The sequence below is a fragment of the Ciconia boyciana genome, chromosome 3, assembly GCF_034638445.1.
Source record: "Ciconia boyciana chromosome 3, ASM3463844v1, whole genome shotgun sequence".
Taxonomy (NCBI): domain Eukaryota; kingdom Metazoa; phylum Chordata; class Aves; order Ciconiiformes; family Ciconiidae; genus Ciconia; species Ciconia boyciana.
Window position 1 is genome coordinate 104,049,618 of NC_132936.1, and position 72,089 is coordinate 104,121,706.

The following is a 72,089-nucleotide window of genomic DNA, read 5'->3' on the forward strand; positions in this document are numbered from 1 at the left end:
ACTTCTTTCAGAGAAACAAGAGTTTCTGTGTATACTTTGTAAATAAGCTGGATTCCGTCAAAGAAACATCTTCCTCATATGCTCAGTTTTTTCTCCCAATTTCTGTAGGTGAATTAGCAAGGTCACAGGTACCGGTTAAGGCCAAGGTTCAAGAGGCAGTAAGAGGAGGCATAGATGTGCAAAACAAGGGCTTTGGGTATTACAATATGCCCCTTTCTTTCCATTACATAACTGCAAAGGCCTCTTACCAGAATGATGGAATTTGACAAGGATTAGCTGATCATATCTTTTAATCAGTTTTGGCATTTTCAGAAAAAAAAAAAAAAAATCAGACAAGATACCTAAGATTTAAAAAACAGTCACTGCTCATGTGCAGTAAATATCTTCTACCAAAATGTCACAGGGATTTTTTGCAGAGGGATAGAACGTTCATATGCAGCAGGCAGGCTGACACAGAAGAACTTTGCAATGATTACAAACAGACCCATGAGGTTTGATGTGAGCTGCATTGCCTCTGTAGGTTTTATCAATCTGATGTCATCAGTTGTTGTAGGGAAAACACTAAACTCTGCAGTGTGATTTAGTGGCAGGTGAAAGAAGATGGGTCACATTTTCATAGATTTTTGTTTTAAAAACATAAATGCCTTCATGCTGTCCAGGAACAGCAGTCACTCTCCTCCTGGTGTCTGATTGATTTCAGCAGAGCTGTACCCATAAAGCAGAGGACTTTATCACACCCTTTAAGAGAAGTAGATCCAAGAAACCAGAACGCCTGTATGCAACTTTCAGCCAGCATGATTTCCCTGTTGAGCAGTCTGGGGTTGAGTTAGTGGAACAAGGACAGTTTGGATCCAAGCGATAGCTATTAGGAGAGCTCCAAACCAAAAAACCCTGTAAACCAGAAAACAGTAGTGGCTCCTCCTGGTTTTAATTACATTGTGGGAGGATTGACCTCACAATGACTGGGTATTAGTATTGTTATTACTACTGTTGTTTCTTGCACCAGTGTGGCTACTAGCACTAGCCATGAGGCAGGTCCCACTCTGCTAGGCTCTATACAAACACAGGACAAGAGCTTACAACCAAAGGGTAAGGACGTGGACTACAGGCGGAGCTAGACAAAGAGTTGGGGAAGGTGTCAAAAGGGAATGGATCTGTATCAGTCAGAGAGGGATAGGAGAGTGCACAGCTCTGTTTCTGTACCCCACCCTGTGCTGTGCTGCATGCTAGAAGGGAAAAGAGGCGCTCTCATCCATTGCCGCACCTTCTCTAGGAGCTGTAGCGCTTGGCTCTGCAGCATTCCTCATAAATGCAACTCCTCAATAACCAGGGATGTTTCATGGTATTTTGGGGTTCTTGTTTCTTCATTACTTCATGAAATAATGTGCACTTTGTCTGTAACTGGATTGCAATCATCCTCTACTTGCCCCAGCTTCAGAAGCCAAAAGCTAAAAAGATCTTTTTTCAGCTGATGTCTGTTTCGAACATGGGGACTGGAAAAGACAGAACAATACTCTGTGTGTGTGTGTGTGCGTGCACACGTGTATGTATGTGCACTGCCAGTTAGCTGTGGCACTAAGAAACTGGAGAGCGGAATTAGAAAGACAGGTTGATGTGCTCGGGAAGATCAATGAATATGAGAGGTTCACTGATGACAGATGGCTGGTTTCATACTCCGAAGGAGTGACAGAGGAGGAGGAGAACCAGCTGTGAGCGAGTTGCAGGATGAGTGCATTGGAAGCACAGCCTTGTGCAGGAGAAGCAGCCCTGTTCCAGCAGAAGCAGGAGGATATAAAGGGCAGCGGCTGGGTAACTGAGAAGAGGTAGTAAAGGAGGGAAGAAGTGTAATAAAGAGAGGGGGGCTTGTGCCAGCGCCCAGTACATTTCCCAGAGTTTTAACGATTCAGAAGACAGGATCTCACAAAATGATGAAATGAGCACGGGGAAATCTGCAGCAAAATTAGATCAGAGATGTGTTGATGGCAGAGTTGATGTTGCAGATAGTTGCTGCTGTTTAAAACACCAAATCCTCGCACAAATGCACACGAGTCAAATGCTTCCAGGAGAAGGGGCAGAAGATTTTTAGTCACTGGGCTATGGCAGATAAAATAGCTTTAAAAAGAGTCTAGCATAATGGATGGTGATTTTAATAAATGATGTAGAGGGAAGGCATGCAGGTATTGTAAAAAGAAAGCCTTACACCCCTTAGCTAGCCAGTGGAAGAAGAAAGCAGCATAATGGTGTTTTCCAGTATGTAAGTGGTTCATTTTACCACAGATAAATGAATAGGTCTGGCGGGGTAAAGATGCGAGAGGTTTGGGGAATTATAAACAACAAAACAGAGAAAGCAAAATGGCAAAGGAGAGATGGCCTGTATTATTCCCAACCCTATGGGAGCAAACAGATTGTCCACTAATAAGGAAATGATCTAGCCATTTTTTTAGATTAGTGGTGTGGGAGGAGAAGAATTTAAAGGAGGGAATGCATGGATCTCTCAGTAATGTATCCGCTATTTGTTGATGTAGGAGATAATGAGAATGTAAAGCAAAGGTGGGAGGAGAAAATATCTTCTATACAAATGCTGTGAGCATATTAATAAGGTCACCAATTGGAAACATGCATTTCCAAGGCTAAGCGTGATATTCCTGGAACGTGTGAGCTAGAAGGGACTGAGAACGGAGTAGGGAGATGCAAAGTTTATTAAAGGGGACAGGCTGTGTTCTTCAGTCACAGCAGGGACAGCAGTGTATATCGATGTCCAGAGCAGGAAACACTACAAATGTTTTGCCTGTCGGAGCAGAGGCTGTTTGGGCAGAAGCTGAGGAAGGACAACAAATGCAGTCATGTTATTCCTGGATGTTGCTACAGACCCACAGGGCAGGCAAAGAAAGTAGGTTGGGAAATCTTTTTACAGATAAGAGAAGTCTGTAAAACGACCAGAACATTGATCACGAGGGATTTTAATTACTCAGCTATTGATTGGGACAGCCATGGTGCAGAAGTGAAGCAGAGGAATGGGTTTCCAGAAGTAATGCAAGATTGCGATCTCACAGGGCTAGCTGAACAGCCAAGCCTGCGTAGTCTGAGGCTATTCAGGTCCTAATTCTAGGAAATGTGCCAAGTCTGATCAATTGAGTTGAAGTTGGGGAGTAGTTAGGATTCAGTGACACCATCTATCATTAGGAAGAAAATGCTCAAGAGGAAGCAACACAAACAATCCTGACACAAGAAGAAAGGAGTTAAGCAAATGAAAGTTGTCCTAATGAAATTTGACCGGAATATTGTAATGTGTTGGAAATGTGGTAGGGGATATTTCCTGAAAGAAGCCATAAAGAGGGAAGGGAAGGGAATGGAGCAGTAATTGAAATTCATCCTAGTTCAGCATAGAGAGGGAATACAACGGCAGAGGCTAATAGCTGCAATGATCCTTGGCTAATGGAGAGTTCAGTGGGGGTCATGAACACCTGCATATTTTAGAGCAGCTCTGACACTGCTCTAAATTACGTGGCTGTCTCTGGCTGTCCCTGGCAGCTATAATAATGCCTTTACACCTTGTCCCTCTCAGGTATATCAATTGATGTTCCAGAGCTTCTAAGACATAGCCTTCTATTTCTTATGGCATGAGTAGTCTGAAGAAATAAGTGTCTCTGTGGCAAAAGTAGAAACACAAAAGAAAGCTAATTCTTGTTCCAAGAGGCGAGAATGAAAGAGGATTTAATTGGGTTAGGAAATGACAGCATTAAGAAAGAGATGAGTTGTTCCTTCTTTTTTAGCACCAGTAGATGAGGAAAAAATGCCTTACTTGATAAATAATAAAACCCACTAAATCTCACACGTGATATGACAAGCCCCTAACATGGAAAATATTAAACTTTTTGTCAGTTAAAGGAAATTACTTGGCAGTACCTGACTGTTCCCAACAGAGACTAGCCCCTGAAACCTTCTAGGGAAGCATGGAAATTAGTATATATAACCACATGAAAAATTAAGTGGTAACTACAATATAAGCACGTGACCTGGCGTGGACTTTCTAGAGGATGAGCTGACTGGTATGAAGTATATCACTGACTTCAGATTACAGCAAGAAAAACAAGAAGGAAAGCAGACCAGGACATGGCATTGTCCAGAAAATTCTCAATGTGAAAGTGGCCTGCATGCGACAGAGAAGGGCAGATGATGTTGGAGGACTGCAGCAGCAAGCACCTGGAAAAGGCAGCCAGTGGCCCAGGCAGGTGACCATACCTATAGGTGGTGGAATGAGTTGATCTACCTTTCCTCCTCAAACTGTTTCATTTTGTACAGTTGATTGAGTGGGTAGTGGGGTGGTTCTTCCTCAGCTGCAGGGTGTGCAGGGTAGACCTCTCCATCTGATTCACTCCTTCTGGCTCCACTTATAGCTGATGGAGAGCAACAGTCATACTTAGGATTAAATAACATGTGCTAAAAATTCCTACTTCTCTCCAGCAGCCATAAGGCAGTATGGATGATGAGCTCAGATGTAGAAGCCTGTATTGAAGGCATCTATAAGGGACCAGATGAAGCTTACACTCGGCCTGCAATATCAGGGCAACTGTTTAGGTTGTAGGATGCCAAGTCTCTGATTATATTAGGCAAAGCAGGGACTCAAACTGGTGTCTCCTACCTCCTTCATTACTGCCATATCCACTGGCTGCCTGGGATAGGGCTGTTCCCTTGCATTCTGTTTTAGTACCTATCAGTAAAGATTGTCAGTGTTGATGAAAGGCATTGCTCCAACTAGATCTTTCAATTGAATGGTTCCCAGTGAATTCTGGTAAGAAACCATTTGCTTGCAAATTTGTCCCCTTTTGTTGCTCATTGATCAATATGAAGGAAGATCTAGCAAAAGAGAGCATGTCCTAAGACATACATATATATGAACATACAATACAAAATTATCCATTGCTTTCTGATCAAGTATTGCCAAGAATCTCCAATAGTTCTTGAAAATTTATCAGTAGCTGATGGTGTATCTTGGTCTACAGAAAGAAAACCCTACTTACATTAGTGGTTCCTAATGTAGCTGTACTTGCAGCCAAGTCAAAGACTATTTCCCAAATTCACAAGAAATATCAGAATAAGGGAATTACAAAATACAGTATGGAGAGGTTGTTCACACACAAGCAGTATCAGCTTGAGCAGCTTCCCTTTTCTGTGGGTATTGAAAGACACATCAGTGTATAATGTTGTCAGAGGAGTTATATTTAGGATACTCCCTCATGCCTTGGAATACGCGTTTAGTTCTCATTAGCCTTCAGCAGCATGGGTGGTTACAAAGACTAGCATCTGCAAATTTGGCGTGAATACTGTGAAAATAGCCTTTCTTCTGATGTATTAGGCACTCTAGTTCTAGTACACCAACAGAATCCTACATCTGAATATCAGGGGGTAGCTCAACCTGTGTATTTCCATGTGTCTCTGTCTCTACTTGTGTGCCAAATTCTACCTACGCTTTCCACTTATATGAAGAGATGGGGAGGTAGGGAAGGAACAACAATGAGGAGATATAAGGCAGAGACCAAACCCCAAAGTAAAAAAAAAAAAAAAAAAGTTAGACTGTAAAGCCTAGAAATAGAGTTAATTGTATTAGACCTAGAAAATTGTCCTGAGGCAGTACCCACAGAATATAGGAGCCTGGCAGACAGTTTTCAGCATGGAAACCCATATTTGTGTATCTTCATTCTTTATTTTAATTTCTTTTGTTCCTGACAAGCTAATTTTCTGTGGGTTGAGGACTATAAGCCCATGGTCAGCTTGAGCTCGGATGAAAATTATATTTCAGTGTGAACATTGATAGAGTATTTTAGAAGGAAACAAAGATTGAGAGATCGGTGATTTAGCTCCAAAAGGGAAACAAGTGAAGAAGATCATTTTTCCTCCAAGACCAATGATTAATGAACAAATATATAACAAATATGTGCGAAGTGCTGCATATGAGATATTAAAAAGAGGTTCTGAGCATGACTGCAAAATGAGACAGTAAAACAATGACAAGGCAAGAACAGGTAAAAAATGCAATAAGATTGCAGAGGAGGTTAACATAAATAATAAGAAAATATTCGAGTATGTAAGGAACAGGGGTTGAGTGAAGGAGATGTGGTGAACATGATTTATTGACAGCATAGGTAGACGTAGCCAGAAACATTAATGGATTCACTGCCTCAGTGTGCTTGCATAAGAGGATGGGGAACAGGTACAGAGGCAGAAAATAATTTCGTAGGATTGTGATGCTGGGCAGAGGGGGGAAGAAAAAGAACTAGTAAAGAAAATGGGAAAGCTCCCACCAGCTTGCCCCATGTCAGAACACATTTTTCAAAAAGTATCTGATTTATAATGAGGAGTGAAGCAAGACATACCGTTCCTGTAAAGGTAAATAATGCAGATTTGGCAATTTACTACACAAACTGTTCTGGTGGAAGCGAGAAATGGGAAATGTGGTCAAATAGGGGTGAAGTAGTGACGGAGAGGAAACATACATTTTTAGGCTAAACTAAATGAGCGTGATGCTTAAGAGTTGTACACAACCCCAGTAATAAACTCGCCAGGAAGTGAAAACAAAACAAAAAGATAAAAGAAGAAAGCTTCCGTGGACCAACAGAGCAAGGCAGAAAGTAAAGGCCTCCGGTAAAGTAGGGTGCATGGAGAGAGCAGAGTGGCTGTGTCAGCTACAGAAGCTCTGTTTCATTTTTGTTTTGTTTGAAGCTCTGTAGTGCTCTCCAGCAACCTGTGCCCATGGGCTGATCTTCCCAGCAAGGGCCAGCCAGGGGGACCAGGAGATTGCCCACCCTGTCCTACCTCCTGGGGTCTCCACCTTGGCTCTTACCACTCCGAGGTGGGGAAACGCTACAGGGAAACACCGGGGAGAGGCTTGCATGCAAGCACTGAAGTGGGACATGCTGCCATCCTCCCACCTGCCTGGGGAAGATGTTCCACCTGGGCGTGAGGAGATAATGGAGGCAACAAGCTTTCGGATGTGATGATGATCTCGTCGAGGAAAAAGAGCTATCACGTACTAACCACTTGGATCAGGGTGTTGGCTTTTCCATTGGAGAAGCCAGTGCCAGGTCTCCCCAGGCACGTGTTTCTCTGAGGAGGGCGAAGGAAGGCTTGAGGAAACAGGTTCAAGCCAGAACAAATGGGAGACAAGACAAAGTGCTTCAGAGCAGACAAAGTGTAATGATCATGGTGCTTTCACCCTCTGATTTGGAAGCAAGGGTCACATCAAAATTACGATCTTATTTATGAGGATGAGGCTTTGGCATTTTTGCTAAATCTATTCTCTTTGTTATTGGCTCATTCTACTTGTTTTTCTCTTTCACACACGAGTTGTTTTCTGACTAACTTGTTGACTGTCTGTTTTCTGGGTGCAAAGGCTGTCTCCTTTGTCACTTAGCCCTACAGTGTCATACAGGCCCTGATCCACAAATTTTTAGATGCCACCATCACCTAAGTATTAATCACAAAAGAAGCAGCTAAGCCTGAGCTTCTGCCCTGGTCTGCACAACTGCAGTATAGGCAGAAGGCTTCAAAAATATAGTCCCTGTCAGACAGTAGGTGTGTTGTATGCGTGCGAGGTGAGTGCGCGAGGTGAGTGATGATGGTGGGGAAGGTGGCAGGGCACGCCAGGAAACAGCACTAGACCAGCCTCACAGGCACCGGTCCAGTGTCTGCTGAAAGATTTGGGGCGAGAGGTGTTTTAAGAAATAATCTGAAGTCCAAGGGTTCTTCTTATGCAAACCCTCAGCAGCTGGCAGCGCGGAGGAAATGACTAACGTTGTGTTTGTTGTTTCCCGTGCGGCACTTGTGTGTGCGGAGCCTGCGGCAGGAGGAGAGGGGGATTTTCTCCAACCGTGTCTGCAAACAGACCCTGCTGATTGCTTTCCTTTCACTGCTAGCAGCTTGGAGGGGAAAACGAAGGGCTCATCCTGGTCAGCTTCACTTCACGTGGGAGAGACATGCATTTCTCCGGGGAAACGACCAAGGCAGTAAGTGGGGGGAGGGATCTCATGTGAGATGTGTGATGACTAATGCTCCAGGTGCTCACCACCTTTCCTGTGGGGTTAATAAAGAGGTACAAACTCCTTCGGGTTTGGAGCCATGCCTCACCTGCTGTGGTCACCACCAGCCACACGTGGGGAATACACACCTTGTTCAAGCTGGGAGTCCTGAAGTTACACCAAGTCAAAACTCTCCCTTGCTTCTTAACTTCCAGTTCCTCCGTAGAGCTGAAGTAGCCACGCTTGCCATTTTGCCTCCCGCGTGTCTCTGTAGGAGGTTACTGCCGCTGGTCATACAGGGAGAGGAGATGAAGAAATGAGGGAGATGGAGGGAGACTCCTCTCTTGCTTCCTGGGCAGCAGCATTGCCCTCAGGACGGGGGCAGGGTCCAGGGGCAGAGTGAGAGAGAGATTCATGATGAAAGTGTGGCATGAACAAAATAGTAAAACCATAGCTGAAGCAATGATGTACGACTGGGACTGGGAAGGGGGTAGCAGGATCTGGAAGAAGAGGTCAACAGAGGCACGCAGAGACTTGCCTTTGCCTCCCAAGGGCCTGCGACAGGGCTCAAACCCCAAGTTTTAATTACATGTTTCTAAGGAGAGCAGCGAGAGATACTGCAAGGTTGCCTGAGAACTGTACCAAATGCAATGATAAGAAGAAATGAACACTGTTTTTTTTTTTTTTGTAACAAAACAACCTTATGCCATTCAAGGAACAGCTGAACACCAAGGAAAGGGAAATTCTGATAAATACATCAGGGTCCCTACGGCAACATACCAGTTTTACTAAGTCAGCCCTTGCTGTGAGCGAGTGTCCACTCAAGCGGAGTCCTTGTGAACAAACAGAGAGAGCAGCTGGAATGCACTCAGACAAGCAGAGGTCAGATGTTTCTGTTGATGGGAATATTTTCTTTTTAGCATTTGGGGCACTTGGGGCAGTTGTTTGCTGCTGTTGTTGCTGCAAATCTGACAAAAGTTCAAAAAATCGGAAGTTGATGGTTTCTGTCGCAGAGGCCACCTGGTCTGGAATGAGGCCACTTTTCTTGAATGAGGCACCAAACCAAAGCAAAACAAACTTTTGGATTGTTTATGCTATTGTTGTTCTCTCTTTTATTGTTACTGTATAATTATTTCCAAATGAATGCCGAAAGGCTTTTTTTTGTTGTTGTTTTTAACCCTGAACATTTTCAGGATTATTTTGTTCAGAAAAGCCATAAGCCCCATTAATTGAGCTGTTCTGTAAAACCTTTAGTTCAAACAGCTTTCAGGAAAATAAAAGGATATCCATGTAACTTAAGAATATGCCAAAGAAGAGTGCTATCCTACCTGCTTTCAGAGAGGGCATGGAAGGAAAATGTATTTAGCAAGAACTGGTGGATTATTAAGTGGTTTTATCTCCACTCGACATCTCTCTGTAAATAAGTCAAGGTTTGTTGCAACCTTGTGCAAGTGCTGGCAAAATTCAAAGCCTTAAACGGTGAACTGCTTTGAAGAAAGCTTATCTTCCTAATGGAAACAAATTGTGCCCATTATTTATATATGTGCTAAAGCTTTATTAAAACACAGGGGTGGTGGCTTTGGTTTCCCTCCTTAAATCGGTTGATTATTTAACCTCAAACTTAAACCTTGGATTATGGCATATTTGTAGAATATGAACCATAGAGTGTAATAAAAGCAAATAAACTCATCCTTTATGTACCACCAGCAACGTTTTAAAACACAAGCGTGAGCTCAAAATTATCCATTAAAGAAAGTAATGCAGCACCAGGAGGGTATTAGCTTGGAGGAATGCCTACCGAAGTCAACGGGATAATATTAGTTGTCCTCCTTGGGTGTGGGATCATACCATTGACAGTCAGATGTATCTGATACATGTACCACTGCTCTGGAATGAAGTATACTGTCATGACAGAGAAATAAATATTGCATAGGCTTCTTACTACCACCATAAGATTTCATGGGTTTTTCACATGTAGGATAGCAACTGGAAAACGAAACAATTTTGCTTGCTTTCAATTATTTGAGGTCTTGAACAGTTTTTCTTAACTTGATGATTTATTTTTTTTTAATTCTGCATTTCTCAGTCAGGAAAGGTTAGTCTTGATAATTACAGCTTTCAGTTACAGATCTGGTTTCCATTTTTGACTCTTACGGAAATGTGCAGATTTGTGGTGTTAGGATTCCCAGTGCTTCAAGTGAGTAGAAGTAGCCCTCTGATTTTTTTTATTTTTAAAAAACCCCAGAAATACCACAATTGGATTAGGTTGATAATTAGGTTGGATATTTTCTCAATATTTTTCTAGGTTGACTTTTCCTCAATATTTATATATATAGACATACCTCTACTTTTAGTTTTAAGGTATTCAGAGCTGACACCAATGCTTCAGTTTAAGATTTGCCCCTACTGTTTTAGGCTAGCTATTGTGGTGCAGAGGACCTGTATGAAAGTAAATATATCTACTATAAGTAGTACTTGCGCATAAGACTAGCTTTCTCCGTGGGTTTGAAACTGGGAATAAGTTTCAAAGCCCTTAATGGTGGAAGGAGAGACACTGGATTATCTGGTGTGATTCCTAGTGCATCCCTAAGTTACATCCCTAGCCTGTGGTTTGGGTAAGGACTGAGGGGGCTCAAGCATGCCTTGTAGAGCCTCTCTTTCCAACGCAAGGGTATTGCTCTCTGGTGACCTTGTTGCAATGTTTTTAGCATGCACAGCTCATCTTGCCCAAGCCATACCAGTGGCTAGGCACAAGATCCAGGCTCTCCTCCACAGGAGGGCTGGGGAGCCAGGAGGCTCAGGGTGCATGGTGGGTGCTGCAGAACTTCTGGCATTGGGAGCCCCAGCACAGCTGGTGGGGATGGGCAGCCTTTCCGATTTTGTTTGCAGCTGTTGGCATCCCAGGAAGCGTATTGCATTTGGAAACACAAGTTATCGGGTGTCAAGAAATACATTTGGTTTGCATTAAATTTTGAAGAAAAAAAAAAAGATTCAAAATTAAGACAAGTAAAGAAGTTGATACAGTCAAAATATCACACAAGTATCCCTACCTCCCACCCACAGTACTGTAAGCCAACAGCTTTGAAATGACACATTCCCTGGAGAGGGCAACTTTATCTTCTGCCTGCCTTATAGATAAGGTACCTTAGCCTTTGGCCTGTTGTCCATTTCTGGGAAAGATGGTTGAAGGTGAGGCATGTTTTGTGCTGTACAGTGACATCTTTGCCATATAGAGACCCACACATCCAAAATTAAGTGTTTTATTACTTGCACTACCCCTGGGCTGGAGTACCTGAGGACCTTATAACCTTGCTATATTTGTTTCCTTGGCACCCACCACACCTGGAAAGCAAGAAAGTCCTAATTGTATCTTCTGACTGGGTGGAGAATGAAGGCAGGGAGAGACGGAGGGACAGACACTTTGAGCACGTAGCTCAAAAACTTTTCTGAAGTGATGTTAAACACTTAAATGAGAGCCTGGGCAGCTGTGGCTGGCCCCTGGTCATGAAGGAAAGTAGAGCAGGGAGCTGGAACCCGTCTCTGAAATTGCATAACCCCAGACATGGGGTTATTTTGCCTTCCTTTTAACTTTGCTTGCAAACTGATACAGGAGTACAGAGAGAATATTGTTATTAGATGCAACGCGAAGTAACAAACAAAAGCGTATCTCTCAAAATGTAGAAAAATAAGTTTGGTCAGAAGTACTTTGTTGACCCTACTGAAATAACTCCTCTGACCCAGATACAGCATGTGTAATCCACTTTGTAATGTCACTACAATGCTCATCAAGATTTCTACCTTGATATGACATCTGTAGATCAGGCGTTCATTGTTCTGATCAGCAGCGTGCTCGTGGTTGTGTTGCTACCTGGGTGGCTGCTGACACCAAAGAGACTTTGGCTGTATAAGATCATTTGAAATTTGCAGCAGCGGAGCATTTAGGATTTGCAGACAAAACCATTAAAGTATGGGCAGGATAGTTTTCTTTCCCTCTAAATATGAAGGAAGAGGACACAGGGATGACACTTTATTTAATTTGGATTAAAAGAATGCTGTGAGGTTTCATTTTTTTGGAAAGGTGAGTTTTGATGTTACCTTAAACTGGTAAAAAAAATATATGAAAGTTCTGGTTGAAACTGTTTCCTCTGGAGTTTATTTCTAAAATCAAAACGCCTCTCTGATTTGAAGTTCTGAAACCCACTGCTGTGAATAAAAATGTGCAGCCATTTCATTTATTCATTTTGGATAAATGAAAGAGGCAATGAGTAAAACTGCAGTGGGGTGAGGAAAACCTGCTGATCAGAATGAAGGTTACTTATATTACAATAAACATGTGTTGGTCTTGGCTAATATTGGTTTAAGTCACAGTCTCATTTGAACTCAAAGTGCCTTTTGCTTTGGCTGCTCAAAGGACACAATTGTCATCAAGGAAGTAAAATCTCTTCTGTTCCCCCAGCTGGAAGAAAAGAGATTGGAGGTGGCAGTGGAAGGGACAGGGCACAAGAAAGAAAAGGAAAGGAAGGCAGATGCTCGCACACAACTTCTTACAATGGCTCCAGCATGCCCTTCCATTGGCAGGAATCCTTTTGATCAAATCCTTGCCCTGGGCTGAAAGCGTTTTAATGAGCATACAGACACCGTCTTTTTTTTCTGGGTCTATTTGTGTTCTTAAGGATAGATAAGTAAAGTGTGCACTTAAATGATCGTGTCTGTGCTCCTTAAATGTGCTCTAGAGGAAACGCGTTGTGCTTGAATGTGGAGGCTGAGCAGTGCAAGCCTGAAGGACAGAAGGAAAATAGCAGAGGAGGAAACTTGAAGTCAACTTGTTTCCTTTAACGTTTTGTTTTCTTTGGGAGGAGGAATATACAACCTGCAGAGAGGTGGGGATTTTGGGGGTGGGGGGTGTTTTATGGAAACTCCCATATCTTACTAAGTTTTCCCAGCACTAGTTTCTTTGAGATTCCCATCAAGGCAACTGTGGTTCACCCAGCTCCTTCTGCCTGCTTCCCAGGGGGGGATGAGTGGTGCCGTGCTGGGTGGCAGCACCCAGCCTCTGCAGGAGGATGCCCCGCACAGCTCCTTGTGGGAGTTTGCTCTTCAGACTCGGTCCTAGACCTACGCTGTTAATTCCCCTGTCGGGAAGGACATACATGATTTGGTCTGCAGTGGTGGTCCCTACTCTCCCCACCGCACTGGGGGCAGTGATGGGACCGCATGGAGGAGCTCCTTTTGGCAGCAGTCTGAATGTAGCGGGTTTGTGGAGCTGAGGAAAACTTCACTCGCCTGGGCTGCCAACATGGCTCTTCCCATGAGCCCTAAAACACATTAAACATTAAAAAAAAAGATTATGCTTGACAAAAGGCAAATGCAGTTTAGTTTGACACATCCCATTATTCTGAGGCATTTGTGGGAAAAGGCAAACTTTGTCAGTATGTCACAAGGTACTAACAGTTACTGGAAATCAATAAAGGGACCTGCTCGCCTTGGAAAAAACACTTATCACTAACTTTCAATTTACCTGTTAGGTTTCAAAGATGGCGGTGCAGGAGGACAGAAGCCAAGACCTTTGTGTAGAAGACGAAGCAGAGCCTTCCCCAAACTGGGATGGCGAGAGTTGAAAGAAAGTTTTGACTTGACAGCAGCTGCCAAAATCAAACCCTTTTTTTCAAAGTTTTTTTGATGTGAATCGCAGGAGGCGCTACTACTGGGATTTGCATCCAAACAGGAACCCTGCAGATTTCTTCAAATCCTGGCGACAAAGGTATGACATTTATGATTTGCGACTGTTATTCCACATGTGTGAATTGCCAAAACAAAGCTTTCGAAAAGGCAACTTTTATTTGTGACTGATGCATTTTGTAAACAAGAAAGTGCCAACATTGAAGCGCTGTCTGGTTTAGCTGAGGGTACCAACTGCTTCCCAGGTAGAGCTGCTGCCTGGAGCCGATTGCTTCAACGGTATTAACAATGCTCTTTCAGAAGGGGAGCATTATTACTGCATAGCTTTGGCTGGGCTAACAGGTATGTGTAAGTAACTTCTAGCAATGTGGTCCTGGGTAAACAGTGGAAATTTATCTCATAGGAAATAATTGTGATGAGTCCATAGTTTATCTAGTTAGATATTTTGCCTGCAATGATGGTACAAACAGCTCTGGAAAAAAGGTAAACCACCAAATATGGATACCAAGGAAAAAATTTCCTAATTTACAATATTTAGGTATTCGTATAGGTTCTTGTAACTGCTGGTGATAATTCAGCTCATGTCATTATTACTCCCATTACTGCTTTTTTAGCTATCTCCTTGGTTATTTTTCTCAATAACATCCTCCAGCAATGACTGTTCCATAAGTTAAATATATGATATGTAAAACGTGCACTTCTGGTTTTAATTTTACTGCATTAGTTTATTTAGGAGCCTCAGACTGATCCTACATAGATTATTCACTAATCCACACGCTTCTGCTCAGTTTCATGTGAACTAATCTCCAGTACAGAAGGAAGAAGGCCTGCGCATCAAATCACTTTTGTTTCCATTCTTGGTAATGGTTCTTTCTGCTGCATCTTTTTCAGTGAGGCAACCAGATCTGTGACACTAGCTAAGAGGATGCCTCTTTTTTTTTTTCTTTAACAGTACAATACTTTTAGTGTCATTCTCTTTTGCTTAACACACCTTTACAATTCAAAAAATGTTCCACCTGGTAAGATTTAATTTTTAAAAATTAATCAGTTTAAAGATTTGTTAATTTTTATGGTAGTTCTACCCTTCTAAATTCAGGGTGATTTTCTTTATCCAAATAATAATACTAGCAACTGACATATTCTACGCACGCACACACATACATATATACATTTATAGACAGACATATCTATCTATATCTATCTACGTATATGTTTGTGTATATACACACACACACATCTGAACTGGCTCTGCTTATTTCAGTCAGCTTTTCAAACAACCCTACCTTCATGCTTCCTGCCTATGAGCTGTATTGGCACAGGGCAATTTAGAAAATAATTAATTCATTAACTAATCTCAAGGATACCTGAACAAAATACCAAAACCAACAGAAACAAAAACTTTGGGGGCTTCATCTGTTGGAAGGCACATGTAGAGAATTCAGATGGTATGCAAGTAACTCAGAAAATGTTTATGTGGAAAATTGTCCATGCATTTTATTACTTGTTCACAAAATATCTCAGTGCACAACTTAGCTAAATTACCGGCAAAGTTAAATTAGGCATGCACACTTAGAATTAAAAACACCCCCTCTGCCTGCCACACAGAGGCCGCTAGTTCATAGGGAGTGGGAACACAGAAATACCTGCTCTTCTGTCTGTCAGAAGATGATCTGGCTGGGTACCCACAAAACAAATTCTTAGGAGAAAAACTGGACTTAAACAAGGACATTTAAAAATTACAACAGGATGCACTTCTCTTATGGTATTTTTATATGAATCAAACCAAAGCACCAATTCCCTTATCAGAATAATGCAATAGCCGCCACTGATAATGTTGCAGTCTCCCATTTGTAAGTTGCAGTGTTTTGGAAACATATCCTACAACTGAATATTTGGAATATTTCAGTATTAAAAGTAATGGCCCATGTGAAAATTTTTTGCTTTCCTGATATTTGCTGTTCTCTCAGACAGTACTTTATATTTACATGAGCCAGTCTCTTTTCTTTCATGTAGAAATTATCAAAATTGTATATTTTCAAACTTAATTGAACTAGTCAGATTACTGGGGTACATCCGTAGCCCGAATTAGGCTCAGCTGTGCCACGATGTTTATAGAGGGAAACCTCTGTGCCTTCAAAGGGCAAAAGGTCCAGAACATCAGGGGTTTGGATGCTGCAGAGAGTATAAGACCAGGCTTGCGCCACAGTGCTAGGCATGCTTCTCGGAAGAAATTTGTGACACTCCTTGGAAGTGACTGCCACTATTTGTGAGATTGAGGTGGGCTCATATGATGGCTTTATTCAAGGCAGGACTATGTGGCAAACGTTCATGTGAATTTATATGCTCTCATGTGAATAAACGATATTTAAAGTGACCAGGGGCAGAGTGTGGGAAAAATGGGTTCATATTTCTCTGTTTTCCTTTCGTTAAGCAGCTCACTGCCAGCCAGACTTGCATAGGTATTTGGGTACTGGAAGATGCAGGAAGTGTGTAGTAGAGCTTCCAGACCTTTTTGCAGCAATAATGACGTATGGTCGTAACAGAGGCTACAGAAGCTAACCAAGGATTTTAAAAGATCTAGCAAAAGAGCTCTCTGAACCATTAATGATGATTTTCAACAAATCTTGGTGCCCTGGGGAGGTTCCAGAAGGCTAGAAGAAAGCTTATATAGAGCCAACATTTAAAAAGGTTAAACGGGATGACTTGAGTAATTATAGGCCTGTCAACCTGACATTGATCCTAGGCAAAATACTGGAACAGCTGATATGAGACTTGATTAATAAGGAATTAAAGGAAGGTAATATAATTAATGCCTTTCAACATGGGTTTATGGAAAATAGATCTTGTCAAACTGACTTGATATCATTTTTATGAGATCACAAGCTTGGTTGAGAAAGGTAATAGCACTGATGTAATGTACTTAGATTTCTGTAAGGCATTTGACTTGGTACCACCAGATAGTTTTATTAAGAAAGGAGAATGCTACAAAATCATTGCAGCAAACATCAAATGGGTTAAAGAAATAGCTAACTGGTACATCTCAATATGTAATTGTAAATGGGGAGAATTCATTGAGCAGGTGTGTCTCCATTGGAGTCCTGCAGGGAATGGTTCTGGATCCAAAGCTGTTTAACATTTCTAACCATGTCCTGAAAGAAAAAAAAAAATCAGTCACTATAGATTATACTTACAGACCACACAAACACTAGGAGAGTAGACAATAATAAAGTGAATGTGTTGCTGATAAGAAACAAGCTAGATGTTTTGGCCAAACTCTAATGTTTTCTGCCTAGAAACAGCAAAAGTTGGCCTTACAGGACTTTTCCTGTAGTAGGTGTGACTTTTAAAAAGACTTAGAACTCATTACAGGTGGATAATCAGCAAAACAGAACTTCCAGCGCAGTGCGGTGCCTAAAAGGGGTTATCGTTGAATGTGCAGCAGGGAATGTCAGGTCTGAGCAGGGCGGGTTTATATTACTACTAATATTGGCATCAGTACCACCCCTTTGGGGGTATGGGGACCCATTCTGAATCCCAGCTCAAGAGGGATGTTGATAAGCTGAGAAGCACTGGGAGAAGACCCCCAAGAGCATGTGAGGAACTGGAAGAGGTGATTTATCATGAAGAGCTCAATGAATTCAGTGTTTCCTCCAGAAAACAGAGGACTAATGAGGTGAGCTGATCACAGTACAAAATGATGGGATTTGTTTTGCCCAACTTTCGCCGTCTAAAAGATAGGAATATGGTCTAGACTCACTGCTTTGTCACCCTTATTCAGTCAGTGCAGAAGTTAGATATCTCCAGTGGGCAACTAATCCTGTACGGAGATAGCTGCAATGAATTGCCTTCTGGTAGTGCCTGTTTCTCTCAGTTGATTACGGAAGGATCCCCAAACACTGGGTGAGACAAGATGCTTCATTTTTGCGTGGTTAAAGTTAAATGAGATAATCCCACACTAATTGCCTCCATGGGGAATGTAATTTTTAAAATGAAGGCTCTTCAGTCTGTTAAATAACAGGCTCTGAAGGTTGGAAGTTTTATAGGGACAAATTCAGATTAAAAATCAGGTGCACATTTTTCTCAGGGAGCGTAATTAACCTTTGGAGCAAATTACCAAGGGTTGTGGCACTTTCTACACCAGTGGAAATTTTAAAATCAAGATGGAATGTTTTTCTAAAAGATTTGCTCTACTTAAAATGCACTGATTTGGGGAAGTTAAGTGGCCTGTGTTGTACAAGAGGTCAGAGAAGATTGTTGCTTTTGTCCTTTCTGGACTAACGATACGTGCCTCTACGTCTTGCAATGCTAGAACACCTTTAAAAAATTTTTAAGTCTTAAGTCTTTTGCCGTTCCTAAATTTCCTTCCTGCTAACAATAATTGGAATTCCCTACCTTGCAGGACAAACACGTTAAGGGATTTGAGGTGCGTAAATACCCTGGAAACAAAGGCCGTATACAAATTCAGGCTATGCAGAAGAAACATAGACGATTAGAGTAGATAGAGCTCGAGTAACATTCAGTGCCCAAGTGCTAATGGTGCGTTAGTCTTGTTGTAGGTGGGTGCTGACTGGTTACCAAATCTATCGCCAGCTTCCGTATAATTAGGGCACAAGTGTCTTGAAAAAGACACCCAGTGTTTTCAAAAATATCCCACAAAATGTCCCACAGTTTTCTTAGTGCAATAGGGGCTGGAGCAAGGCCAGATCCACCCTGCTCTTGGCCTCCACACCCTGGTGGTTCATGGTTCAGGCTAGCAAGGTCACACTGTTGATGTGGGGTTAAGTGAACAGGAAAGCCATTAAAATGTATGTGATTTTGGCAATGTGCTGTATTTTCCCTGTCTCAATTCTATGACTGTTTGGATCAAAAAAAAAAAAAAAAAGAAGGGAAAAAAAAAAAGACAAGAAAGAAAACACCAAGAAGAGAAACGGGGAAGGATTAGAGCCATTCAGAGAAAGAGTTTTCTTCAGTCTGACTTTGACTTGATCATCTAGATTAAAGTCTAAATCCCCAGCACCAAAGAACAATGTGATGATGGAGATAGTACACTTCAGAAGCAGTCAAAGAGAGAGGCCAAAGAGACATTTCCAATGTCTAGAGCTGGACACAAAGTTTCCATTTACATTGTTTTGGGTGACTAGTTGTCTTTTATGCTTCATGAAATTATCTACTGTGGAATTTTTCAAGTCTTCTCTTTAAATATGTGCAAACACACAAGTGAAATGTGTTTAGTTTTAAATGGAAAATTATCAGGAGCATGTATTTTAAAAGCCACCATGTTGGCTGGTAGAAATTGTAATTCAGGTACCTTAATTTATTATTCTTTTATGTGGGTCAGGTTTCTGCCTATCTTTCCCAAGATACACTGTAAGCTGAGGTCAGAACATCATCTCTATATAATAAAAATATAATATATTCTTACAAATAATAGTTGTTCTGCAGTTTCTCAGCAGGAGTGGAGAATCATGGGCCAAAGAGCTAGCAGAATGTCAGACTAGAAAACACATGAGCTACAAGCCCATGAAGTACCATGATATTTTAGAATCAAAACTCACAGCCTTTGGATGAACATTTGGAAAAATTTTAAAAAGATGAACACTGAAGGGAAAAATGAGTATTCTGGGAAGCAACAGGCATATTCAGGCACATAATTAAGAAAGAGCACATGAAAAATAAATAGGCAAGATAAACTGAAAGCAAACTGAACAAGTGTTGGGTGATTCCTAAAGGAAGTGATTTGAGAGAACAAAACAATTTTAGCTAGTGTGTGCCTTAAATCCATGGGTCCTCAGTGATGTCCCTTGATGTAAGTGAGGACAGGATTTGGTTGCTAAAGATTTTGATGTACGTCCTTCAACAGATTTTTGAGATGTAGGTCTCAGGACCATGGATCAGGTATTTCGCTGTTCACATGACTGCCAGCAGGTTCCCATCCCCACCTGCAGCACAGGAACCGACGGGCCACACAACCATTGGCATGAAGCTCCTGATGCTCAGGTGTAAGTTGAAACCAGCAGAAATCTGACAAAGCTGTGGGCCTTACCGCTCCGCAAAGCAGAGATCCCGGCATTGGGGTAGGTGGCCCAATAGCTTCTGCCTCCCTTTTTCACATGCTTTAGCAATGCTTTTAAAAAACTCTTACAACATGCTGGGAAGGAGGGGAGAGCCTGAAGGTCCTTGGGCTTTATGGTCAAATCTCCTCCAGATGCCTTTGGAATAATATCTTTAGTCTATGTGCTGGGCTCTGCTTTTCTTTACGTTTGAGCTGGGGACACTTAGACCCTTCGCTGAAAACGCTGAATACTGAGAGGGGGAGGAAATTTGCAGTCAACCCAGAGAGACGCACCGTTGTGGCTGAGCATCTTCTGAAAGCCAGATCAGCCGTACTTCACCAGGGAGGTTTCTCCACCTGAAATGCAAGGAAATCCCACTTCTGTGACACTAACTTATCCTGCCCGTACTAGAGGCTTGTGCCTGCCCCTGACACTCAGCAGGCAGTTGGTCAAATGCTACCTGGTAAATTCAAAACAAACCCAACCCAAGAGTCATAGCCAGGCCTTGCTTCCCAACTTTCTCTTTCCATGATGATTTTCTGCCTGAATACATATAAAAGGAAGCAAATGGGAATTCAAATTCTGTGACAACTCATTATAGTTTTTTCTGCTTCAGTAACCTTATTGATTACAGAAAAGACTGATTGAACGTATGCTTCATATTTTTTTTCCAAACACTTTCAATAAATCCCCTTTATGTGCCACAAAAAATAAATAAATAAGTAAAGTGTGTCTTCCTGACAGCTGGCTGTAGAGTAAACTTAGAGCACCTGCTTTCTTCTCTTTTGTTCATTTTTTACTGCTAAATGAATAACACTTAACACTAAATAAAGAAGGAGGGTGACCATGGCTACTGAAAAAGATTCAAAGGCAGTCTGTGCGTTGCTTGTAAAGAACCGATTGCAAACATGTAGTGTACAGCAGATAACAATATTCCTGCACAATAATCTAGCAGTAATTCACATTGTGGTTTAAGTGCCAGATTCTCATGAAAGCTACTGAATAATCTAAGGCAACTCTACTCTGTCAGGTGCCACGCATTTCTTTGGCAAATTTAACTGATAACATATTTAAAGGTGCTGGTAGGACAGGCAGTGTCCTTGAAAGCTGGCAGAAGGGGACACAAGCAACTTTACCTTATTTTGGCCTCATCTGTAGGAGGGTTTGGGGAAAAAAACCCCAACCTTCTTGAGGTCTTGATTATTTTGTTTGTAAATAACCATCTGCTTCTTTCTGATCAAGAGCCAGCATAGTAAGGTATGACCCCAGGGAAAGCTGTGATTGATACTCCGCCACCTCTGTTAGCGGGGGTGCCGCACAAAAGATAGCGTTAGGCTCACCAGTGGCCCATGATGAAAAAGAATACACTTTCTTTAAAAATGTAAATGATCTGATGTTATAAAGGGATGCAGGTGGCATAGGGGAAAAGCCCAGCCATCAAACACCTAATTTCTGTCATACCTATCTACCCTCCCCTCTCCCGCTCGTTTGTAGGTCCAGCTGCTGATCTTCGCTCCGGAGAGGGAGGCTATGCCGCTGGGGCCGGGCAAGGCAGGCACGGCATCGCCCTGCAGCGCCCGGAGTCACATCTTTGTCACTGGCTCACCGCTGACTCGGAGTGTGACCTTGGGCAAGTCCCCTAAGCTCTTCGTGCGTCAGTTTATCTACTGATGAACTAGATATAATACCTTTACTGAGGATTATGGCAATTAAATGCTGTTTGTAAAGCACGCCGAGATCCTCCATGCTACGGAAATGAATATTCTGGCTATGAGTTTGCCGTGCTGATCGATCGCAGCATACCAGTGAGAGCAGCTACTAAGTTCCCGTGCTGTCTTCCTCGTTTCCAAGGACTTTGGGGACCTGTCCTGGGAAGCAGGCGTGCTTAAGAGATCAAGAGCTTTTTTACCGAACAAAATGGTTTGGGTTGCTGTTGTTCTGTCACTTGTGGCCGTCCTTGTGAATGCCATGTTTAAAAAAAAAATAAATCAGCTGCTAAGAAGTGTTTCTGTCTATTCAACATTTGAAAAATCAGCTGCTGAGAATTGTTTCTGGCTATTCAGTGTTTGCATCCTTCTCTGCAACCCAGTATTTGCACCGGTAAAGCACTAGTTGTTACTAGGCAGAAACTAGTGGGGAAACTGTTCAATGAATTTAAGAAAAAAAGGGGGGGGGATAATAGGTTATAAAACCCTCTGGTGTCTCGTGGATTTTTTCACTTAGGTATTTCAGCCTAATGTGCTTTTAGTGGAAAGGTTCCAAAATGTACAACCAGGAAAAAAAAAAAAGAGGGGGGGGAAAAATTCCCAGGCAAAATAACTAGAGGTAAATTCAGTGTTTTTCCACTCCAGTGGCCACAACCTTTGCTTTTATTCTGGTGCAAACAGCTGCAGGTGCCTCAAGTCAGCCAGTTCTATCTATCTGCAATGTCATCCATGTTTACTTGCAGCACTGGACTTTCGATTCTGTCAGGGTGCCAATCCAACGGGCCGCCAGGCACTGCAGCTGACAGTCAAATCTGTAATGCTGAATCCTTCTTCTGGAAAAAAGGGCTAAAGAGGTTAATACACTCAAGTAAGGATAAACACACCAGCTGTTATAGTTTCTAATATTTAATGTCATTATCGAATAAAATAACTCCTAAGAAATAAAAAATATGCAGCCTCCAAATCACTCATCTTTGTTAGTATTAATAAATTATCCGAAAAGCCTACACTATAAAATAATAATAGAGAGACTACAATTAAAGCCATATTTGCTCTTCTGCTCTGCTGATGTTGCTCTGCGCTGATACCATTACCTTTTGGTGTTTCATCAATACTGGTATCATGCACTGCACAGTATCTGTAGGATAATCAGGGATGGATTATTGGAATGTAGAGGAATATAATTCAACAACTTTTTTTTTTTTTCTTTCAAGGTGCTTGTTGAAATATTTTAGCTATCTAATTTATTGAATGTAATTATTCAAAGATTTCATGACTCTTGGTCTTTCTCTTTGACAAAAATCTGCTTAGGATCATAAGAATAATGAGTCCTGCAATGACGAGAGCGCTTTTGTGTGTGTTTGTGTGTGAAATCTCAAAGGACGCCCTCCAGAACTCATTACTGGGGCTAAATACTTTTTAGAGCCAGGAAGTGAATATACGTTTTCCTCCCGTCATTATAGCTACAGCTTCTGCTGCTGTTCGTCAGCGCGGATTAAACAGAGGATAACTTGAACACATTCAGAAAGGTTGAGAAATACACACAAATGCACAATGGAAGAGGCTTCACAGCCTGCGAAACAGCCTGCAATGAGCTCAGCTTCTAGTTTATGATCTATGTTATAGCCAGACACACTCACTGCCTTGTACTTAAAGGTCTATGACCAATTCCATAAAAACCCTTGAATTTTAGGATTTATTAGTCAGCCATTTCGAATTGCATCAGACTGAAGCTTGTCAATCCGGTTACGCTTACTTTTTGGTTTTACAAGATTTGATCGAAATTTGTTTCTCCGGTTATTGCTTAACTGTGGGCAAAGGCACGGAGTTGCTGGGGACTTTGGGGTATGACTTTGTCCGTGAAGGCAGTGCTGCTGCTCGACGTGGGATCACCGCTCTCACCAGCCACTCTGAGGCACAAAAGGAGATATTTACCCTCGTTGTGTACCTCTCCAAATCCACCTTAAGTGTGACTAATGTTGTTCTTTTGCTGGCCTCCTCCACACAGGTGCATTTATTTCCTGCACTGTACTTTTTAACAATGTATGGATTATGGAAAAAAAGAATAGATTTTTTTTTTCCTCTCGGTATAATACCAGGTGTAAGGTAGAGCTGGCTGAATCACAGAAATTCCTTCCCATGAAAAAATGGTCATTTTGAAATTATCCCTCTCCCTTCTCCCCTCAAATTGTGAGATTTTTAATGTTGTTTTTAAACTTAGATTTTTTTTCCTGGGAAATGCTCTCCAGAAAAACCCCCAAAAATCTCTTTCAGGGGAAGCAAACTGGAATTTCTTGGGGCTTGCCAGCTGCCTGCCGAAAAGGGAGAGCGGCAGGAGCCTTGTCGGCAGGCTGCTGCAGGCTGGCCACCCCGCGCCTGCCTCTCCTCCTCCTCCTCCTCCTCCTCCTCCTCCTCCTCGCCTTCCCCCTAGCCTGGCTGCTGGGGAGGCAGCTGGGCTGCAGGGCCGGCAGAGCGCCAGGGCACTCAACCTCCCCTCCTCCCTCTTCCAGACCTGCTGCATCTCCCCAGCTGCCTGCCTGGAAGACTATTGTCAATTTTGCTCTCTCCTTGCAGACGACAACAAAATCGACAGGGGCCTTCCAGCCAAGCAGCCATGGAGCCATCAGTTTGATTTTTCCTAATAGAAAATCAGAATTTTCTGGCAAAATTGAAATTTTCCCATAAAAGAAATCCCGATTTTATAACAGGCATGTTTTTCCCCCAGAAAGTCATTCCAACAGAACATTCCCAGCTGCTGTAGTTTGAGAGACCTTTGAATTAAAGTCTATAGAAAAAACCGCTCGTGTGCTTGGCTGTAAAATAAGGGCGGGTGAATGGAGTTAAATGCAAATAGAAACTGCCTGAGAACCGATGTGCAGGGTCCCACCATCTAAGGATCAGGCCCAGGGTATTACGTGACCTTACAGGAGCTATAGGGGATCGTATCTTTACTATAACGTACTAGAGATTATAATTAAGACTTACATAGCAAGGTTATGACTCTTTTGAATAATTTACACAGGTCTGAACTCTCATGAGAATAATGCCCAGCTCACAATTAGGACCAAACTGGCTCAGAGAAGTATTCAAGCTTTTGTGGCCTCATCAAAATAGAAACCTTTTCAGCAGCAGCACATCAGACACTGCAAGAGAGAGGACAAAAAATGAAATTTCACCCCGAGTAGTGCTATGAAGTCACCCTTGTCTCTGTTTTATCTGTGTGCTGTGGGGAGCGATCCTCTCAGTGGGAAACGAGCCGGTGCTCCTGCCCATGTCATCCGCGCCTCTGGATTTCGGGAGAGAGGGGCCCCGGTGGCAGCGGTGCCGGGGAGCCTGAGCACACCTTTCAAAGCGGAGCGAGATGAGAAGGTGCAGGCAGTCACGACCAGTGTCCCGTGCAAGTTTCCCTCTGTGCCGTCTCCAAGTCTGTACTGAACACATCGCCCTTCCTTCCAGCCGCAGGACTGCAGGTTTGACTTGGAAACGCTTCCACTTTTGTGGTTTTCCCCTAGCTAGGATGCCTCGGTTGGGTCAAATACCAGCTCCTGATTTTCAGAGGAGCGGGGAGACCCGTGCCTGAGGAGCCAGGTTGTTAGCGCCTGAATAGGACTGTAGAAGCACTTTCGAAAACATTTCCTTGTGATCTGAGGCTACCTTTTCCCCAGCGACCTTGTAACAAGAGTGAGGAGCAGACAGCACAGCCTCTGCTCAGGCAAACCTCCCACTGAAGTCATCTGGAGCTTTATCTGAACAAGAGCTGTAAGAGGGTCAAACGTAGCTCCATTTATGCTCCCGAGTGGTGTGAGGCCTTGTGCAGGCTCTTTGCAGCAGGTGAGTCCCTCCAACGGGAGCAGCTTTTCAGGGAACAACGCAGGAGCCTTTTACATGCTCTGGAAATGTTTTGCAAGTAAAGCACCGTTAAGCAAGCAAAACGCGATACAAAATAAGTTTATCGGGTGATTAAATGTCCATTAAAATGGTCAAACACAAAGCAAACCCATGGAGATGTGGTGAGGTGAAGCCCCCCTGCGTGGTAGCCGGCAAGCAGAATGCCTTGCCGTAGGGGGGCAGGATCGGCCCCCCGCAGTGGCTACGCACCGAACCTCCTATTGTATTGATTATAGCCCGCCCGAGACGCTCGTCATACGGAGGCACAGCAGGGTGACTTAAAGGATGGAGTGGCAGCTTTCTTTCTGAACGCGCTAGCCTTTGCAGATAGAAAACAAACCCTTTATTTGCATGTAAATATTTGCGATTAATTCCTGATAGTTTTGTTTTCAAATGTTCATTAAAACTTCTCTCCCCTATATTTTATTCATATAGATCAGTCTTTGGCCAACATCTTTCATAAAGTGCTGAAATTTGCCCTTGAGGCATCAGATGGAATAGTCAGATTGTCAAATAAGTCTCCTAATTGAAGTTAACGCTGGCACAATATTTGTCTTTTGAAAATAAACATTGCCAGCAAAGTTGCAGGTCCACCACTCTGTGCGCGCTCTGGCAGTGCTGGAGAGCCACGGAGCGTACAGCAGAAAAGGGGCGTCTGATACGAGGAGTAGCTTAGAAATGAGTATGTTAGCATACTGTTTCAGTGAAATACCAAACGTGCTAGAGTTTATCAAAACAAAACCAGCAAAAGCTGCTTTTTCTGTTGAAGTCACGTGTTAGCAGGTGCAAGGAATAAATAAATATTCTCTTTAAGCAATGTATTTGCATTTTTATATCTTAAAGGGTCAGAAGCAGACATGGGAAATCAATAGTTCTCCTTGCACTGCGTGAAATTAATCAGTAACTTTGGAGACACTGTATTTAAGAAAACAAACTGAATGAACAGCACATGGCTTTTAAAGAAGACGTCCTCGTGCGACGTTCCTGGTGGGTTTGAGGCGATAAAGGACTGCGTATTTTCCAGTGCAGTGCCTACCAGAAAACCAGAACCAGAACACAAGACAAAGCACCGTCTGAGGATGCCCACCCCAGGATGAATCAGGAAGCGAGTGTTAGTGCCGTCGTAAGAAACCCCATAGTGTATTGTGCCTGTTAACCATCTGTGAGGGAAAAGCTCATAGACCTGGCTTTTGCCACTCACCTTGAGTGCTATCTTACCTCTCCGTTGCAAATCCAGCAGCTGGCTTCAGCAAAGCGCTTAAGAACACTGTCCTCCTGAAGCACGTGCTCCCCTTGAGTGGAAGTGGGACGTGTGCTTCGGGATGTGCTGGGACTTCTGTGGGCAGCTCCGGTGACCAGATAGGACCGCTTCAGGTACCAGGTGATGCGCAAATGTAGCAGAATGTGCCATGTAATGAAGCCGCTAATGCTTGGGTTTACCTTTTTCCCATTCACACAGTTTACAATTAAAATGCTGGTTTGTTTTTGCTGTTTGCCGTTATTTTGAATAAGAATCTTCCAGGAACGGTTCATCATAAATGCAGAAACTGTGCTCCGTAATAACCGGTTAGCTACGCCACCTGATCCTGTCTCTGCTCCCTAGCTATTTGGTTTTATGTACAAATCCAGAAGCGATATAGGGGTGTGCAGCATTTGCTATTCAGGTTCATATGACTGGCAGGTCTCTGAATTCACGGTAGGTGATAATTCAAATACCTGGGCTGAAAATTCTACTTCATCAACAGCGAGAGGGCTATTAGATGAACTGAAGCCATTAACAGCAGGTGATCAGACAGCCCACTCCTGCCTTATGTCTCTGTCCTGGCTGGGAAGCAACCTGGGTACTCTGCCTGCATCCCCTTGGGCCCTCTGCTAGGCAATGCCATTCCCAACCTGAGCAAATCCAAATGGTCTAAGAGTGCAAGCGCACCAACTTCATTTAAAATGACTGTATACAGTGGCTGTAATCGTGTAGCATCCACTGGTGGGGGGTGTCCTTGGTGCATCTCCTGCTGCCCCAGTGAGCGCAGCTGCTCCATGCTGCATGCCCTGATGGTTTCAGCCCGGCCTGACGCAGAGCCGCCCCAAAGATGCTGTTGATAATCCTTGTGCAAGCAGGGCCTGAAAGGGCTCTGGACAAGCCTGGGACCGCAGCGGGGGAGAGTAGGAAGGTGATGTAAAGTCGTTTGTGTCCCTCGGTCTCCCCAGCCGAAGAGCACTTGAGAACTAAGTGCTCTTGCACACGCTACAGTAAGGACAGAGCGCTCACAATGAGGACGAGTGGCTCTGAGCCATGTGAACCGAGCCTGGGAGCTTCCATTTAAAGCACTAATACCCTAATGGGGCTCCCACTGATAAAACGAAACCCACTGAGTCTGAGATGGGCAGAATGAGGCTTTTGTATCAATATAATACAAAACATGAATTGCTTGATGGGAAGTGAAGACTCTCTGATAGCATGGGAGCAGTAAGAGCTGATCCTCCTTCCGTTAACTTTATTGGGAGCAGACCCAAAATATTTAAGCGGAGATTGGCATATCACATCTATCTAATCTAAAGTATCTCAGGATTTATGTTATGGTATCAGCCCTGAGACAGACAGATGAAATATTACTCCTGCTACATTTAATTTATAATCTTCATCTCACTAAACCTGCACATACCTACTTATATGGTCCCCATTACCAAAGTAGCTGAGTGGCTGCCAAGTATTTAGACATATAAATAAAACAGCAGAGACGATTTTGTTCTCTGTCTCCCTGCTTCTCCTGTAGTTTGTAAGATGTCCTGTAAGGTTTGCTCTTGTTCTGTTCAAGGTTTTGTGCATAAGTGGATGGGACTGGGAATCTCTGGGTTTGTTTTAAACTTTTTGGGCAACACACGTATGCCACAAAAGAGGTGCACATTTATGTCTGAATATATTGAGATCGATGACTATCAGAAAGGATAAAAGCAAATAATGGAGTCTAGCTCCAGGAGCTGGGAGAATTTCATTGCATAAGCTCACAAACTTCCCCTGTTGGTTCACAGTCCAGATTGTTCCTGTCAAATGTCACGGGAAGTCATGTTGGTGGAAGGAGATGTGATATCTCAGGAAGCAAAGTCCAATACCCTGAATGTCTTTGACTATCAAGACAGAAACACCGGGCAAACCAAAGGAATTTGTGCTAGTGAGTAAATGGGATGCTCTGTTTGGAAGTTTCCAGAGCTTTCACAGGGCTCGTGGCTTCATTCCTAGATGTGATAAACAGCCACGGCAAAACTTCAAAGTCAAACAGCGCACGGGTGTCCAGTCCGTGTCTCGTAGGGACGGATGTATACTTTTGGCTGATCAGTCACAGAGAGACAGATTCAAATCTTTAGCAAAGACGTGTGCTTCCCCTCTTTATAACAACATCACGCCGGCCCTGAGTGGGCAGCGCTGCAGCTACCAGCTCTTAGAGAGCTGCTCTCAGAGAGCGTGGTGGTGGTTGTGGCTGGAACGAGACGCGCAGGACCAAAGCTACCACCTCTTTGGGCTGTGTGCTCAGCCCAGTTCTCGCCATGGTCAATGCTCATCGCGTGGCAATCAGGGGCTGCATCTTGGGAGGGTTCAAGATGGAGCAACAGTTGCTCTGAGACTAGTCCAAAAGGAGGAACATAAGACATTTTGAGATGTGTCCTCCAAAGCTGGACAGGACTATATTTTCTCTTTTCGATTTCTGGCTGCTGCTGAGCTCATGAATCTCCGCCAATGGATAAACAGATAGCCCTGGACCCTTTTCATAGTTGTTTCTGGATATAACCTTCCTCAATCTTATTCTGCACAAAACTTCTTGAATAGCTCATTTAAGGAGAAAACACTTGAAAAGTATATTAGCAAACTCTTTCAGTGGGGTAAAACCATCAACATGGAAAATTCAAGTTTTCAAGAGAGCCATTAAGTGTGATTAAACATTTAAAAAGGGAGAACAATGAATGCAGCCTTGTATTTAGCAATTTCATATCTTTAATTGTACAAAGATTTTCTTTAAAAGCACAAGCCTGAAAGGAAGCTGAATGTTACAGTATTTACTGAAGGAAAGCAATGAGAGAAGGCCTGTTCACTAGCTAATGGAGTGAAGCCCAGAAATAATGACAAAAAAGCGGTAACGACCGCTCTCCAACACAACATATATAAAAGAGGGAGCCATAAAAAGGCAACAATTCTTGACTTAGCTTTGAGTTTCACAATGACTGTGATTACAGATAGCAAGTGGAAGAGCATATAAGCCATGATGAAATCTAGTTGGCTTTGCAATTGAGATTCAAGTGAAAAAAAGCAAAAAAGCAACGGGGCATTGAATTTCTGCAGCACAAATTTTGGATGGGGTATGAGAAATGGAAAGAAAGGAAGAAAGAGCAAGGCCATCAAAAAGTTCAGCAGAAAATGAATATATTCTCGTCCATTCCATCTAATAATAAACACAGTAGGGGCCAGATCCTCAGCTGAACTGAACGGGTAATGCCAGGGACTGAGCTAGTTTACTGTTCCTGCAGATGTGAATATCACACAGTCACACACATCCTGGTATACTTTATAGCCTGTGCCATCTTGCAGCATCTTTCGTGTGCAGACAAAATTTTGACTATTGGGAACTAGAATGAAAAAAAAAAGAAACTAAAATCAAACCGATTAAAGCATACAATAATTATATTTATGATATATTTAATGCTAGTTTAATTATTACTGTTATGTTAAAGAGAAAATATTTTGACACATTTTAATGACACATGTTAATTACCAGCTTTGGTTTTCTTGATCAATATTTTTAAAAAGGAGTGTTAACATCTAATCTGCGATCACATGTGTACATGGCTTTCCTCATATATGTAATACTAAGATTATATATGCATGTCCTTTTCATCACATAGCTATGTTATCTCAGTTGCAGCCTTAGGCGTTCTTTAAATTTTAGTGGGCATCTTTCTATAGCGCTTTTCCTAAAGCTTTCCCTTTACATTTCTATGGATACCTTGAAAGTGCAACTTTTATTCACTCATTTATTTAGAAAACAACAAAACCAAAGTTTTTTATACTTGTGGTTCTAGAGAAATTAAAAAAAAAAAAACCAAACAAAACAAAACCAACCCTGAACCTTAAAGGTACAAAGTCCAGAAGGCAAATGAAAAGAATCCCCAAAGTATCGAAATCGCAACCTGATGACTAGCGGCAGGAGAGCACCGGTCCAGCGTTGGTGGTCCTAGGCAGGGGGAATGTAATATGGCACACTGCAAACCCAGCGAACTTCCAGGGAGAAGGATGATGGAGGTTTAATGCTGTCCTATAGAAATATTGAGCAGAACCACATTAGCTCTCTGAGGAGTTTGCCTAAACAAGTTTCTTGCACTTACACAGAGTAATACGAGCTGTAAACTTGTTGTTTAAAATCATGATTACTTGCTTGAGCAATGAAATAAAACCAAGGAGTCGGGGAGGAATGGAGGAGTAACGTACAGGTGGCAGCACACTGGTAGGCAGGAGGATGATGAAAATGAATACCATTTCAAAGACTACAAAAGCTAGTGGGGCTGTGGGACAAGCGTATGAAAAACTTAAACGTCTGATACCTACCATGGAACCAGCGGCTTGCTGATGATGGCCATATGGGATATGTCTGATAGAGGTGATCAGTGTAAAGAATCAGACGAAAATGCCGTTTCAGAGCAGCCAAAACTACCTGCAAATGCAGTCGCATTCACTGAATAGTTTCAGTTGGAAAAAAGAAAACGTGCTGGAGAAAGAGAGATACGATCCCTTCTTCAGGTCCGGTATTGAATCTGAACAGGGGTTTGTGAGCCTGATAGCTTGCCAGTAGATCAGTTGGCTTAACATGTTACTTCTCTCTCTGCAAAATCTTGCCTCGTACATATCATTAGAGCATCAGGACTGTAGTAATAGTGTTAGTTCTCTTTGCACTAGTGAGGTGATGGAATGTGTGATGGATAACCCAGCCTGGGTTATCCTGGGATTTCCCACCTCACTCTGGCCCAGTGTATAATTAATTACCCAATGCAAAATAACCTGCTCCAAGACAGCAGAGCTCTGCCACCTAATAGAGCTCTAGACCTGATCCAGTGTTGGCCGTGGTCCCACGCTCAGTGTGGGGCTGGACTAGAGACTTCCCGAGGTCCCCTCCAACCAGCTTTTCTGTGCCTCTGTGATGATATCCCGTCCCCAGTTCGATGGGTGTTAGGCAGGCACCCGCTCTTCAGTGGTTGGCACCTACCTTCCTTTGCTTTTATTGTCTAACAGTTAAACAGAGATGGTCCCAGAAAGATTGTCTTGGGGTTTTTTGGCATGGTAAATGGACAACAAGTGCTGAGACCAGACGGTCCTGGTACTGAATTAGAGCAGGTGCCTGAAGTTGGAGGCTCCTTGCTTTGAGAAACAGCCCTGCCACTGAGACACATTGAGCAGTGGGCATAGCTGTCAGAAGAGTCCAGCAGGAGAGGGTCCCTCTAGGTTTGGCTATTGATTTTGGAACACACGTATTTAATTACAAAGATGATTCAAGCTGGGATTGAGGATTCCTGGTAGCTCTGAAAATAACATCCAAAGTTGTCATTAGAGGCACTGAAAATAGTTGTAAAACAATGTACTGATATTGCCTGCAGTTGCACCAGCTCTGGAAAATGTTGACTGGAGGCACCATCGCAAAGCTCTTGCCTGACGAGTGAAGAAGAGGACAATGCCTGTAATTTAGATTTTGCAGTCTGCCATCTATTAAGTTGTATGAAAATCACTAGACTGAAGAGGGTATTTGCGTGAGAAAGGTGAATGAAAATGCTTGCTATGGACTATGTACACTGAGGTTTTGCTAATGAAGAAACAGTGCAAATACAGAGTTCCACTGTCTAAAATAAAAAAACCCTAAACCTGATTTCTCTGTGTCATGGCCCTTAACAATGGTAATAACAGGCACTTATGCAAGATGATACTTTGTGATTATAGTAAAAAAAAAGACATCATAAAATGAAATTATTAATTGATTCGTAAATGCTACATCCCTGACACTCCCAGGACTGTGCCATTTTTTTCCAATGCAACACTTAGGCAATTACTTTTTATGGATAAGGCAGGAACGTCTGGATGTACAACGGTTTCTGCATTAGTGAAGTTGCTGCAGTATAGTCTGCTGTTTGCATCTACTAACCTGTGGTGACCAGAAGCCATTATTTCCAACGGACACAATGGCAACCAGAAACATTACTCTCACAATACTGAAGAATGCAAATGCATTATCTCATGACCTCCAAGGATATGGTATGTGGCACTGCTGTTCAAAAAGTTTTGAAACTGGTTTGCAATGTACTTATGTCTACTTGCTCACAGAAAATTACTCCTGTCACTTGTTTTGTTTTGACCTCCAAGGAGAATGAATGGCTCACATACGTGATCTTTAAAAACATGTCGACATCAAGAGCAGGAGGGCTGGGAGTGAACAGGTTGAGGCGGCATAAGAGAAATGAGCTATTGTGGGTGGGGAATGAAATAAAAGCTTGGTCACATGGAGGAATAGCAAACAAGACAGCAAAGCTGTCGGAGAGATTTTTTAGTTCCCCGAGGGATAAGCATGGTTAAACAAAGTTGGTTTAAGAAGTCTGTCACCAGGCCTTCACTAGCCATTCACCAGCGGTGGTCCATCATATCTTGTCCTTGTGTAAGGTGGGCCTCCCCAGCACCCTCAAGGAAGGTGCACTTGCTTAAACTGAGCCTGAATTTGGCCCAGCAAAGCAAGGAAGAGTTGCGCTACCGGAAGAGCACACAGTGGAAGCCAGGGACTGCCAGGATGAAAAATATCCTGGAAGGATTAGGCCACCGGGATCATAAACGATAACTGTGCCTTGTTTCCTGAGCTGCACAGCCACACAGTTGTGAGTGATACATTTTGGTGACCGTGACCAAAACTTAGATCAAGCGGACATTTACTTTTTTTTTTCCCTTTGTTTTTCTCCTCATTATCTTACCGTGATGAAATGGTAAAACTGTCTCCATACCTTAATTGTGCATTTCTTATATCAGGAAACTGGTAAAGAAATTTGACCTTAAGTCTTTTTTTAGGGTCACTGAAGCCCTCAGTTTCCTTGCTTTGCTTTGTAATGCTTGATTTGGGATAAAGCATCCCCAGCTTGTTTGCACCTTTGTTTTGCTCTCCCTCACACACACACACACACGTGCATGTGCACATACTTCACTTTCTACTTTAATGTAATTTCCTTCTCCTGGAACTTTTGTCCGAACAAGTTCTAAAGACCCCAAACAAAACGCTGTTTTGAAATTATTACTATTGTTGTCACTGTTAACTAGCAGCACGGAAAAAAATGCGACAGGTTGTTTGCCTTTTAAAGAAATGCAACCAAAATTTGAGCTTTCTTGCTTATTGCTGGTTTGTGTTCTCGGATATCTCGTTGATGCCTACTCCAAAGCGTGTGTTGGGCTGCCTGTGGAATATGCTGGGGACGACCAGCGTCGCCACCCAAGAAGTCACTGTCTGCCTTCTGCTTTCCCCGGTGCCCGGGAGAAGGACAGATTGTGCCAGGCGGACGCCTGGTACGGCACACGCTGCCGGGCAGGCTCGCATGGCTGTCCCACCAGCTGCCCCGGGGGGCAAAGCAGAAACTCCACCGGCACGAGGGGAGGGAGATACAGCATCTCTGCACGGCACCTCTGCTTACACCACCTCTGCGTGCGCTCCCTGCACGGCGAGAAGCAGGGCACGCTGGCGTGCAGGCAGCGGGGAGAAGCAAACATCTCCCGTCTCCTTGCTCCTTTGAGGAAGCATACGGAGGGAGGGACCCGTTTTCTGGCTGTGGGAAAGGAGCAGTTCACAGGACCGAGTGCCTGGAGCGAATGTGTGTTGCCCTCGCTGTTACGCTGGTGTAAAGCTAGCACGCATTTTCTGTGAGCGAGTTTGACAGTGAGTGCAAAAAGAAAAGGGTGTGGGCCAGATCAAAGCAAATGTGTTCAAAAATCCCAATAAAAGTTTAAAGAAGCACATCAGTCCCTCAACTCGGTGAGTCATGCTTTCTCAAACCGTGTACTGAAGTGCCAGCTATGGGGCCTGTTAGAAATGCCTTTAGAGGAACGCAGAAATGAGTGTGTCTGTAATGATACGTGCATTTAAAAATACACCCAACTCCTGCAAGATCCTCTATCCGAATATTTTTAAATTGCAGATAACACGAGCTGCAGGAGCGCATGAGCAGACTGCTGGGATGTGGCTCCTTCCAGAAGGACTGATCAGGAGTAACCCCATCCCACGCTCAGGAAGAGCAGCGTCGCACCCCGATAGCGGCAGGGGCTGCGCTGTTTCCCTGGAGCTTAGAACTACCATCAGTCAGTGTATTTTTGCCTAGGAAGGTATTACCAGAAAACTAGCCTTTAAGAAGGAAAACAAGCTTCTGAAAAATGATTGCCATCATGGAAATGTTCTATTTCGTGTGACATTTTCCATTATTTTTTAACCTGTATTTCTGCACAGAGGAGGATGAAAATATTTGGAAAACAAGTATTGTGAAAAACAGAAAACAGTAGCAATACTGATCCTGCAAAAGGGGAACATTTTCCCCATCTTTAAACTGCTTTCCTCATCTGACTGGAGCTAGATGCACGCACAAGAACTTTGTTGGACCAAGACTATTGTCTCTGTGATACCAGGTCCACCCATGGCTCAGCCAGTCCACTGGTGCACTAAACTTGAATGGAAAGACGCTGGGAACGCCATAAAGAAGAACCCTGCTTATAAGCAAAACGGGAGTAATTTTTTTTTTCTCACGAATTTAACATTACTTCCAGGTACAAAGGATAAACCCATCCTGTGTTGACTTTGTTTAAAACAACAGGCACACTTTGTGTTTCACCCAGTTTCACTTTGATTTTTAAGGACAAAGATGTGGTTTCTACCACGTTCGTGAGAACTTGTCCCCGCCAGGGCCCTGCCAAAAACGGCCCAAGTGCGGCCACCGGCTAACTTGTCATTTCCATGACTGTGCCAAGTGACTGGCGTGGCTCATCAGCAGTGCCTGCGAGAGCTGGTGGGGATTACGATGGCTGAGAAGGAAATAATTGCCAAGGTGTTTTTAAGAAAATTATGAGAGGCGGGCAGGAATTTGACATGAGAAAGGACGGGAAAGCTGGGGCAGGGCGCGTCTGTGGCATTCAGTCAGGGCCTTTTTGTCGTCATTGGGTTTGGGGGCATTTTTTACACCCCTATGGAAGGACAATGCAGTACGTGGATGGCGGTGAATGTAAGTGGCTTGAAAACAAGATAAGCAAGCACTTGACCAAAGGCACTTTGTGGGTACAATTGCTTATCCAATCCAATGGAGATGGGTTTCACAAGGGCCCCCTCTTGTCCTGAAACATCTTATTCTCCTTGTTAAAAGGCATTTAAAAGCACAAAATACTTTTATTAAAAATGCTTTTCAGGGCTAAATGACGTTAAGAGCACTTTCTATAGCTTGCATTGCTATTTAGGAGAGCATGTTATTTCTTTTTAATTTGCTCACTCATTCCTGAATAACTTTTCATAGGACTCCAGACACTGCAGTGTGACAGCTAAACCAAGGAGCATCGGATGCGATGGAATTGCTCTACAAGCAACCTTGCCAAAGGCCCTTTTGCTGCACAAAGCTGGCTCTATCTTTGTATATTGAGGGAGCTAAATCAATGTTAAATGCTTGGCTCTTTTCACAGGACAATGACCAGGACCTAAGCTGCGTCCTTCCTTTTTGATTGACACTTGAAACGTTGAGTTGGAATCAGCCAGAGGCACTGCTACAAGCTTGAAGCCTCTGCTGGGGATAACAACTGGTGACATCTGCAGAAAGGCCGACAAAAGGCAGTTGAAAGCCGTGTTTGTTGCTTTCCCCTCTCAGATCTCCTCTCTTTCATGGAGCTCCTTACTTGCTTTAATATTATGATTCAGCACCTGGCTCTTTTGAACCTTGCTTTAAACTTCAAAAGGCGAGGTGGTATTAACAAACATGAAACGAAAAAGTGGCAGTAGTTTGATTTACTGTTGTCGTCTTATCAAGGGGGTTTTTTGTCACCAGCTGCCACTTTCTGTCATCTTTGGAACCATTATCATTTCTCTAAAATCTAAAAGACTCCACTTAATAACAGCTTTGAATACAGGCAGGATCAGTAACATATACAGTTCTGGGATGACAGGACTGTCAAATGAAAAGAAAGATGTTGCCAAAAAAAAAAAAAAATCCTTAAAAAAAACCCCAATAAAACAAATAAAAGCTGTAGTACTTCTAAGTGACCTTGATTTCAGAATTAAACAAATCAAGCGCAATTCCATTGTTCTTTTTTGATTCATTCTGCACTTTCCTTGCAACATTTCTTTTTTGTTCTCAGGACTAAGGGAAAACAAAGCCAAGGCTTCCAGAAAAACTGCTCAGCCCACAACAAGCACTTGGTATCACATGAGCACCGTAAGCTCCTCGCTTGTAAAAGTGCCAGTGATAATTAAAAGTCTCATTTCACTGCCGTCCTAGCACAGCAGCTCTCATTCCGGCCGAGATGGAGCCTTGAAAGCTGCCTCACTAGGGCAGACTCACTGGTCGCAAATCTGTTTAACTCTCACTTTTACAGGACCTTTCCGTGTTTCCCTGCCGTCTCTCCCAACGTTGCTGTGCTGCCCTTCGGCTGCCAGGGCAGAACCTGAAATGCCTCTGTGCCTCATCAGGCCAGTTTGCCTATCACAGCTTTCCAGGTTCAGTTAAAAGCAACCAAATAAATACAAACAAGTTTCTGGCCATAGACCTACTGCACTTTCTCACTTGCCACCTCACCATCCTCTACAGGAGTATCATCCTTACCCCTCTTGTTGGTTGTTTTGTCATAGTATACACAATGAACTTACCTAGAACAAGAAATTTCTCCCAGTGACTTCTAAACTCATAAATTATTTGATGGACATGCCATTACCAGCAGGGACTTTTATCTTACATAGATTTGAACCTGAGCTTTTGCTTCTGTGCACTTTGGTAGTTATTTCCACCTGAGCAAAAAGAGTGAAAATCACTGCAAAACCAAAGGGATCCTCTCTCCTGTCCCCAGTGAAGTGTTTTTCCTCCCACTAGCTATGTGCAATGCAAGGCAACAGGGAAATGGCTGCTCCAAAATGTTTTCCCCAACATCTCAGCAGCTGGTGTCCCTGCTGCTGCCCATTGACCCTTTCCAGACCCTTTTCATCACAGGATCTGGGGTGGTTTAGTTCCAGCATCTCTTGCTAAAATGGGGATGAAAACAACGAAGTGAGAATCCTCTGTAATGTGAAAATGTTGATGTCCCGACTGATGGAAAACCAGGATTGCCAGAATCCAAAGTGGTTTTTTTTTTTTTGGTTGGGATGTGACAAAACTCATACAAAAGTGAGATGGGGGTTGCTAAAAATACCTATTATCTTCTGACGGAAAAGCTCACTGTATAATCACACTGAGGTTTTTCTCACGGAGCATGTCCACGTTTGAAATTTTAGTCATTTTAACAAGTGTTAACTACCACATGCTAAACTAGCAGAAGTGTGTGTGGGGGAGATGTTGTATATTTATTTGTTCCAGACTTAGAACATATTAGAATATAGGCTCTATTCCAGTTTACTGTCGTATGAATGAATGTGTTACCCAATTACAAATGAAAGATACCACAAGAAAAAATAAGTAAGGATCTTTCCCCAGTATATTCTTTTGATGAGGAAACCCAGAATATGTTTACCTTATCGGGTCAAGTGGAAGTCTGAGCTTGAGCCTATTAAAAGTGCCTGTGACACACAGGAACAGAAGCAATGATGTGCCTGTGCAGGGTGGAGAGCAACGGAGAGGTGGTTTTTTATTTTACCCACGAAAAACAAGAAATTCTGAGAGAAAGAACATACATGGGAAAGCGTCAGTGCAAGTGGATCAATGCCCCTGCAAGGTTTAGGGCAAATGGGGGAGAAGAGCTGATGACCATATTATATATGTACATACACATATAAATATATATATATAATTTATTTGTGTAATTCAACCACTATATGGTCAGTATATTCACTCATATATATTTTCAATGTATTTATAATTATAGCAGCATATATATACAGCAGCCTATGTATTTTTTTATATAGCAGCATATATATATAATTATAAATATAATTATAGCAGCATATATATATATTTTTTTTGAACATACAGGAGCTGAATTTTGGCTTTATCATTTCCTTGAAGGATTTTGGAAATGAGAAAACGGAGATCAATATTTTCTTAAAATCACTGACAACAGAATCCAAGATAAATATCTGGCAGGCTAAGAGAACTGCAGTGAAGTCAGAGCATCTGATGAACCTGAAGATGTAATCCCCACATCTGATGTATACCTTTCCAGTCTCTACAAACTGTCTAGTATAAATTCCCAGACTGAGAAAGATTTGCAGCATTAAAACAGTCCCACAGGCTCTACCAGGAGGTCTCCAGTGCTGGCAGAACAAGCCAAAAAAGGGAACTGGAGGATTACATCGAATCTGTGATTCACGGTGAAACCTACTGATGTTGGAGGAATACCTTCAGACGGAGCACCTCTGTATGTGGAGAGAGACGTATAAGTGAAAGGGGATGGAAATGTCCCAACAGCCGATGCTTATTTCTAGATTTGAAAAAAAAAAACCCAACCCAACAAACAGAAGCATTGCAAGGATTCAGTCAGGTCCAGCAACTCTTATGCAAATTTGCAAGTAGTTTAGTCAATATGCAACCAGTCCCAGGCAAATAGAATGAGAAAAAAGTAATATCTAGAGATCTGTATGAATCAGCTCTCTACGTGGTCTGCTGCATACTTGGTTTTAGGGAAAGCAGTGAATGGGGGTTGTTTCTTCAGAGAGAATGAAGCTGTGGATCTGTTTCAAACTGATAGCATCATATAAGGTATTTTCAAAAGAAATTACTGGAATGAATATCCTATAATCCTGATTGTATTGGTAGTAAATATAATAAGGAATGAGATTAATAACTGAGGTCAAATATATATCCAGAAAGAGTTATAAATTCTTTAGAGGGAAGTCATGCACACAAACCTGTCAGAGTTTTTAAAGGAGATCGCAAACATAGGATTAGGATGATTTGATCATTATTATGTAGAGGGTTTTCAAAACCCCTGTTCATAACATCCCTCACCATAAAGTCTTAAAGAAACCCAAGAAACTTCTATTGTGGTTTAATATGTGACTAACAGATATGAAATAAAGGTTAGGAATAAGTAGCAATCATCATTTTAATGATGGAGTCGAGGTTACGATGTGGTTTTAAGAGGACTCTGCTGTTCTGTATATCCATTAATCATTGGGAAAAGGTGTGAACTCTAAAATGACAATGCAGAAAATTATACTGGAGAGCTGCAGCAAAAGCTGACTCTGAAAACTGCCAAAGAAACTCACAAACGGAATGGTGGGGTGACAGAACGGCAGGTGAACTTCAGTGTTGATATCTGTAAAGTAAAGAAGATAGGAAAAAATAACTCTAAATACACTCTTGCCATTCATGAAGGAGATCTTGGAGTCATTATAAATACTGTAGAGTCATTCTCTGAAAACCTCAATCAGCAGGCAGTGATAGTCACAGAGAAAAGAAGAATGCAAGGAATCATTGAGAGAAGAAGTGAGACAAACGCCGGCAACAACAATGGGCCACATCCTGAGCTGAGAGCAGCTCTGCTCACTCCTCCTCCAAAATAAAAAATATTCAATTGCACAAGTGTAGGAACAGAAAATTGTGAGAAAGGACAACCACGGAAGAGAGAAAATAATGAAGATTCTTCCTTGGAAAATGGGTAGGTTTAGAAAATCCTAAAAAGTGCAGAGAAGGAGACTAGGGGATGGTTATGATCATTATTTCCCAGAACGTAAGAACTAAGATAACCTGATGAAATGAGGAGGCAGCAGAATCAAGAGGAATTACTTTTACATGCATTGCTCTATTAAATTTTACAACTTATTCCCAAGTGTTGCTGTAGAAGCCCAGGGTGCAAACAACTTCAAAAAGTAACTACACAGGAAGATCCCTGAAGTGGAGACCTTTTTTTTTTAAACAGTTATCTTTGGACAGTTAACTTGTCTTGTATAAATATACCTTTAAAAATTTATGTGCGTTAATATGCTAAACTGCACTACGTTTATAATCTGTGATCTTTCCTGTGTCTATATTTCACGCAGTGATTGCCCTCCCCCTTTGTCAAAATTTGCTTACAAAAGTTCAGCTTTAATCTGTACCTATGAGGATTAACTTAAGCCACCCTTTGAAAAATTGAGTTATACCTAGCTTTAATTGGGTTGCATGGGTGATGTAAGACTGTCCAACTTTCAGTAAATGCAGAACATAAGTAGCACATTTTAAAGTTTTTCTGACACCAGTAACTGTTTGCAGGGTTAAGTTATAAACAGCTATGTACTATAATAGCAGTACAAATGCTGACGTGTTTACCTCTTCAACTGCTTATGGACAGTTATGTTGCGGATACTTTTGCTTCTGCATATATCATCACTTAATGAAGCACCTACATCGATCGCTCCTTCACTCAGTTTTCAGGCTGCTGCAGACGTGGCCGGGCCAGATCTAATGAAGGGTTTAGACACCAACCAGTCAGGAATTTCAAAAGCCAAGCTCACAGCAGTGCGTTAAGAGGTCAGTGCTCCAGGAAAACGCTCTAAAACTCCTGCTCACTGTTAATAAAAGTATGAAGGATGTGTTTCCCTGAACTCGAGTCCCATCTCTGCAGTTTAATGGCCCCCCTCATTGCAAGACCCAGCTCCTGGAAGCCACCCGAGAAGTAGGTACCTTCACAGTTTCATGACAAACATCTGGCCAAGAAATGCAAGATTTCTGTTCAGTGTTTTGCCAAAGTCAGTTTACCTCCTCACTCCGGGAAAGGGTCACAGGCACCAGGTTACAGGCTAATGGTGACTTGCGAGCAACCCCCATGGAAAGTGTGCCAGTGTGAAGAGGGGAAGGCAAGATTCATGGGACTAGGGACGAGCAGGTGTAGGACCGCATGGCTCTCCTTCCAAATGACCAATACTGCAGGGAAGAAGAGAGCTGTGCTGGATTGTCTAATACTGTTCATGCATTTCAACTCATAGGTTAAGACAACAGGAAAAAATCCAAAAGACTAGCCTTGCAATCCCCCCCCCCATTTCATCCAACGTGTCATACTTGTTATCTTTGCTCTTTTTTCTGGCTCTACAGGTGACCCCATGCACCATTTCAAGCATGGTGACCGCAGCTTGAAACCAGAGAGAACACTAGCATTGGTCACTCCTTCATCACTGCCTCATGGTGATAGGGGACTCTGTTGGCAGATAGATCCAATGGGTTAAACCCCAGCAGATCAGAGAGGGAACTGCAGGTTACTGCAGAAAAGGTGGATCAGCCTGCCAAGTATGTGGCCACCTCCCCCCGAGCAGACCTCTACCAGCCCCTGGGGAAGTGAGGTGACATTACATTTCTTCCTCCTTTCTGGATGCCCATAGCTGCTGGACATGGGCTGGTTGCCTCACCGTTGAGACCAGGGCAGGTCTGTAGGTGCAGGGGTAGGCCAGCAGCCCCCGGGCAATCCCCAGGTGAAGCAGCAGGAGGGCTGGTATGCTCAGGTGCTTCTGAGGTTACGTGGCTGCGAGTGCAGAGGTTGGTGCCACGAGGTGCCTCTGCACGTCTAAAATCCTGCTGTAGCACTGGTTGAGGTGTGTGTGGTCTTTGGTTTGGATCAGGCCCCCGGGTCCTTCCCTAGCACTGTACTTTGGGGTATTTGAGCTGCGCCACACCATGTATAACAAGCTGCATGAGATACACTGAAGGACAGAGTCAAATAACATGAGCAAAATGAAGCGGCACTTTCTCATTTCTGGGCACTGCACATGCGTAACTACATTGAAGACTTGTGGGTGTGTGGCTCGTTAGTGGGAGCTGCTTTGGGCTCCCGGTCAGCATTAGTGCCAGCCAACTTAAAGGTATCTTTTGTTTTTATTCGTATCCACTATGCGCAGCTAATCTCACATCGAGGTGAACTCCATGGTGTGCTGAAATCATGTGTTTCATCAGGAAAACTCCCTCAAGCACGTGCTTATTCCTCCAGCTAAAAATATCCCAAAGCAAAACCTCTGAAATGGCACCCTCCTCTGGCTCAGCCGCACCCACAGCCAAACACACTTATCTGGCAATTGCAGAAGCTCCGACGGAGCCGAAAACTGCAGGAAACTTCGTAGCAAAACAAATAGGACGGTGACGAACGTGTGCAAAGCTCTGGAGATCCCGATTCCTGTCACCCGACCGCAGCGTATCAAATGTCAAGAACTGGTGACTACAAAACAGCGCCCAGCCTGCATGCCTTCCCCTCGGCCAGGTGGGAGCTGTGCACGTTGCCCTGGTCTTCCCTTGATCACAGCAACGAAAGCCCCTCCCAGGAGGCCAGCCGCAGGACTAAAAAATTCCGTTTACAGCATGTATATTCCGTGGAGGTAAACCCCAGGACATGGACATGTCCAGCAGGCACATGATTTCCGTAGAGATTGCCACGAAACAACAGAGTGCAGGATTTGGCGCTCTCTGCTGTAATGAGGTAAAGTACATGTAAGTCAGAAATGTATACATATATACATCAAGGTTTGGCAGTTCCCAGTGTTCATTTATTGTGTGTCACCCTCTAGCAGAGATGCAAAGCTCAAAGTCTCCTTGCAAATGCAACATGCGCTTGCTTCTATGTAATGATTGAGGGCCAAAAGCTTGCTGCGCTTGCTCCCAGCGAACGCACCTGCATCAGCCGTCTGGTGGCAAGGCGCATGAAGCAAGACTCTGCCTGATGTTATGATACACCTCTTGCTCTCGTCCACATAGATCCTTTTATGAAGGATCTCGTCCATATGCTCCTTTTAGAAAAAACTGCACCCACAGGAAGTTCCCAGAAGCCTCAGGTTTTGCCTTCTATTGTAGCCTCAGGAAGATGATACATCACCAGGAAATGGAGCTTCTCTAAAAGTCACTGAGACCCTTTTTAAAGCAGGCATGGCTTGTAAAGCACATCGTGATTTATCTTCAGGCTAGATCAGGAATAGACCTTTTTTTCCACGTTCACATGGGGTTGCAATCACACACACACAAGCACCAGTCCACCTGCAGCACTGAGGCTGAAGCACTTGCTCTGAGAAGCACAGGCAGATGGTGACGGCTCATAGTTGTGCTCACCTGCCTGTAGCCCCAAAGCTTGTGAAAGGAAGTGCCAGGTCTGGCCCAGCAGACCTGATGCACCCTGATGCAGCTCCTGAGGTACCTGTGCGCCTGTTGTGGTGCCTGAAAGCAGAAGCAAGGAGAGATTTGTAGGAAAGCGGCCAAAGCAGAATTTGCTTCTCCTGCAGCTCCCACTGCGATTCATGTGCCTGGCAGAAGGCATAGTGCATGCCCCGGATATCCTACCTCGTGAGATGGTGTGACCAGGGAGCTGCCTAACTTTGGCTCTACTGAATTATGTTTTTCAGCAATGCCCCAAACATGTTGAGTTCATTGTCAAGCTAAGAAGTGACTGCTTTGTCCATTTCCATTGTTTTTACTTTGAACTGCAGCAAAGACTTGGAGCAGATTAGGTGGAAAACAACCAGCCACCTAAGGTCCATACCGGTCCCAGGTTCACTGGGGAGTTTTATGAAAAATGGCACAAATTTGGAGATACCAGATGCTTTCCATTTGGGACTCAACACACAACCGGGTGATCCACACAACCCAGCATGCTCATAGATGTGGGGTTTTAAATTTCAATGCAAATTGACACCAGCCAGGAGGCTACCTTGTCTACTCACAGTCAGGCATCTCGACAACTGATGCCAAAGCCTGGAAACCCCACACGGACTAAGCTGGCCACCCACTAGATCAGGGCTGAGGCGGAGAGGCTTAACATTGTGGGGAAGTTGCAAATGAAGCCGCTTCTTATTGTGGCTTCATCCTGCAGCTGGGAAGAAGGCTTTTGGTCTCAAGAGTTGTCAGCTGAGAACTATTCACAGGCAGTAAAATTTACTCCAAAGGAAAATAAACAGAAGACAGAAGACATTTCAAGTGGCTTCAGCAGTGCAAGACACAAAAAAGTGAGAAAAATATACAGACATTTCCCACCACCCTTGTGCTTACAGGATTCCAATTCCTTCTTAACTTTCTTTGTCGAAAGAAAAACATTATTTCAAGATAATGAAATTTATGGTCTAGTGAAAAAAAGAGTCAGCTATGTGACCTCCTGACATTTCATGACCAAAATCCTAACAAGTTATGCGGGGACATATGGTTCTTTCTTTTTCTTAATTCATCTCAGTTTTTAAATATACATGTCATATTCTAATTCCAAACATTTCGCCATTTCAAAAGCCCCAAGCTGTTGCCAATAACACTATCTGGCTTGAGTCAACTTTGACACTACCAGAAAAAAAATGATGCTCCCAAAAAGAACCCTTTTTTCCTAGCGCTTTTCAACCTTGAGGAGTTTGCTGAACCCAGGCAAAGGTTTTCAAACTGAAAGATGCTAAATTTAGGCAGACAACTTCATGGTCATGGGTGACCTGGAGAGCTGAAGGGGAACTTTCTACATTGCCTCCTGTGAACCACAGCTGAGAAGCACCAAGCCACAGAGCAGTGAGGAGCACCTCTCTCTCCGGTGAAATATCTCAGATAAGTGGAAGAGATCAATTTAATAACCTAGATTGCCCTCAACTATTAAGTCAGATTAAAATGTCAAGCCTCTCCAACGCTAGAATTTAGGGCATTTCATATTCCTCGACTGGCCTTTAGCAGAGATGGGGGCCATCTGCACATCCTGGGCCCTGTCCAGGTTCGTGCTCCCAATGCCTCAGCGTGGTGATGTTCAGTTTTGGTGGTTTGGCCCCCACTTAATTTCAAAAGAAGTAAAATGAAATGATCTTTTTTTCTTTCCGTTTGGCCTAATAAGCTCTCCATATTTCTAAATTACCATCTCTTTGCATGTGTTCTCTGTAGAGCTGCCAGTCAACGTCAAATGAGGTGTATAAATCAAAACTCTGGTTATGTTCTGATAGCATTATATAGACTGGCAGAAAAACACAGGTGAACAAGTGTCACATCTACATGAGATTTTTTTCTCCCTTTTAAATTGAGACATCTGTCTAATCTCAGTACTTCCCAGTAAATGAATATAGGCACCTCAGAAGCTTATCTGAGCTTGATGTTAAAGAAAAACATTTCTATGGGCACATTTGTACCTGTCAGCACTTACTGTAGAGTTCTCTCTCTATATATATTAATGTGAGTGACATTAGAATGATTAAAATGATTGTTAATGTTAACACTGCTGTAGCACCCATTTTACCCTATTTTGAAAGGGAGACTTTCCTTGAACCCAAGTGCAAGTGGGTATTGGATCATTTTTCAAAAACTTTGTGGAAACCAGGGAAGGACAAAGTCAGAGAGAAGGAAAGTCAGCAATGCACTTCGCACGGGATTACGGATGTATACATCTATCTATATGCTGGACTGATAAGCCTTCTCTGAGCTGTTTTTACAAGGCAGTCGTTTAACACTGAACAAAAGTACAGCTAAGACTTTCTTTTCCCCACATCTAGCCACATCCACACTTGAGTGAAATGCCTTACATGTAAACCAAGCCCACTCAAAGACATCTCAACCTTGACATTCTGTTTTCTTTTGCAAAACTCCGTTTCTTTAGCACACCGCTTGCCTGGCATGCTCCCACGTGAAGCACAGTTATCAGAATAATATTTAACAGGCTCTCATTAATTTAGGATCAAACAATACCCTCTAATGAAGCAGAGACTGACCAATGTGATCCCTTAAAGTGAGGCGTATGCTTTTCTTACACCTCGTGGCATCTAATCTGCCGTAACCATTAGGCACCGAGCTGACCGTAAAGGCCCGTATAACATTGAGTCAAGGACAGTTAATGGATGCCGGAGCACAAACAAGAGTGCTCCAAGCATGTCAGTCAAGACTAACCTGAGGCAAAAACATCAAAATGCAGGTTGGAGTTTTGACATTCCTGCAGGCTCTGTACGCCTCGCCAGTGAATTTTTAAAGTCAATATCCCCCTCCTGCTCGCGAACACTTTCTATCTGATGAGTAGCAGTAATGTGGATCTGATTGAACTGTGACTAAAGTATTACTTAAAAGGCGGCTTTGAATGCATGCGTGTGTGTGTGTGTGTTGGGGTTTTTTTTATATAAATGTCTGTGATAACAATAAAGACAGTTTACACAGATTATCACAGGCTGTGTCTTTAGACTTCAAGGTTATATGATTAGGAAATTAGAAAAGAGATGAGATTAGAAAAACCAGAGAACATTTTGAAAAAGAAAGCTTTTTACAAATTATCTGTGTACTGAATTTGCACAGAATCTGATAGATAAATCTTCTCATATTTGGAAATGGATAAATGCTACAATGTAAATAGAAGGAACCGGCTTGGGAGCGCATGCCTGGCAAAAGTTCAAAAAATATATTAAGTATTCTAATTCGCTTAAAGCTTACTTATAAAAAAATGCATATTGTGATATAAAATGTAATGATTTCTGCATGGAAATGTAATGAGCAATAATAATTGCTCTGGATGAGCATAGTACACACTGTTAGAAAGCGCGGTCCCTTTTCGTTCAGATTTCACATTAAACCTGTTTTTTCTTTTTGCCTTTTGCACAGTGGAGTGAAATGATTAAGGCAAATGGACATAAAATTTAAGCCGAGATCATTCCTAGTATTGGGCAATACACGTGAGCACGTAGGGTGCCATAAAATTGGGGTGGTGGCAGCAATAAGCACACTTCCGATTACTGGAAAAGAAGGTGTGTTTTCAAGGGGAAATTATATTAGCTGAAGTGGTATGTTAGTATTTAGAAGTCCTGACCAAAATTTCCAAGCAAGCTATAAAACTTGATTAATTTAGGAAGCCAACATTTTCATGCATTCTTTGGAGAGTTTCTGGTATTGCACTCACGGTGAACATTTTGATAGGGGTCATTTTGCTATTAGAGCACATCAGTGGGTGAGCCATTTGATGTGTTTTTCATTTGTCTTGTGACCTTCACTTGGCACTGTCCTGTGGTTTCTTTGGTTATAACTTTTTTAACCTTTTAATTTTTCCTGGACTTGAGATCATGCGTATTCCAGCGACAAAGCAGCACAAATATTTTGCATTAACTGCACACACCTTGGGCATATTTTTTTTTCTTTGCTTCTTGGCTTCGTGTAGCGTTGCTATGTCCTATTAAACAGTTGTATTTCAGCCCAGAGACGGTTGCATTCAGCAGTGGAGAAACTGTTACCTCAAAAGTATATGGCTTGTTAAGGGCTCAGATTCCTCTGAGTTCTTTAGGAATGCACTGTGCTATATAAATAAATAGGTGATACATTTCTAAATAATTCTTTTCTCTAAAAAAAAAAAAAAAAAAAAAAAGATGAAAAGTCTTTGGCTAAACCTTTGTGTACTGCCATTTCTTCTCTATGAAGAACATTTGTTTGACACTGATTCTTTTTTTCTTTTTAATGTTTTACTTCAGCCTGTTCACACCCAACTTTAATCAGATCCCTGTACCAGAGCAAAATGCATTTAAAAAAAAAATAAAAAGCTTGTGATAACAATGAAGACACTTTTGTTTTAACAAAAATGTTTTAACATTTTGTGATAACAATAAAGGCAGTTTGGACAGATTATCACAGGCTGTGTCTAGGCATCCAGTACGTTTCCACTGAAGCCAGTGTTCAAACACCTCTCTTTTTCCTGACCGAAGACCTGTAGTGCAATGAAAGAAATAGAAATGAATTATCAAATCCCAACAGCAGTTTTCTATAACATCATGTTTTTCTCTCTTGCATGAGACTTAACATAGTCTAATGATCTCATGATAATGTCATGGCAACTCTGTGGAGCAGAGACCATATTAAGATGTCATTCTGATGGCAAAATGATGGCAATTCAAGCCTGTGGAGACTTTATGACAAACGATAGCAAAACAAACTCAATACTAGTCTATACAGAGCACATTATCATGTCAAGAGAACAGTATAATCTAATAGATCTTTTCTATCTCTAACTTCTGTGAAAGCAATGTTGATACCTGCCTATGAGAACAGCAGTACAATATCGAGGCAGCAGCAAAACGAAATCGGTATCTGTTCTTACCTCCTCTCCAAAGTATTGTTTACGAGCTACAACACTGCCTGAGCATATTAAAATGCACTAGGCCTTTTTATCTTAGGTTTGTTTACAATGAATACCTTTGTCTTTCATCACCTAATTAAAAAAGAAAAGAAAACACCAGAAAAATTCAATGACTGCAAAGTGTGCAGTAGCGGGGAAATACGGTCCTAGCCTTGAGCCTGTTGTGCCGATGCTTTGGGGTAACGCCAGTCTTTGAGATGCCACCTGGTCCAGCCAGTAGTCCCCAAGCCCCAGGGGTGTGTAGGAGGTCGGAGCACCCCTCTTGGCTCTGTTCTTGACGCCGGGGAAGGGCAGCGTCCTGCCGTGCTCCTCTTTCGCTGACACCCAGGTGATGGAAGGGGACTGGGACGGCAGCAGGACTCCTCGCGTAAGCAGGCTCCTGGGCTGTCACAGGGGATGCTGGCACCTGGGAACAGTGAGGACCTGGCTATGCAACTCCAGAGGAGATGAATCTCTTTGCCTTTTGATCCAGTTCAACACAAGACTCAGCCATATGGGTCACTATGATCTGATTAAATTAAGGATGCTAGAGAAGCCTTAAACCTGAATTTCCTATTTTAATTTGAATGTTATTTTTTTATGCTTAGTTAATAGTCATAATCATGTAGAGTGTGCTAGTCCATTACCACTATGTTAATGGCCAGCTAATACTCAGAAGCCCTTGGCATTGCCTTGGGGCTTGAATTCCCAGATGGTCATTAACTACCTAATAAAAGACCACCACATCATACATAATTACTTAACATCTTGTACTTGAAAACATATTAAACAAAGTGAGCTTTTAAATATTTAGAACTAAATTACATTAAATAAATGTTATTCTTGGTAAATAAATTCAGAGGTGGGGATGTACTATATGGAATTCAAATCTTGCTGCTGCTTCCTCATGACTCAGTTGGTTCCGCAGGCAAAATGAAAACGCTCAGCCCATTTGCAGAGGGGCACTCGGCATATCAGTGATTCATTTCTAGTTAATGCTGCTCTTTAATACTGAGGGATGTGTGACAGGAAGGTGTTGCTTTTGTTTTTCTATTCATATTGGGTACGTTAATTAAAGTTATATGAAAATGGTGAAGTTTGTGCTGTGTTTCTAAGGATGCTCCTTGATTCAGGGGGCAAAAGTGATCTACAGATACCTCACACCTTCCCTCTGTGCCTACTATCAGCAGCTCTAATCACTGGTTTTAATTGTTTGTGTTGATTTCCACTTCTGTTTTCAATCGTTAAATTATGATCATTTTGAGTGAGCTTGATCAGACGAGATCCCAGCTGTATATATTAAAGAGCCAGACCTATAGACACGTAACATGTGTGTAACTTCAGTCAGTGAAACCAACAGGCTCAGACACGCACCTCAACGCTGCTCATCTTTCCAAGGTGTAGGTCTGTACACTTACTTATCCACAAAGCAGATATAGTGCAGGCCATAACCCTTTCCCACAATATCCCATCTCCATGGACCACCTTGCAGACACAGGAGCCATGTCAAAGGGTGCAACTTAGGGGACCGTGCCGTCTCTCATGAGTTTGGCGACCGACCAACCTGACTGGGGCGCAGGTGAGTCCTAGCACTGACTGCCCCATCACCAAGGTGGGCAGGGGCAGCATCTGGCCACTGGTTTGGAAGAAAGCCGTGGTCCTTACTTGCTGTTTGGAAGAGAAGAGGCAAACAGCCACATGAAGGGTGGTGAGTCCAGGCTGAAGTATGGATGATTTACTCATCTGTAAATCATTGGGACCCATGAGTGTGAGATGCCCGCTCCTCTCCTGTATGCTCGAGACTTCTTGTCCCGCTGGAGGGTGCAGTCTCCAGTCCTGAGTTAACCTCTGGGTATAGGCGTAACTCGTATCTGGGTCACAGCGGCTGCAGAGCACATTACTGCTAAAAAGCCTCGTCAGAAGTTGAGTCTTTGGGTGCCTGTAACTCTTTGGCTGACACTACCTACAGAGACAGCAATTAGTGCCAATTGCTTTCCAGCCAAGGGACCATCTGAAGTTGAGCTGAGGTTAACAACTCATTTGTTCTTGGCCACAAGAGAGACTGCCACCTTCTACCAACTCAACTGGATTTAGACCCATGACCTCAAGGTGAAAGGCTCTGTATTGCCCTGCCCTTTCCCGAGCCATGGGGTTCCCCTCTGAGCACGCTTGTTTGTTAATTTTCTTTTGAAGTTAATGGCAGGATGTGGCTCCCTGTCCGTATTTTTATAGGCTTCGTAATTACTCATTGAATATTTTGAGGGGTCAGAGAAGGAAACACAGGTAGATTCGCTATTGCAAAAGCCTGAAGGCATCCAGCTTGTTTTCTGGAAGGTGTTTGACATTTCATATGGATTCTATGCCTTGGATCCCTTTTGGGGAAAAATCCTTTGGGAGTATCAGGCTTCTGCATGTATGTTACAGTAATAGCCCTCACAGGAGTGTAATCAATTATCCCATGTTTTCTGACACTAGCTGAGAAGAATTCAACAGGCACAGAAAATGAGATTTTTACAGGGCCTGGAGGAGACAGGCACTCTGCGGCTCTTTGCTTCAGCAATGCAGGGTAGATGCAGACCCCACCTGCGTGCTGGTCCCTTACAGTATGCCAGAGAGCTTGCAGAGATAGCACATCTAAGACGAACGTCCCAGAGTGAGGTACTCTACTGCATGATCCAGACCTCAGAGAGCTAGCTGTTTCTGGCTAAACATGCCCAAAATCAAGTGTTTAATCCCCAAACACATGCTCTGATTTCCAGTGTAAGGTGCTCAGCCAGGCCCAGTAGAGTCTGGGAGAGCTGCTCTACTCTCGGAACCTCCCGGACCCCGGTTCCTCCCCCAGATGTCCAGGTAAGGATTTAGGTTCCCAACTTCAGCCACTGACAGACAGATTTCTGGAAACAGGGAGACCTCAACAAGAGTTAAATGTTGAACCAGTTTGGGCGTTTTTTGAGAAATGCATTCATTTCTCCCCTATAGCAACAGTGTTGAAATACCTCTGGAAATCTGCTAATTAATTTTAAAAATTGTAGGCCTGAGCTTTTCCATAAGGAGAGAGAATAACTTTACCAATCACAAGAGGTGACTCCAGGAGAAATATAAATCTTTATAGTTTCTACATCCATATAATTTATCACTGAGTAGGAGCATGCTTTTATCATCCAGCAGGATACCTCCAATAAAGAGTATTCTTCTTCTGTCAATCTGCTATCCAGTATGCCTATTAAAAGAGGAATACATCTAACAGAAATCAAAGAGAAAAACATTTTACCATCTATTTTCACCAAGTACACTTTTTCATGCACCCTGAGCAGCACATCGGACCAAATATTGCTATCAGTTTCCTGAAGTAAATAAAATATTGAGAAGAGAGGGCTCGAGGATTTTGGCCTGTTAGGTACACTGATTTTCTTTGCTTTCCCCTATAATTTCAGTGGGTCTTTCTCATGGGAATGCAGAACCAAAAACTCTTCTGAGGAAAGGAGAGAAGGTAGAGGGCATTCAAGAGCAAAGGGCATGTTACAGGCAACTCCAAAGTAATTTCCAAGTTATGGCAAGAACCTACAGATGCGTTATTGAAATCAAAGGGCATTTCTGTGTAAATCTTGATGTAATAGGAGCCTTTGTTAACTGGTGAAATATACTTAATAAGTGGATTCATTAGCAGGAGGCAAGATAGTGCTGCAAAACACAGAAAGCCATATTCCCCTACAGAAAAGGGGGTTTATTAGTATTTTTCAAAAGGTGTTGATGCTGACTCAGATTTACAGTTCAGGAAGCTGAGGCACAGAGTGGCTAGGTGACTTGCCACAGCTTATCCCTGCACTCATTTATAACTTTTCTTGTCCTTTCCCTGGCCCAAGGACACAACACTGTCTTATCCTTGAGGATCTTAACTGCATTTCATGTTTCAGGCTGTTTTATCTCCTGACCAGTGGTATTCGCTTGGACATCAACTTGTTAAGCAATGGATGTTGATCTAACTAAAGCCTTTATTAGTAAAATATCATCAGAAGAGCTCCTTCTACCACGGGTTGATTATAAAGCCACTTGCTAACAGGTGCCGATGGAGGGCATCACCGACACACCTGGCGGGTAGCCTGGCGACCGCCTTTTTGGTAATGACATCAATCACCCAACACTTTGGGTCGCATGGGACATGCCATGTGCCCCGGCAGCCCTGCCGACAGGATGGGCTGATGCTTCTCGCAGGATTGCCCCTCCAGGACACCTCCTCTTTCCCCCATGCACACTGGGGTATGAATTCAGGATTGCCCCAACCCATCCCTGTTTCTGCCCAGGTGCGCATCTTTTTTTGCTGCTCATCTACATTCCCTTGTATCGCACCTGTGACACTGCTAATCTGCTGTTTAGAAAGGATGGCTGAACTTTAGCTACTTACAGGATCCAGCCTGTGGATAGGACTGCCTGGAATAGTGCCAAAGCATGGATTTTATTTAGATAGGTAAAATTTAATTTTTTAGCTTTGGAGAAATGATATCCAATTTTAGAAGACTGTTTCTGCTTGCAATCATTCCTCAAGCCAAGCCATTGTTGCAGATTTTGCAGCCTGCTCTTAGCTGTGGAGATCCCTGAACGAGCTAATTGCCTACCATCAGCATCCATCTTTCTCCTTTAGCAGACTATAAGTCTCAGAAAATCTCACTTATTGTGCTGGATTTTAACTTCACAAGTCACTTGATTCCCCAAATGATAGTTTTGGTTATGAATAGTACTAACGCTGTATTTATTACAGCTGTTCTAAAAGGGCTCTTCATTGCCCCCAGTGAAGTGCGGGAAGTAGCGAACATCCACGGCATTTTTCCTTTTCTTAAGAAAAGTCTTGGCTATTTCCAGGTTTTGATCACTATCATTTCAACTTTGGACTTTTATTAAAACTGTTTTGAGTTTGACACAACTGTAGTGGCAGACAGAGTGGGTAGATAAATGTACCTTCTGAATAGGCTTAATACCAAAACTGGGTAAGAGGAATGGCGAGGTGAAAATTTCACATCCATAAGATTTACCACTTCCCGCTGATAATCCTTTCAACCTCAAAGGGTCAAAAGGTGAAAATGATTGAGGTACCTTTTGCTATGAATATTTCACGAGCTGCATATCCCTTTTTCACTGAGATCTATGTGCTGACTGAGGGCTTCTTCAGGATGAGTCCTTAGTTGACTGATGAATACAAAACACCTCTCGAACAAAAGGCATTCAAGATTAGCGGAAGACAAGACAGCCTACTTTGGTTTCTGTGAGCAGTACCTCAAGTATCAATGGAGATAAAACACTGAGTGACAGGTAACTGAAATACAGAATAACACCATATATTGTTCTCCTATTGATTGGGGAAATAATGAGAAAGTTAGCAAGTCACAGTAATGTCACATGCAGTGATGAACTTTGGAGAACTCAAGGACCAAAAAGTAACATGAAACAAGGAGCAAAATGAAGATAATATTTGGTTACAGTACAGTTCTCAAATTGTAGTGAAACACATCCCTTCGCCTTTGAGCATGCATGGTTTTTAAAACGAAGACAATGGGAAGAAATTGCCGGCTGAAACAATATAGCTATTTTATTTTACTACAGCCAGTAATGTGAACTTCTTGGAAGACATCTTCTTTCACCACACTATTGCTGCTGGGAACATTTAGAGGCTATGAACCAAAATTATCCTCTCTGTGCATAAACTTTTCCAGTGTCATATCCTGCAAGGTATTGTGGTAATTGAAGATATTCAGTACCAAGAATTGACTATTGTTTCACTACGGCATTGAGATGAAAAAGCCAGTCCCTTTGAAGAGGCTGCTCGTTCAAAAGAGAAGCAGCACCTTAGCAAAACATGTCTAGAGAAAGTTGTTCTTTCTTTTCACACTTAGACAACGCTTGGAAAGCTTTTAGCTCATTTATCTCTGTAAGCAGGGATGCTCTGCCCCTGCTGTGGGGTCCCCAGCCCAGCCCCAGCCACGGGAGCTCCCCACTTCTCCCACGGCGCTGGGCAAGGACCCCGTCTGCCTGGCACCCCTCGCTTTTCTTGTACGCTGAGTCAAAACTAGGCCAATGAAAATAACCACGCTGGCAATGAAAAAAACCTCCCGCACTGCCCAGGACTTCTTTACTTAGATAATTTTATAAGTCTATAAATAAGGCTGCCCTTTCATCACTTGAACAGAACAGAGCCCATGTAGGTCGCAAATCTTTTTCCATTTAAGACAAGCAAAATTGTATGTGAAGGAAGGAAACTCTCTTGCCCTTAGTTAAAACTAGGCATCTTAATTTTAAATAAAGATAAAATTGCATTGTGCTTCTCATCTACTTTTCAAACTGTTTCTTCTTATTCTTCTTGGGAGCTTGTCTTTTTCCTAGCAGAGAGTTACTCTAAAAATATCCTTAAGGGTTATATTTTTAGGTGTAATCTTTAAGAGTCAGGAAGAACTGTGTCACCCTAATGCAGGACACATTTCAACAGCTTCATCATCACGACAACAAACATTTCAGATGGATTTAAGACCTAAAGGGATGCAGCATCTACTTTCAGTGGGATTTCAGCACCCACTTTTTCAGCCTCCTGCAAAAGCTGTAGCCCTCAAGCTATAAAGCATTGTGAGCCAGAGTTTAGGTAGGGGAAGGTCAGGGGAAGGGGCAGGCTGTGTTTGCCCAGGTCCTGCCCAGCTCTCCCCATGCAGGGGCTGGGACCGAGTGCCTGCCTGAGCCCTGCAGCTTGCAAACGCTTTCAGGTCCCTCAGTTTAGAGAAAACTTCATCTGTGTTTGAAGAGGTCCAGGTCAAGACTGGGACCTCCATACTCTGTTCGATTCTCTCTTCTGAGATAAAGAAATCAAATGTTTGCATTATACTGGAACATAGAAATGTCATGGTAGCTGGCCTGGTAATGCAGGATTAATTTAGACATTCAGACTGCAGTGCCCTCCACTCTGCAAATGTAATAAACATGTGGCAGTTAAGTTCCATTAGGTCTACTCAGCTACCTGGTTGCGTTTGAAAAGCTATTTCCACAAATTCCAGGCTGAAGCATGGGGTGGATGGGACAGCAGAGGGTGTGAAATGGAGCATTTGTTCCAGGATCACGATGCATTTGCTATTCCAAGCAAAGAGCTGGGATAGCAGCCTTCGGACCTCTTCTGCACCGGGCACTGGAAGCGTATGAGCCATGTAATCAAGGTAATAAGCATGTGCTTCCAAAATTGCCCTTTACATGCTGTTTTAGGCAGCTCGTTCACTGATGACTGCCCTCAGGCTCCTGTGTACCCTCATGTTCCACAAAGATGGGAATTTCTCTCCTAAACATGTTAAGAAACACCTACCCATGCATTATCTCCAGTGTGCTTCACTTTTCGTGCAGTCACCAGCAACACCATTAAAGCATATTTCCTGATCATGAAGGCAAGATACCTGATTCCTGCGACATACCCTCTTTCCCGCAAGCAGCCATGAGGCAATCCATGATGCTGTTTGCAGCGTATCAGTTCTCCCTTGAGTTAGACCCAGCTGGAGTTTGGAGTTCCAGCAGAGAAGAAAAATCTGAGGCTACAGGACACAGCCCGCTGCTGCTTATGTGGAGCTGCACCCAGAAGCAAAGGCCATTTCGTTTGGGTCTAAGCACACACCACGCACCATATATTGCCCTTTAAAAGGAACAGTTGTCTTGTCTTTAATGGGAAGTCTATCCAGCCATCAATTTGTTAATAAAAAGGTGATATGCTAAGGAGAAATTAATGACAAATAATCCCCTATGAAATAATGTCACTGTGTTCAGGTTCAGGCTTGCTGGCTACAAAACATTTGCTACTCATTTTCTGCCCCACTATTAATGGATAAGAGAAAAGAAGGGGAATTTGTTACTTAATGTAGGATATGCATCTCATGCCATCAGATTACATCAGGTTCATCAAGTCATGCTTATATAACTTGATTTTAATTTATGGGTTTTATTGTTGTCAGGTTTCTGAGATTATGATTTGATTGAACGTCTGTTGAATGTCTGTAAAATATCTGTTAGTTTGTAAATGGACTCTAATGGATTATGCTGCTTGATTCTTTTCTTATGGAGCTGTTCACCTTTGCATGGTATAGTAGACAAGTCACATCTTGCTTTGACTGCACGCAGCATCAACTATAATAACTATATGTCAGAGGCTGTAGCATTGTAGATACAATCTGCTTAAAATCACTGTACATGTATCCAAGGAGAAACGCTTAGTGTCCAGGAGAGCTCCAGCAGAACGACTCACTGCTGTCTGTAGTTTGATAAATGCCTCCATTTTTCTACTTTATGATTTACATTATTTATCACAGGAGGTTTCTTTTACACCAAAACTTTTAAAGCACCTTTTAAGTTTATGGGGCCAGATCTCTGCTGCTTTCATCAAGCTGGGCTGACTGCAAAATAAGTGGCACTAGAAAAAAGAGTTTGGCTTCCTCTTACCCAGACTGGCTAGTGGCAGATCTAGAGCCTGGCATGGACAAGATAGAAGACCTCCAGGGGTCCTTGGGAACTGGAGATGCTCAGGGCTTTTTTTTCCACTCTGGGGAGTGAGAGTGGTTGAAAGAGGAGCCGTTAAGGTGGGCTTACAAACCTGGAGGCAAGCTTTGGCTGCCTGCTTTGTCAGAGTAGGACAGAAGGCACGGTGCAGGGCAGCCCAGGGAGCACCGGTGCAGAGGGATAACCCCAGCCATGGCAAGAGTGCTGTAGCACTGTGAAACCCCAGCTCAGGAGATCAGCTATAAAACAGTCTTTATGCAAGCAAGAAATATCAGATGCATTGAACAAACCCTGGTGATATGAGCAGATTGTAGCTTTGATTTTTAAAAAATACTGTTTTAAGGTTGGGCTTGAGCTTGAAGACATGAAATTGAGAACTTGATAGATCAGCTATTGCAAGGACTGATGCAGTACAGAGTCTCCTTTCCGTACTAAAGGGAAGGGGTCTGCATTAGATTGATGGTTTTACTGCATAAGCAGAAATGCACTTTACAGCTTACACAGGACAATACAGACAGCTACCACTGCTGGGGCATTCATCTACTGTTCAGCCCAGGATCTCAGTACTAATCTTCATGATTTGAGCCCAGGCTCCATAAAATGTTCCTTAAAACTGATCCACATCAGCAGCCCCATGGGCAATGGAGTATTTTGCCACAAGGGCAAGTCCTGAAGTACCAGTACTGCAGGGAAGGGTGCAGTGTGGGAGCCTGTAAGAGCACATCGAGACAGTCCAGAAAACAAGCTTTACACTGCCTGATACATCTGACCCCATCTCACTTGCCCCAGAGCTGCACAGTGCGTCCTCTGGAGCTCAGTGGTGCTACACTACAGTCCAAAATTTCCAATGTCACCAAATGATTCAGAAAGAGATCATTGCTATACATGTTATTAGTTGGTCCTGTTGTAAGGACTGCTGCGTGCTGCCCCGCCAGCTGTGCTGCAGCGTTTTGCAGGGTGCTTTCTGGCTTGTGTGTGGCTCAAGTGTCCTCCCAATCATAAAATATTACATGTGATTCTTCCCCCTGGCTGTGTGCTGAGCCCTATGCTGGTGATATACCCAAGAGTATGAATTTGCCCATAAACCCTCTGCAGAGGTTTCCTCTAGGGCAGGGGATGGCAGGGAGGGTCTTGGCTGGACCCCACTTACTCCAGTGCGACCCTCGAGAGCTGCACCCAGGGCCACCAGAGGTTCGCCGCAGCGTGAAGCCGGGGCTGTTTGTGCTGTCTGGTTCTGCTGCTGCCAGTCCTTTGGGTTATTCACTTAGCTGCTCTGAACCTCCATTTTCTCAGCAGAAATAGAGACATGATAAGCCAGCATTAGAAAACATTTCCACCACTGCAACAAAATCACCGGGCAAGCACTAGGAGAGGCTATTTAACACAAGAAAACACAGGTAAGGAAATTTAAACAATGCAGCATCATAGTTATTAAGGTAGATGCTTTTTAAGGTTTTGACAGAGAGAAAAAAACAGTAGGAGGACAAACACCCTCTCAAAAGTTTTTTAATCTGTTGGGGTTTTTCTGGCACACACAGGATAACTACAAAATGGCAATGCGTCTGGAATTTCTTAACCACAACTACAACATTTCTTAAACCCAACTACAACATTTCTTAAGCCCAACTACATAGGCTGTGATAACCAGTTCAACAGAAACATTGCACGATCAGCCTGCAGAACAATCTCAGCCTGCAGATCGTTCTTGGGTCCTACTGACTATCCCGAGCTGTGGCTGCCATCACTGAGTAACCGTGAGGCTCGGCACACCGTGCGGACCATCAGCTTCTTGCTGGACCAGAAAGGTCTCCAGCCCTGCAGAAAAATATTTATACTGGCGTCAGTTCCCCCGGCTCTGCCTGCTGTAGAAAGTTAGCACAAGGTTGCAGAAAAATCTGGTTGGCCTTGAGGCAAAGAAGCTACCCGTCCTGGAGGAAGGTACCAGATGTCAGCATATTCAATAGCGGCAGCTACTCAGAAAGCAACCCGTGACGGTTCATGCTCGTACTCCTAGCCTGCTCTGAGTAAATTCCTATTGAAAAGGAGCTTAGCTCCAGCCCTCCATTTTTGTGGCACTTTCCAGCCCGTTTGACTCGGATGTGTTTCACCTCACACCTTGCAGCAAACACTGCACACAAGCGCAGCCATCAATTTGCCCTCGCCTTGTCCTCAGCACGCCATCGTTTAGCACCATCTGGCCCAACAGGACTCATTTGGCCCCAGGCGCACGGTCCCCTTGCCTGAGTGATGTTTGACGGGTAGCACGCCCACGAAGGGAACACCTCCCGAACGTGGCAGCCCAGTGATATGGACTGATCGGCACAACAGGTCCCAGATTCTGGCTCTGGGCAAGACGTGGTACAGAATAAATATTTGGCAAGGTCCTTGCATGGAGGACACTTTGTTGAACAAGAAGATAAGCAGAACACTGCAGTGTCACCGGTTCGTCTGGAGGAGGACCTTCCACTCCAAACATGAGCTGTGGGGGAAGCCAGCACCTCCTTCCAGGTGCAGAGACCATTTCCCATCGCGTCTTGAGCGTTGGCTGCTCCTCAACGAACAACGGACCCTCCCTCTGCCAGGGAGGTCTGCAGGCACGTACGCTCAGGACGATACGCCACGACTCAGGGCAAAGCAGTGACACCACCAAGCCACACAACGGCTCCCCATATGTCTTTCTGCTTACCCTGGCTTCTCGACGCTACACCAGATGCCAATGGGCCAGAGATGGCACCTGGGGCTCCGCACAGTATGGGGTCATCGTCTGCACGGCCCTTTTCCTTCTGCCGCCCTCCTACACCGGCATCGGGAGGCTGGAAAGTAGCAGAGAAATCCCTGTGCTGGCTGGCAGGAGGTGGCCGTAGTGTGACTCCAGGTGGGCGGTGAGAAGGGGGCATCACCTTGGACAGCCTAGAGGAGAAAGTAAAGGGAAAAGCGATGGATTGCAGAATTTAAGCAAAAGCAAGCTTCTCGCTGTTAAGCTTTCCCTATCCCCAGAGCCTCCTCAGCATAAAACAAACAGCAAAGGCCACGGCAACGTCTAGCGATTTTCACGTGGCTGAATTCTCTCCTGACAAAGCACCAGTCTGTGTCCAGTCCCTCACGTTTTACGACTTATAAACGGTACGAACCAAACAACTTTGTTACTTGCAATTTTACAAGCAATTTTGCCTCCATTATTTTTGACCGAAAATTTCTATTGCATTTTGTAGCATTGTCCACTTGTGCCCTGTGTATGGATAGAGACAAAAATTAAGAGAAAATAGTTGGCACCTTTTTTTTCTGTTCACGACTGGTCTGTAGCAGGGACTTCATATCCTTCTCCAGGAGAAGATGTGCCGGGTAGGAGGCTGAAGGGAAGCAGCAGAGCACCAGAGCCACAGGCAAACACTGAAACCCCTACTGGAGAGGAATTATTATTTATACTGCTGGACAGTTTTCTTCTGTGAAACAACTGGAAATGATTTACCCCACAAATGTGTGGCTGTTGGCTGGGTAAGTAGCCAGCAAACAGAAGAGGAATCAGACCATGCCAGACTCAGCTAGCTGTATGCGATCCATCACTGGTCCATCTGCAGCACATGATATCCGCTGGTTTCTCTGCTCCAGACTGGTTGGGAGAGAGGTACTTGAAGGAATGGGAAGCTGTGTCTCCGCAGCTGAGTGGTTTTCTAGCTCCACATCAACATGGTGTGCCTTCTGGCTGCTCAAACGGTCCTAAACCAGAGCTCCACCACATTATACCACTGTAATTTAATACCCTCATTTATTGGGATAGAAGCAGTGTAGAAAATTCAGCTCTTGCCTACTTCTATGTACAATAATCCAAAATTAAAAGTGTCTTGGACAACCTCGTGAGCAGTGCCTGGGTGCAAGTAAACATGTCCTGCAACATGTCATGGTTCTGGAGCATCCTCCCTCCCTCATGGGGGTTTGTGGGGCTCCCCCTGCTCGGGGTAGACAGGGGAGCCCCATAGTGGGAATACACTGTGGGTGCAGAGGGCTATCCTGAGAGCTGGTTCTGCCTCAATGTGTGTTTTCTTTTGAAGAAAATAAATGTCTGTCTTTGCCTAGAGCCCTGGAGAGGGTGCATTTTGTAGCGTGAAACTCAACTAGGAGGCACTGCACCACTTAGCGATGGTCTCAGAGCAAAGTAGATCATTCAGCTAAGACAGATCTCAGTAGAAATGAACTGTCCTAGCATACAGCTACCGTAACTCAGGGGGCTATCTATAGTTTAGGCTTAAGCATACTCCACGCTGGTTATGTGCTGCTCAGACTTGAAGGGTGTCGGGATTAGAGCTCTGCTGTACATCCACATCAGAAAGTGAAGATCATTAGAGTAACGCTCTCCTATACAACAGTGATGCAGGTCAAGGTGATCAAGGGTTTTACCCATTCTCTGAAAACCATTTAGGTCAAAGTTGTTCTATATAATTTATCAGCTTTGAATCCCTTCCCCTCTCATATGTTCTATAGGTGGGGGTTTCTAGGTTTTCCAGGTTTTTTTTCACTCCTGGCACAAGTAATTTTCCACTCTGTTCCTGAGCTTCCTCTGGTGTAAAATGGTACTAATGATCCTTATCTGCCTGAGACCTCCTGAAGAAAGTCCTTTTGTAGAGCGAGGGAGTATAGCAGTGTCATTTTACCCCAGGTCCCAGCGGGGACCACCTCGGCAGCAGTTCCCCGTGCAAACAGCGCTGGCACTATTTGTAGCCATCAGGGGAGTCCCATTGGCTAACACAGGGCCTGGCCACACAGCTCTCACTCGGGAAAACTCTCCTTCGACTTCAGCAGGACTGCTGATGTGTCAAGGAAACACAAGATTGGGGTTGCTGGCTGGCAGGGGTGCTTTGGGTCTCATCTCCGATGACATGCCATCAGGCACTAAGGTCTGAAATGCAACCTGGAGAAAGCTCAGCAGCAAAAAGTTGGTCTGCAACTGTGCCCCATGCCAATATTGTACCATCTGAAATCCTTTGACGTTTTGGGAGTCACTCCTGACTCAGGCTGGTGAGGGTAGAGCCAGGCCCACAGTTCAATTAACACTACCTTCTCTCTCCCTATTTGTGCTATGCTCATTACACAGAGCGAAATCAATTAATTCTAACAGAGGAATAGGTTCCTGGCCTGTCTATAAGTCACTGGGTACATAATTGTTCTGTTGCTTACATTAACATCTTATCACATTATTAGCACTGTTTGAGATTCCCCCGCTCCTGCCGCAGCCGAGGCTCCGGTGGCTGCTCCGCTCCCTGCACGGAAGGCTCTGCTGTAGGCTCCCCCCTTGCAACCCGCCGTTGCACCAGTGCTACATGCAATTAAAGGCCTCCCGTGGCTGAAGCCTTCAGATGGACAGAGAGACCTAAAAACATGCCTTTCTCTTGATTAGGCAGCTTTAAGCCAAATTGGATTAAGGAGAGAGATACCACCACGGAGGGGAACAAAATACGGGCGTCTCACTGAAGTAGTGGGGAAGGTGGGGAGGACAATAACAATTTTCTGAGCAATTCACACATTATTTTTTAAAAGGACTGAACAAAATTACATTTAGGAAAAATACATCTCCTTTTAAAATTGTATTTGAAGTATTCGAAACACACACTTTTAACTTTCAAGTCTGAAAAACATATAATCCCTGAAACCCAAATCTTTGAGGCACTGGAAATCAAAGAAAAGTTAGTTATGGCTTGTGAGCTTTTTGTCTGTAGAAACAAAGAATTAATGGCCAACAAACAAGCAGCTCGGAGTCCCCCTTTTTTAACAAAGAGAAGTCTTTGCTTATGACTATTCTTGCTGGATTAGGAAAGTAAAAAAAAAAAATCAAACAGGCAACAAATAATTTTACCATTACCAGGTAATATGTGTTAATTGCTCAGTTTATATACTCTGAATGACATACCATTAGAGACTGTGTATGCATTGTAACTAGAGCATTAATAAATTTAAAATGTGCCTATTAGGATGACAGCTTTGGAGGTGCAAAGGAATAACAGTTATCACTTGGCAGAAGCAGATCTCACCCCATCTGCCGAGACTTTGCATACATTTTCAGCTTCCTGAGCAATGATTAGGGCTGTCAGAACCTCTTTAACCTTCTAACTGCTGGTCCCAACTGGCCTTAATTAGAGACTAATGAATTCAGAAGATGCAGGCCGTGAGGAAAACTGCCTTGACAGTTTGTGTACAAATTAAGCACCAATTACTTCATGCATCTTTTGCATTGCTGATAGAAGTCTCTGTTATTATTTTTGAATATGGTCATTTTAGCATAAACCGAGAACTTTGCTAATGTATTTTGTCATTTTTATGGCTCATCATAAAAAAAAAGAATACCAGGAGGGTCATGAATATGTGAAATAAACTACTGTAGATGATAAAAAGAAATTCATTTCCCTCTAGGGAATATCTTCCAACATTTTTCCCCCTAATATCATATTATTATTATGATTAGTCACATAATGATCACAATTTAAGAAACAGACGTAACATGGTACTCTGAATATTTTTATTAGGAATATAGCTGCTGTTATTAGCACAAGAAGGAAAACAAAGATGCAGGTAAGAGTCTTTCAGTTCTGGGATCTCAGGAAAACTTTTACACCCACCCATGTTAGCAGAAGGTTACTGACACTGTACCGGTTAGAAACAGGGGCACAGGGAGCCGTAGCTGTATAGTCAAGTACTTTGGGGGGTTTATATCTCCCCAGTTTCTCCCTCTTATCCACATCGAGAAGACATGAGTGGTTCAACACAGTATTTTTTAGAAAACGACCCCCAAGCCCAGCGAAGGTGCACACCTGCCATTATGGTTTGACAAGGCAGGGGAACCTTCACCACATCGTCCCAGAAAATTTGCTTAGTGAAAGTCTGAAAAACTCCTACCCCTGATGCTCCTGCCAGACCCAGTGGGAGAGTAAAAGTGACTTTACCGAAAAGACTACAGAGCAGCGCAGCTCATGAAGTGCAGAGCATGTCTGAGATACGCGACCCTCTGAACAGACACACGGCCACTCCTTCACCGGTCAGTTACCTCTTTCAATTTGGACTGCTACGTCTTTTCATTTCTCCTCATTACCATCATGTTTCCCGTTGCAGTGAGTGAAATTTATCACCGCTATGCAAACCAAGGTACTTCAGACCCCCCCCCAGAAACTCTCCTGGCTGTGCTGCTGCGGAAATTGAGGTCATATCGGCCTCCTCCCCGAGCATCTCCTGCCCCTGCTCTCCTTGTGGCTGGGAAGGAGGGATCCCCCCAGAGGCTCTGCGGGAGGAAAGCCAAGGAGAAGCAGAGGGATGGATGAATTAACAGCATGTAGTGAATTTTTGCCACTCACATATCAGGTTAGACTGTGGGATGTGTGCTTTGGAACGTGTAGATGTACAGAGCTGAAGAAGAGCTACAGCAGAATCAATCCTCCAGGACCCCAAACTTCTTCGAAAGCAGAGATGCTCTGAAGGAAAGACGGACATTTCTATCAAGTCAATAAAATCTCTCCCAAGAGGAGACAGAGAGCATTAGAGCAAACTTGAAAACATGAGGCCAGACTCTCGGTGGCAAGCCTCAGAGACAGCATCTGTGGGTCTTGAATTTCAGTTAAATAAAGCCCCAATTAATATCTCTCATGAAGTTTTGCCTTTGTCCACACAAAACTATGGACGCCCCTCTCGGTCCAGTCTCTATACCATGCAAGGGCTTCCTCCACACAACTCTCTCCTGCATTTCATCAAAAGTAATTTTGAACTTCTCTAATGAGGATGACCTAACCATCTCTGTGATGCTTTCCTAATTGTCCCTATCATTAAGCATTGGGATCTTCCATTGATAACCCAACTTTTTCCTGCTTGCATTTACACTGGTACAACATGATTACAGCATGTAAAACCAACATGTTTTTACATGTATGACAGAGTCCTTTCTTTTCCCTTGAAAATGTATTGTTTTATGAGCTGCTGTTGAATTTACAGTCCTTAGTAAATTTTTTTGTATCTGTTTTCATCAGTCAGCCTTCAGTCTGGCCTGTGCCCCGGAGAACAGGTCCATGCTCCAGATTTGGAGTTTGCAAGGCTGTGACCTCCTAGACCAAGACACACTGTGGCAGTGAGGTTTTTCATTGAAAATCGCATTCAGAGATGATGAGCTGACCCCGACAACTTTTTTAAGATAAGTCTAAGGTTGTGGCTTGGGTTTGTCCCTAACCTGCTATAGATTTTTCATAAACTGGTTTGTTACGTTAATGGACTTTGGTTAAGCCTCATTCCATTTCCATTGCTGTTGCCCAGTTTTTTTTGCCAGTTCTGATCACCGTTCCCTGGGGTTTAATAACAGCGTCTTCTCCTTCAGTAACACTTACGCATGGAACAAATGGAGATTTAACACTGTCATCTGGGTTATCGTTATACTGTGTATGGCTCCCTTCCGTTTATCGCAGCTCTAAAAGCTCACGATAGAGAGGAGACTCAGAAGAAAAGAGAGGAAAGGTGACACGGCCCCTTTGTCTGATCCAGAGCCCCTGTGAGTGATGAAGATATGCCAGCTTTGACATAAATCCTGCAGAGAGGGGAGTTTTACTTTTGTGCTGAAGGTTGAAGTACGCTGAGCAAAATGGTGAAGTGTACCCACGCGCGCGTGTGTGTTCATACACCCGTGTGTCTGCGTGTGTGTCCACATGCGTGTGTGCAGGCATCCCACCCTCCAGCAGCTGGTCCATAATGAGACCATGGGACTTTGCCACTGGCTGGGTCAGAGCTACTTTAGCCAGCCCATATTGGGAAAGCATAAAACCTCTGAGACCGAGTCCCCTCTTCCCAAGGAGGTGCAGGGTTTCTGTGGGACAGCAATTCTAGCTGTTGGCTCCTGTGCGTGGTCTTCTCACACCACAATTTTCTGGTCGCCTTTGACTTCTTGCCCTCCCTTTGGAAATTGCCTCGTGAGCACATCACTCCCTGCCTGAGATGCACAGGCCTCAGGTCTTGTCCTCCTCACCGGTACCACGCTGCCGCACCTCTCCGTGGCGATGGCACAAAGCACACACCGGCCTCTGAGGCACTTGGCCCGACAGGAACACCTTTCCCCGGCATTTCAGAAAGGTGTCCGAAGTCCTGACTTTTCTTCACTTCTTTCTACTGACTAAAGCATTTGACTTTTTCAGGTGGAGATATGGCCTTCAGTTCTGCTTTCAGGCTTTATTCTTCCACCTGGTAGGTCCATTCTGCTAATCTATCCCACCAGAGCAGCTGAAAAAAAAAGGGGGGGAGAGGAGAAGGATTAAATAAACAGCAAATTCAAAATCATGGAATAGTTAGCAGTCCCCTCATAGAAGACATTTATATTTAACTACTGTACATGGAACCAAAGCAGCCCCGGCAAAAACAAGCACTCTACGTATAAAAATTTAAAACCACATTGATAACCCATCTGGCATCCTCCTAATTATGAATCTCTTAGTGGAGTAATATTCCCTTTAGAAGCAAAACAGTAAATACAACAAGGGAAACATGATTATTAATTTCTTTTTGCTCTGTCTTTCAAGACAAGCATTCATTCACATGTGCACCCAAAATCTTTCTCAACTGGAATTTATTGAAGTAAAGACATAACACAATGCCTGCTAATTAAACATTTAAGAATAAAAAAATACTCTGTTCTCCATCAGGAGATGATATTAATAGGTGCTTCATAATACGGAGTGTGTTTGAACCCCAGCTGTCTTGCCCCATAAATACAGAGAAATAGAAAGGCTTGGCTTCTCCCTTCGTCTTTATGTGCCAGTCTAACCAGTCCAGGCTTCCTAACATCCAGTCATCTCGTGGAAACAAAGCACAAGGCTTGATTATCTGGAGACAACTTCTTTCCCTTTCATGGGAATGCTATTTCTGAGGAGGTGCTACCCATACATGACTTCCCTCAGCAGGCACCAGCTCCCTTCCCTGTCTGAAAGGTGGCAGGAAAGGCAGGCAGGGACTTTTGGGGGAGCTCTGTCCCAGGCCTTCTAGCTGAGGGTAGACATTTTTTTATGGACAACGGTGGCTTGAGTAGTTGCTTCCTGGAAAGTCATTATGTCTTTACAAAGAGTCAGACCATTTTATTCATTTTAAAACAGGTTCCCTCCAACAGGAGCCCTGGAAGGAACCCCTGGAAGGGGGACATCTCCTTAAGGAATTCCATCAGCTTTGGGACTGCTTTTGAAACACAAGTATCTCAAGATACGTGTAAGTAATGGGATATCAGACCCTGAACAAAGAAACCCCTATGGAAACTTTCAGCATCAGCTAGAGACTTTGATTGTCAAGCCTGGGGCACTGGAGAAGGGACAATATGCAGCACTCTTGGAGAGCTTCGCCTGTAACAAAATTTCAAGGCCCCAAGTAGGTGATACTCAAGTTCCTTACTCATTAGCCCTTTGCTTCTGGATTTTCCTCCCTAACAAAACAAAGCCTTCCCATGGCTTTTGCAGAGTCCCTCCTCAGCTGAAATCACCCCCTGCAGCAGCAGGTACCGGTAACCCACAGCAGCATGCCAGGCTGTGACTTCGCAGCGGCTCAGCATCTCCCTGTTTTACAAACCCAGGGCTCCCCTCCACCCCCACCCCGCACGAACCTGATAGCTCGACAGACTGAGCTGCTCAATATCGATTACCAGCTTTAAGAAATCTTTTCAGTTCAGTCATAGGCTTATCTGCTTTGGTTGTCACATGGTTGGGGATGATGCCATCAATACAGATTACGAATCCGTCTCAGCGCCCTATAAATCTGCAAGTTTCCCTGTTTCAAGCTTCCTAAACCACCCCAGTGGGTCCTGCCGGGCAGCGAGGCTGTGTGTGTGCCACGTTGCACCGTGTTGGCTGTACAAAGGGTGGGAAATGAAAAATCCAAGAGAAGCTTAACAATGCTCTTGCTCTGACATCTGCTCCCAGCAAGGGCATCTAGGGACCTGCCGCACAGGTTTTTTTTTTTCCTTAAAGATGATCACCGTGAATGTTGCAACAAATAATAATGTAAAACATTTTGACAGCCAAGTAAGCCATGAAACATTAAATCTCCAAGGCCCATATGCTCCCCTCTGCTAACGCAAGTGGAGAGGAGCAAAAACCCTGTGGAAGCTGGCAGGGAGAAGCGGTTCAGCCACATCACAAGTGTCCCACTCCCCTCCATCGTATTTGCAACTTTTCTGCCCCAGGGGTGAGGACAAGGAAGAGTGGAAGGGGCAGAGGGGTACCTTGCTGCTCTCTCAGCACTATTGTCCTTCAGACTTGGAGGGGTTTTCTCATGCTTGCAGCTTTGATATCCAGCAGCCCGGCTGTAGCCACCGGGAGTCCAAGGAAGCCTGACTCCACAGAGAGTAGCATGGCCAGGGGAGAAGGGGACACAAAACTGGTGGGCCAAGACACAAGATTTTTACGAGTGCCTTGAGGTCTGTGGGATTCTTCTGCTGCTTTTATGGCTTCCCTGCAAGCCAGCTGTTGGTGAGGAGCTTTGTCACCTAAAATTGTTATCTCAAAGAAATTTCACAGGTTTCTTGGTTCTTTTTAAGAGCTCCTGGTCCTCCTCCGTACCCACAACCCCATTGCATTGCAGAACCTCCTCTTTATTGACAAGAGTAACCCTAAACCAGGGATCAGTTTGGGAATGACTTAGGTTCCAACTGACTGCCAAAGATCCCACCCTTAGCCTGCTCAAATAGGAGGCATCACAAAAAACACGGCAAAGGCTTACCAGAGCCTCAGTGGTGTACCGAGCTAGCACACGCACGGCACACCCGTTCCAGCAGCCACCGAGATGCAGGAGAGCAATTGTTTAATGTCACACTCCAGCCCAAAAGACCCCACACCCGTTTATAACTAACTGACATGGGTGACCGAGTTTTTGCAACCACAGCAAGGATCCTTAACTCCTTTGTCACCACACGTCCACAGACATGACCAGGAAAGCCACAGGGGGATGTCCCTTAGCCCAAGCAGGAACTTTCTGTCACTGCAGTTTCTAAACCTGTATGCAAGTGAATATGGTGGCAACGGTATTAATGGGGCTCCTGGGCATACATTGTTTCAGAATTAGATATTCGTGGTTCAGATGGCAACATTGAAGTCCCGGTGAAGTGGCAGTTTGTTAAGGATGGTAAGTCGGTGCCCTTCAGCTTTGGCGATCTCTTCTTCTCGCTGGAGAAGCAGCGGTGGCTGGCGTGCATGCAGACACAAAAAGCCTTCCTGGGGCCTCCAAAGGGGAGGCAGAGGCACCTGGGGCTTCACGTGCCTGGTATTTGGCAATAGGTGAACATGCTAACACATCAGATGCTCAACATTCAGTGTCGCTCAGTTTTAATGATCGTTATGCCTGAAGAAATCAAAGGTCTCATGGGGAAGAGCTGTACTGGAACATCAGATAAGGAAAACTTGGTGTGTTTGGTTTTTTTTAAGATAAAATGAATAGAATTATCTTCATTAATTCAATAACCACAGAAATATTTACAATGTAATTACATCCATTCTTTTTCTGTTCAAATATTATTTTTAAGGGCTTCTTGGCATGGAAGAGCCTCTTTCTTTGAAAATCCTGACCCAGTGTCAGGAAGAGAACAGACCTAAGTCTCTTAATCTAATGGCTGTTAACGGCGGTGACTACTTTAGCAATGCTCGGCTGAAAAATGAACTTTGCAATAAATGACCTTCAGAGAAGAAGACTATTCATGTTAATTAGTAGCTCTTTTCAAACAGGATTCATATATGCATTAGGCTATGTCATTTTGAACAATGCCATCATTGTAGTAAACATCAAGACAAGACTCAAGTACAGTTATGAAAATTTTAGAAAACTCTAGTTAGGTTTTTTTTCCCCTAAGATTATGAGTTACGATTACTGATGTGTTGCACAATGGGATCCCTCCTAATGGCTTTTAGCTTTTGCCACTGCCAACTTTTATATTTAAAATCCATACAATTATGGACAATTTATAAGCATTATGAGGCTCTCTATCCTCCTCACCCCATTTTTTGCACTGATTCTTACTGATTCAAAGCAGCTTTGAACCCGGCAAATCAAATGCATTTTGCTTAAAACATAGCATTCATTCTTACAGAGCCCACTTTATTCTTATTACTACTTATTACTTATTATGCATATTTAATTTAAGAATGCATATTCTCCATTAAAAAATTAGAATATTTTGAAGTACTAGAAAGTGATTATTTTGGTTAGTTCCCCTTGATTAACCACTCAAATGTGGATGCATTCTTTCTAAAGCACATACATAACAAGAATTGAAAATGGCAAAAGGAGGCTACCAAAAGGAAAAAAATGAACAAAATAAATTAATGCACAAAATAAGAGACGTGATTTTTACACAGTTTATGTCAAAATGCATCTTAAAAAATAGTTACAGCATATCAAAAATTGGCTATCTGGGGAGACATAAACTTAGTACAACAAAACTGATTCAGAAATGTTATTAGAAGATACAGTAGGCAGAAGGTAATGTGCAAGCAAATTGCATAATTCTGACTCTACATGAATTTTGAGCTATATTTATTAATTTATTTTTTAAAAATCCATTTAAGGAGTATCTTCCTTGCCGCTGACCATTCAAACCCAAACACAAAGTTAATTTTAAAAGCTAACCTGTCAGGCACTGTGCACAGTTGCTTCACTATCCAAAAAACATACATTCCTAACTAATTAGAGAATTAACAATAAATGTATTGTGGAATAGCGTTTTAGCAATCTCTTTAATGAAGAAAGTCATCTGTGTTGCAAAACAATTAGCTAACAAAGGGGAAATTAAGAAATATTTATAAGACCAATGTATATGGCTTGTTGGGAGCCTTGCAAGATTCAGAAAAGGCAAACAATTCAGTTGAGCAAACAAACTGCAAGACTGGGCTCATCCTAAATATCTGGCACATGACAGTGGTCATTATTCATGACTTGGAGGGGCTGCCATACACCGTATCTGCTCTCTGGCCTGAGCAGAGCATCTGAAGGGCTTTCAGAGATGGGCAAATCTGTCTCTCCAGTGGTCGCCACTGGCTTGGACAAGCAGGTTCCTGCTCAGCACTCTGCCTTTTGCGAGTCATCCTCACCAGGGGTCAAACTTCCTTCGCACATTGCATAGGGAGTCCAGCTGCCTACCTTCATGTCACGAATTCCTGTAAGCCAAAAAGCTTTCTGAGCCACCCCTCCCCATGATGACAGCCCTTTCTGGCTGCTGCCAACTCCTTTCCCCACTCAGATTTTGATTTCGTAACACTCAGCACAGGGACTGCAATGGTTTAGATGTAGCTGCTGTTTTATTTAGGCATGCGGGGCATGCAGATTTTTTTGTTTTTAATCTTTTGCCATTTCAAAAAGAGACAGAAAGTAAAACCCGAGGCACCCTTGACTTGATCTTCCCTGCTTGGTTTTTGTGTGTGTGTATGGCGTTATTGTATCTGTTCTTTAAAGAAATGAAAAAGAAGAATGGACCAGATGTGGGATTCATTTTATTCATATTCAATCTGTGCAGAATTCAAAGAAATGGTTCCTTTATTTGCTCTCTTCTGGGAAAACATCTTGAGTTCATTTTGTTCTGCTCATAGACTTGTAGAAATAGGTCTGGAAAGGTACTTCAAGAGCTCATCTTGTCCATGTTACTGCCTCAAGGCTGACTCACGCCCAGCGCTCTCCAACAGCACGATAAATTCAAGTATTACAATAACCTTTTTTTCACAAAAACACTGCAATAGAAAGTAAAAGGTTAAGAAATAAGCTAGCAACATGTCATGACTCTGCCACAGGATTTAACACTGCTCTCCAGGCATCCATGGCTGCCATCTGCTAGAGGCAGGACACTGGCCCTGTAGCTGCTGCTATGTCCTCAGGGCACACCCAGCTGCAAGTTGTGAGGGTAGCTACCCTGGCTTCTGCAGATTTACCCTGGCTTCAAATAAGGCAGCTCAGGTACCACAACAACCCCACTGCATCTGCTCACTGGCTGCTCTAAGGGCACTCAGGCTTCCTCCAAGACCTGCACCACTACAGTGGGGCTGAGAAG